The 71,906-nt window shown below is 39.7% G+C and overlaps 5 protein-coding genes across 8 annotated transcripts in view; 2 read left to right on the top strand and 3 right to left on the bottom strand.

The window, feature by feature from the left end:
* LOC307019410 (UDP-glucuronosyltransferase 1A5-like) overlaps positions 1-174 on the top strand; it is a 3,928-nt gene extending 3,754 nt beyond the window's left edge. Inside the window, 1 exon segment of the mRNA XM_079650271.1 lies at positions 1-174. This exon segment is cut by the window's left edge and continues 568 nt beyond it. Within this exon segment, the coding sequence (XP_079506397.1) occupies positions 1-17 (17 nt within the window). The 3' untranslated portion in view covers positions 18-174.
* Positions 175-1,843: 1,669 nt separating this feature from the next.
* Positions 1,844-5,116, top strand: LOC307019412 (UDP-glucuronosyltransferase 2A2-like; the record flags this gene model as incomplete). Its single annotated transcript, XM_079650274.1, has 4 exons — positions 1,844-2,737; positions 2,910-3,202; positions 3,294-4,007; positions 4,655-5,116. The coding sequence occupies exons 1-4, from the start codon at positions 2,734-2,736 to the stop codon at positions 5,114-5,116; spliced, it is 1,473 nt and encodes a 490-aa protein (XP_079506400.1). The 5' UTR covers positions 1,844-2,733.
* Positions 5,117-6,149: 1,033 nt separating this feature from the next.
* On the bottom strand, positions 6,150-8,634 carry LOC307019411 (uncharacterized protein). 2 transcript variants are annotated; one of them, XM_079650273.1, is made up of 5 exons: positions 8,487-8,634; positions 7,729-8,117; positions 7,483-7,624; positions 7,305-7,377; positions 6,150-7,088 (listed from the first exon to the last, which is right to left on the bottom strand). In XM_079650273.1, the coding sequence occupies exons 2-5, from the start codon at positions 8,105-8,107 to the stop codon at positions 6,189-6,191; spliced, it is 1,494 nt and encodes a 497-aa protein (XP_079506399.1). In that variant the 5' UTR covers positions 8,108-8,117; positions 8,487-8,634; the 3' UTR covers positions 6,150-6,188. The 2 variants fall into 2 exon arrangements, with proteins under 2 accessions (XP_079506399.1, XP_079506398.1); XM_079650272.1 differs by having other exon boundaries at positions 7,729-8,634.
* Positions 8,635-16,008: 7,374 nt separating this feature from the next.
* postna (periostin, osteoblast specific factor a) lies at positions 16,009-33,875 on the bottom strand. 2 transcript variants are annotated; one of them, XM_079649732.1, is made up of 23 exons: positions 33,631-33,875; positions 32,910-33,008; positions 28,594-28,658; positions 28,319-28,476; positions 28,070-28,234; positions 27,806-27,952; positions 27,511-27,652; positions 25,964-26,176; positions 25,718-25,852; positions 25,371-25,519; positions 24,807-24,943; positions 24,104-24,234; positions 23,787-23,917; positions 22,711-22,813; positions 22,554-22,621; positions 22,419-22,464; positions 22,303-22,338; positions 19,431-19,994; positions 19,277-19,312; positions 17,330-17,374; positions 17,075-17,159; positions 16,690-16,727; positions 16,009-16,553 (listed from the first exon to the last, which is right to left on the bottom strand). In XM_079649732.1, exons 1-23 carry the CDS (start codon positions 33,747-33,749, stop codon positions 16,489-16,491), a joined length of 2,877 nt encoding a protein of 958 aa, XP_079505858.1. In that variant the 5' UTR covers positions 33,750-33,875; the 3' UTR covers positions 16,009-16,488. The 2 variants fall into 2 exon arrangements, with proteins under 2 accessions (XP_079505858.1, XP_079505859.1); XM_079649733.1 differs by lacking the exon at positions 17,330-17,374 and having other exon boundaries at positions 33,631-33,874.
* A 3,896-nt stretch (positions 33,876-37,771) lies between these two features.
* LOC307018843 (short transient receptor potential channel 4-like) lies at positions 37,772-63,134 on the bottom strand. 2 transcript variants are annotated; one of them, XM_079649298.1, is made up of 16 exons: positions 62,665-63,134; positions 58,981-59,210; positions 56,885-57,103; positions 52,062-52,202; positions 51,300-51,476; positions 50,321-50,521; positions 43,252-43,597; positions 42,565-42,704; positions 42,267-42,467; positions 41,629-41,750; positions 41,261-41,456; positions 40,965-41,159; positions 40,702-40,743; positions 40,087-40,176; positions 39,694-39,763; positions 39,184-39,319 (listed from the first exon to the last, which is right to left on the bottom strand). In XM_079649298.1, exons 2-15 carry the CDS (start codon positions 59,137-59,139, stop codon positions 39,716-39,718), a joined length of 2,277 nt encoding a protein of 758 aa, XP_079505424.1. In that variant the 5' UTR covers positions 59,140-59,210; positions 62,665-63,134; the 3' UTR covers positions 39,184-39,319; positions 39,694-39,715. The 2 variants fall into 2 exon arrangements, with proteins under 2 accessions (XP_079505423.1, XP_079505424.1); XM_079649297.1 differs by lacking the exon at positions 39,694-39,763 and having other exon boundaries at positions 37,772-39,319.
* Between the last annotated feature and the right edge of the window lie 8,772 nt (positions 63,135-71,906).

Here is a 71,906-nt window from a genome sequence, read left to right as displayed (position 1 = left end):
AATCCAAACAACACTGATTACGGTTGAGTCTTTTTAGAAATAGGATACAATGAGTTCTGTAAAGCATTTTTTAGACAAAAAATAAATCTAAAGGCATCTCATTTGTTTCTATTTATTATTTATAAAATAAAATGATAAAATTATCCACCTAAAATAAAGATATTGTTAAAGAAATGTATCACCTTCACTTTTTTTAGAATTGCTTGTCAAAGGTTTGTGGACAGATTAAGATTTTCCTTTTAAAATACCCACAAATCAATTGTGATTGTGTGATTAAGCAGAGTCATTTGGCAAATGTATACCTGCTCTTTAGATTATTCAACATTCCAACAGTCCAAAGACCTTTGTCCATCCTAAGAGCCTTCAACGCAGACACAATATAAATAATTGTTTTCTTTAGTTGCTCTTCAACCTTTGTCTACTTTAGGTCATCAACTACCAGGGAACATGATGATCATCCACTCTTAACTCACTATAACAAGTTTAGTATAGCACCCAGAGTGGAAACAAATACAATTTACATTTTTACCCTTGTGAACCATAATGGTCAGACCTAATGATCAATACACGTCATCTAGGCCCTCATGAAGTGCGCCGGACGTGGAAGCAAATGTTCGTAGTGGCCAAACGGCGGTACTACAACTTCCGTTTCAGTTCGTGACGTAACTGGGCCGAAATAACTTTTTCCCATTGACTTAAATTGGGAAAGAGACTTCTGTAAATCGGCGGATATTTAAAAAAAAATGCTTCATGGGCCATGTACAGTTACATTTGCACTCATCAGGCAACCATGACGGCTAATTTGTGAAGTTTTCTCTCGAGAGCATCAGGCCGTTTTGTTTTCATGTGCCTGTGAGCAACCATCATGTATGATTTTAGTTTTTGTACTTTAAGTATATTTGGCTGCTAATACTTTTTAACTTTTACTTGAGTAACATTTTGTATGCAGGACTTTTACTTGTAGCAGAGTATTCATACACTCTGGAACTTGTACTTTTACTAAAGTAAAAGATCTGAGTACTTCTTCCACCTCTTCATAAAAGTTGTGCCACAGTCAAATAGCTAAACTAATTATTCTCTTGGTGGTCACTCTCAGTTGAATTAATGTGTAAGCTGCAATCATCTATGTTAAACTCACCTACAGAGGTGGAAAGTTAATTTATAAAAGTACTGCATACACTTTAGGTATCTCACTTTACTCTTCTACTCACGGGACATTTTTCTGCATGAGGTAATTAAACTTTTGCCATTATTTTCCAAATAAACCTTACACACGTTTAATTAAAGGTAGGGTAGGTAAGAATGTAGAAACCAGCTCGAGTGCGCTAGAATTTGAAACTACGCAGCCGAAAAAAATCTGCCCCTTCCTTACTTCCTCCTCCAACACACACAAATGCGCACATGACCAATGAGGCCACGAGATAAGTTTGTGCACAGATGGAAGGCTGACAGGCAGGTAGGCCATCCAGTTATTTTAGCCGGGCCGGCTAAAATGATTGGTTGTGCTTTTTACAGCGCTACGGCTTCCACAGATGACATTTTTGTATTTATTGTCAAACAATTGAATGTATTCATTGCTATCGGGATTTTAAGAGCATTCCATGGAATATAACAAAAAGTGTTTCTGAAGTGAATTACATACCTTACGGGGTAGGTACGTTTGAGAAACCGGCTCGAGATACACTTTTTGTTATATTCCATGGAATGCTCTTAACATCCCGATAGCAATGAATATCTTAAGTGCTTTGACAAAAACTCAATACATTTCATCTGTGGAAGCCGTAGCACTGTAAAAAGCACGACCAATCATTTTAGCCGGCCCGGCTAAAATAACTGGATGGCCTACCTGTCTGTCAGCCTTCCATCTGTGCACAAACTTATCTCGTGCCCTCATTGGTCATGTGCGCGTTCGTGTGTGTTGGAGGAGGGGCTCTGTAAGGAAGTTGCAGATTTTTTCCGGTTGTGTATTTTCAAATTCTAGCGCACTCGAGCTGGTTTCTCCAAAATGACCTACCCCACCTTTAAGTAACATTTTCAATGCAGGATTTTGTACTTGTGATGGGATATTCTTTACATTAAGGTATTAAGCTACTTTTATTTAGGAGAAATATATGAAAAATGTCCTCTGTTGCTTTTAGATAACATCGCTCAGGTCAACTGAGTTCAGTCCTGAGACTTGCAACCTATATTCAACATGCAGCTCTTTTGCATACATTGTATTTAACAAACCTTTAGGTCATAAAACTGGTCAAAAGTACTGCAAGAACATTTTCTAAAACATCAAAGGTTACATATTAGTCCAAAAACCCCATTTGCATACTCTCTATAGGTGTTTACATGAACTTATATTCTCAACTTTATATTCCTGAATATCAAGAGAGTTGATTTTGCTCTACCTTCTCCAACACTCATTTGAAAGAGGTCACAGTTTTTCCTCATGAAAGCTTGCATGAAAAGACTTTTCAAATAACTACACTTTACAGGAAACTATAAGCAATTATTTAAAAAAATACTAAAACAAGTAATAAGCTAGGATGACCTCATAAAGAATGTTATCACTTTGTTTGTCAACTGCAAAATATATACAGCGCCAAAAACTTAATGTGACCTGTGACACATTAAGTCATTTATTTGTTTGGAAGTCAGCCAATCAATGATCTGGGACTGGAGTTTGAACTCAAAAATAAGTAATCATTCTGCAAGCATCCGACAATCCAGACGCAACTCTGAAGCATGGGTAAGTAAAAACGATAGGATCGTACCAAAGATATAATCATCTGCATATTCATATTCACTAATACCAATAAAAACTAGATATTTTTCCATGAATTCGCTAAACAAACGTCTATTATTCTATATGAAATGTAAGAAGTTTATCGTGTTATGAAGATTTTTCTCTCACATTTCAGGAACCATGCATTGTGTTTGTAGAATATTTTCCATCCTCAGTGTTTGTCTGATTTACTTCACACCACCTTGTGATGGAGGAAACATCCTTGTGTTTCCTGTGGACGGCAGCCACTGGATCAATATGAAGATTCAGCTGGAAGAACTTCATGCCAGGGGACACAGCATCACTGTGATAAGGGCCTCCAACAGCTGGTACATCCCAGAAAAGTCTCCTCTCTACACATCCATTAACATGGAACTTAGTAAAGGCATGGAGGACATCCTAGATGTTTACCTACAGCAGCATATGCAGGTATGTCATTATGGATAATTTATTTGGACCCACATGGTCTTATTGACTTTCAAGAACTGTATTAAAATTATCTATTTTTGATACATTTCAGGCGCAGAGAGAGGGTGCTTCAGCACTTACTTTCCTAAAACTCACCAAGGATTTTCTCTTTTTGATTGCTCGTCTTCAGTTGATGTGGGCTGATGCCCTCCCTCAAATCTTAGATGATGAAATGGTGGTCAAAAGCTTAAAAGATGCCCAATATGATCTTGTACTAACCGACCCAGGTATAGGACCAGGGGTCATACTGGCCAAGTATTTAAAACTGCCTTTGGTGCTCAATGTTCGCTGGACAGCCAGCGGAGAAGGCCACTTAGTGATAGCTCCGTCACCATTGTCCTATATCCCAGTTCTAAGATCAGGATTAACGGACAAAATGACTTTTTTCCAGAGGGTGAAGAATATTTTTTTCTATGGCATCATAGTGTTCCAGCACAAATTCTTGGTGGGGCCGGTCTATAATGCCATGTGTGAGAAATACATCGAGGGTGGATGTGACATCATTTTGCTTCTCCAGGAAGCAGACATTTGGCTGTTCAGGTCGGATTTTGTGTTTGAATTCCCTCGGCCAACAATGCCAAATGTCATCTACATAGGAGGGTTCCAGTGCAAACCAGCTCAACCACTACCAGCAGACCTGGAGGACTTTGTTCAGAGTGCTGGGGAGCATGGAGTAATCATCATGACTCTGGGGACTTATGTGAATGCTTTGCCCAAAGAGGTCGCGAATGAAATCGCCAGCGTCTTTGCCAAGATGCCTCAGAAGGTAACACATGCTCAGAGATTAAATTGTGTTATTTCATGAAATGTTGAAAACTGCTAGTTTTTAATTGGTAATTATCAATAGTAATGCTGCGTTCACACCGGACACCTCTGATCGCTCGAGTTTCACCGCGGCTGTCAACTGTGTTTATTCACATCATTCAAACAAGACGCGCTGGCCAGGGGGCGGGGCTTATCTCCATGTAAATACTGTGGTAGAAACCAACCAACTACAACTAAATTAACATATTTTACTGTGATGTTATTGTAATACACGTTTCAAAATGATGCCGGAATGACTACATACTGATACTGGTTAGTAAAAACCATGAATTCATGTGCAGTGTCCAGACAAGACGGCAGACGAAAAACCTTTTAAAATGCGTGTTTTCTGAAAGTGAAGATCGGATCGATCAGGCTAAACTAACCTGTATAGGCTCCGTCCAAACTCACAACAACGTCCTAAAGACAGAAATAATGTCCGGTATGAACGCACTATAACATTGAAAATTATAATAATAATAATAATAATACTTGATTCTATAATTTATAGTTTTATGATAAGTAGATGCAGGCTGCAGCAATGGAATCATCATTATATCTTTTGTACAGACACAAAACCAATTCATAATGATTTCATTTTCTGATCAGGTGATATGGAGGCACAATGGTGAGCGTCCTTCTACTTTGGGCAACAACACCCTGATAGTGGACTGGATGCCGCAGAAGGACCTCCTTGGCCACCCGCAGACAAAAGTCTTTGTAGCTCATGGGGGAACCAACGGCGTACAGGAGGCCATTTACCACGGGGTCCCTGTGCTCGGAATACCATTGTTCTTTGACCAGTATGACAATCTTCTACGTCTACAACACAGAGGCGCCGGAAAGATAATTGAGCTAGCTGATGTTAGCGGACACAGTTTTGAGCAAGGCATAAATGAAGTGCTCCATCACGACAGCTACAGACAGAACATGCAAAGACTGTCACGTTTGCACAGAGATCAGCCAATGACCCCGATAGATCAGGCCACCTTCTGGGTAGAATATGTGATGCGTAATAAGGGGGCACCTCACCTGCGTACAGAGGCTTATAAGATGCCCTGGTACTCGTAGGGGAGAGCGGGGTAATGTGAGACATTTTTTACATTTGCTCTCCTGTAGGCGAGCTAAAATGATATATCAGTAAAATTTACACATTTCCCATTAATTCAGGATGTTTCCTAGCACTGGAAATGATCAGAATGTCTTCAGGACAAAGGGCAGTGAAAATATGATTGTTTTTTAAAAAGTGGTCTTGTGTCTCACTTTACCCCAGCTAAGGGGTGAACTGAGACAGACTAGAGAAATCAAGGGGGTAAAGTGAACCACTTACCTTTTCCACTTTTAAACTACCAAAACAACACATGTTGTAACAGTTAGAATCCTGACAGATAGATTGACAACCACACATTCCAAAACTAATGTCGGATGCGCAACATAATCATGGGGATTGGTCAATTTAGCACATTTTTTAAACAAAGTAACTCCAAACAAAGTCAAATACAACATAATATATTTCAAAGTGCTTTAATAAACATTCAATTAACCATTTAACCAGTTAGATTAGAACACGATATGATATGAACATCAGCTGCATATTTAAACAAGGCCTACTCTACATTCCAGCCCTGCAGGTTACAGGGAAAGGTGAAGAGTTGCTCTCTCCGTGTTGTTCCTCCAGGCCTATTAGGTTGAGGCAGCTTCTTCACCACATCACCTTTAGGAACATGTGCCACATCCTTTTCTTTCATAGCAAACGTGGGTCTCTCCCACTCTCTGTTGTTTCCCTGGGTTTTTCTGAGGAATTGGGTTAGTATTTCGTCCCCCTCAACCTTCTCAACCATGCCAACATAACGGATACTTCGGTGTTTTGTGGCAAAGTTGACGAGGACGAAGTCACCCACGGACAGATCTTTGTTTCCGGGGTCACTCCTCTCATCTTCAGAGCTCTCAAAATCATCCTCAAATGGGACAGGGTCATCACTCTCCTCCGAGCTGCTATCTATGATTTTCTTCTTGGGTGCCTTCTTTTTCGGTTTTCCCTTTTCTTTGCTATTTTGCTTTTTCCCTGCCAGTTTCTTTTGTCTCTCTTCATAAGTCTGTTCTATGATTTGCTTCTCTGGAGTATCTGTTAAGATGGCTGTCTTCACACACTTTCGTTTTGTTTGTCCTCTGGGGGGACATTTTGGAAGTGGTATGATTTCCTGAGGAGACACATATCCAGATCGTGAGACAGCTGGCGAGGCACATCCATGTGGACCATGCAAAGTGGATGGAATAGCATCAGCGAGTGGAATAGCATCTGCAGCAGGTGGTTCATCTGCAGGGGGTGGATAATCTGCAGGCCGTGGACCATCCGGATCATCTGAAGTGGATGGACCAGTGGATGCAGGCCGCAGCTCAGGGTTTGGCCGGTCTGACACCATGGATGGTGCAAACGCCTCCTCAGGGAAAATATCTCTGTTATATGGGAAGATCCCAGTGGACTTGAAGCCAGAGGTGATATTGCGTGTGTCACTGCTGACAAGAAGGCCTCGTTCACAAATCCTGCAATCTGATAGATGGAGACTGTTTTGCCAGGGTTAGATCTCATCCACCCATCAAGAGCTCGGCTGTATAGGGTCTTGAACGGGCCATACACCGTCACGTCGAGAGGCTGCAAGCGATGGGATGTGTGGGGTGGGAGGGTGAGCAGAACAATACCATTACTCTTTGCTTTCTCCACTGCCTTGAGTGAGATGTGAGCTCTCAGATTATCCAGGATTAGCAGCATGGGATGGTCAGGAGTGCACTTAGTGTGCTTTATCAAGTGATCGAGGAACTCAGGCCAGGTGTCTTCGTTCATCCATCCTGTTCTGGTGGAGGCACCTTTGGCTCCTGGAGGTGCTCCTATCATGAAGTCGTCCTTAAACCTAACTCTGGGGAAGACAAACATGGGAGGTATGGCATTCCCAGCAGCATTCACTGCACACACCACAGTCACCAGTTCTCCTCTCTCAGCTGATGTGATAGAACCAACTTGCTTTTTCCCTTTCTCTGTCACAACCTGAATCAAGTAGAAAGTTTAGAATCAATGGCATGTGCAATCAGTAGGCTACTATTGGTCTAAAGGTACATTTTATTTTGTTGCAGTCCATTCATTTTTTTCTAGTTCACAGGCTCACAACATTACTAATAGCATTAGTTTCAGCATTCTGCCAATAGCTAGCTGGTCATTATCACAAGCCACTCAGTATCAGTCTGCTGCTCTCTAGTAGCTTACCTGCCGTGGCTTTTGTACTGTAAAGACGCCTGTTTCATCCACATTGTAAATCATGTGTGGAGGAAATGTGTGTCTGTTAAAGAAGAGAGGCAAGGGAAGAACCTTATCAGAATCAAAACCAAATCTTACAGGTAAAGCCTCCATAAAACATTTGCAACTAAAGAATTAATTCTGTCACCTGTCCATCACTACAGCCAGATTTGTAAAGAACTCCCCCACTGTAGTCTTATTGAAGGCTGTAGCCCTTCCCAGGGATGTTGCCTCCGGAGTTCGGACAGAGAGATGGCGACGGGCTAGAAAGCTGCCAAACCACTCTACTCCTAAAGAGTGGACAATTCGTTATCATAAGATAAGCTTTGTGGCAAGATCAGTTGGCCTAAGTTGACCTACAGAATCATGTGATCTCTTGCGCACCCTAGCCTACCTGCACATTGTTTCTCCATCCAATTGGCAGGGACAGGGATATGGTTTTTGTCTGCATATTCAAATGCCAGTTCACGGCACTTAACTGGAGCAAGGCCATGGAACTGGTCAGCCAGTTGTTTTAAATGTTGGGCAAGCTCCTCCTCCATCTCATCTGTCAGTATTCTTTTTGCCTCAGCTACTGCACCCCAGGCTACTGATTTAACTCTCCCTTTCTCTATTTTCTTAATGAATCTTTGGAGGGTTGTCTTGTCGATATTTCGTTCCTTTCCTGCTTGTCTTAAGGACTTCTTTCCTTGCATGACCTCTGCAGCTGCACTCTCCATCTCTGTGAGGGGTGTTTGGCCCCAAGATGTCGTCCTGATGTATCGTCTTGGCATGATGACTTTTCTACAATGTTTATGACATTAAAATTAAAACATATGTATTGTAATATTAGACTAAAATATATATAAGACTAAACTTAACTTGTGCTTCATGTCGGGGTAAAGTGAGTCAGCGTCTCACTTTACCCCACAGCATCTGTCTCACTTTACCCCACAGCCACCATTTTAGAAAAAACAACATCTCTAGGCAATTCAGGCTAATCTTTAACTAGCATCAATCACATGGTTTTATATGTTGGAAGTTCATCAACATGTATGATATAAGTTTTTCAACCTGAATCAATTTGCTTTGATACTACAGTTGATTACGTTCGCAGTAAGAAAATTTACTTTTACATGCAACAAACACATTTTTGTGAAAAAAAATACTTACCACAGAACCAGCACCAACTTCTCCTTCATGACAAGTGGGGGGTGGGAAGGGGTTGAAAACATTATGGTCACATGACCGCAAATTTGTTTCTTTGCCTAGTTACAGCGGGTGTCTCACATTACCCGGTGTCCCACATTACCCCGCTCTCCCCTACTACGGTGTAGATGTACTGCTACTATTGCTGACTATAGCGACTGTACTGCTGTTATTGACATTTGCCATGTTCAGGTTCCTATGCTGCAGAGCTAGAAGGTCGACCAAATCTAAACAACACTGATTATGGTCGAGTCTGTTTATCATTATCATAGCATTATTTAGCCAGAAAATACATCTAAAGGCACCTCATCATTTCTAATAGGCATTCCTAATAATTTCAACTACTATCCCTTGGTAGGTAAAATGGAACAATAAACAAAACAAATTTGGATGAATCGACGACCTATTGTAGCCCACACTGGTATAAATTACACACACATTCTCACAAACATTCTCACACACATACATACATGTTTTGCTACACTTGAGAGCACCACACTTCCATAGCTTGGTGTGAGGACCATTTAATCTGCTGTAGCCAGGAGGAAAAAAATACTTTAAAAACACTTTTGCACTCAGGTGAAAAAAACTTATCCTCAAATATTTGTCCTTGTGTACTTATGATCCTGTCTCATTCGTCATCTGGGGGCTGCCGAGACCCCACACTGATGCATGAGTCAGACATCCCTTTCCACATGGTCATTATCCTGTACAGAGTCCTGCTGAAAAATGAAAACGGCTTGTGCAGACTCTAACAAAAATAACCCTGCTGATACTGTAACGCTACATTAGCTTGTATGTATTCAGATTCAAGCTGTCACACAAGATTTATGACATAGTACACTTTTGAGCAGCTTCTTTTTTCTTGAATGCTACTCCAATTGTTTTCATTAAGCTGTTAACCATTTTTGAAGTTGTAACTTCATGTGATTTATTTGACAGCCTATGATTTACAAAGTCTGTCAAACTTACTGTGTAACAGGTTACGGTCTGGTGTACATGCTGTGTTTGCCTCCCTTCATATAGTTTTGGAGAGAATCTATACCAAAATAAAGGAAACACCTGGAAAAATAGGAAACACAAACTGTACGCTGATGGGAAGCAGTTTCCTGTAATGTCTACTCAATGCCCTAGGGGGCAAGTTAAACAGCATTGTTTTAAAAGTGGTCCTAAGCTATTATTGTATTATAAAAGCACTGAATTTGATGTAAAGATAATCAGCTTACGCAAAAGGTGGAAAATAAATGTCATCATGCATGTGGAAAGTCAGTTATTTTCCATTTTATTCAACATATTTTGCTCTTTTTTTTTGGAGATCTTGAAATACTGCCTTAAAATGTTTTGCTCCATTAACAAATATCTAGATAAAATAATTTCTTATCGAATAAATTCTCACGGGCAGACATTTCTCTCCAGCTGACTTACAAGCACTTCATCGAAATCGAACATGAGCATAGCCTTTTTGTTAAGTAAGCTACATGCTGTAATGGATGTTTTATGTGTTTGATCAAAAGCCTTATGCTATCAGAATGAATCCAATGTTTGTATGTGTTCTGACATATCATTCCTGTTGCTTGTTTTTAAGTGTGCAATTGGTCTTGTGTGATGCAAGGGTAAACTCATATTAGACTTCACACTTTGTACTGCACTTTCGCATCAAGCTTTCATGTCAAGGTTAATGATTTTCAGAAAAAACCCCTCTTTGTCTCCCATCCAATGTAATAAAGTATAGGTATACCATCAATGTGTAAGAAAATGTTTCTTGGGAGACACTCAGCACACCAGACGGCCATATGGACACCCCCTCGACCTCTTGTGGAGATATATCGTTAATATGTGGTCTCCTCCACCAAAATTGTCACCCACTGCTTCAAATGGCAAAAGTAGATTGTGTTGGAGTTTTAATGTGCTTGTTGAAGTGATTGGAAAACCTCAGATAAAAATTAACAAACATTTGTTACAAAAAACAATTCAGTGTTTTATTTTAGATGCCAATCGTATATCACTGTATGAGGAACAGCAAAGTATATTTTAATATCAAGAACACATGTATACATCACTAGCAGGAAGCCACAGGCATTCATTTTTATGGAAAACTTGATTTTGTCTTGCTCGTTATCATCTGTATTTATATAATCCATATAAATGACATAATTTGCTAAACTAAAACTATGCCAGTGAGAAGATAAACCAAAAATGCCCATGGAAAATCCTATAATTTCATAAAATTGACCATATTAAACCAATTCCCCATCCCTAAACATTCCAAACACAGTTGCCTGCCGTGGCAAGGAAAGCTCTCTTTGATAAAGCATACTCTCATATGCTTTTGATTTATAGAACTAGTAAGGTTTTCCTGGTAAATCCAACCACAAGCTAAATAATATTTCACTTATCGTTGTTTGATACATTCACTGAGACTCCTGGGCTTATTTAAGAGACAACGTGTGATGATCTATGAGGCCTGAAACCACATAAAGTATAACATTCAGCAGAAACACAGTTGAAGAAATAAACAGTAAGGAAGAGTTATGTGTGGTGGTTTGCATATTTATGTAATTATAAATTGAAGTAGCCACAAACCTCAAACTGTGGTTTTTAATGATTTACAATGAAAATTGAATTCAGAAATAAAATGAACCAATTGATGCAACTGTTTGTTGAGTGTAATCACATTTTAATGCCATTGTCAAACAAGCCAAACAAAAACCAGTCTGTTTTACTGTTTAAAAAAAACTAATTTGAATAGATCCAAACAGTCAATCAAGTAGACATAAATGGCAGAAAAAAATGTATTTTGTCTCTATGAGGAAATGCAAATACTGAAAGTCTTAATTGTAATGTGGAATACAACTTCAACAATCTATATTTTCTACTTTCTTGTTTATTTCTTGTGTTTAAATTTGTATTGTACAATGCCATGTCTTTTTATGCTGCTGCAACACAAACATTTCCCACATTTCGATCTATAAAGTACTATCATATCTTATCTTATCTTAACTTACAAAGCTCTATTTTGTTGAAATTGAATGTGTTCACTTCAGGCAGTTAAATTGCAATACATTAATTGTCTCAGCATAAATGTACTGAAAGTCAAGGACAAGTCAACATTAACTTCAACCCTTATGTTTACGTCCATGTATGTAACTCCACATAATTATAGGTTGCTGCTCACTTCACAGCTTTGTTTTGCCTTGAGGGAAGGCCGTACTTATCAAGAGAAAAGGACAGACACCCCAACATCAGTAGGAACAGCCTATATACTCACATAAAACAGTTCCATCAGGAGAGACTTCATTTTGACACATGCCATATGATAAATGTTAAGCCTTTGGCGATTAGACCCCAATCCTGAAATCATATATATCTAAAGGGGGAAATGCAGCCGTGATTATATAGGGAACCCCCCCCCCCGGGGTCTAGACACTGGTGATGATTGATGATGCTGAAGATCTGGATATGAAGAGGAGGTGTGATGAGGTCTTTGGATTAGCCCTCCTGGCACTGGATATGATGGAGGTGGATGGGGAGAAGGTGGGCGGCAGCATGAAAACCTGAAATCACAGCTGACTGCAGGAGAGAGGAGAACCATTTTAAAATGTTGCTGCAGCACGGTGATTGGCTGCTGTAGAATGAGTTGAAATGTAATAGGTTAAAGAGAATGCCTGTGATGAGCTGATTATATGCAGCTGCGGAGTGAATGTATATATACCCAGTGTTCCTGAAAGAACTTGCGCTGAGCTTCATGTGTTGGGCATATCTCTGTCTCGTAACTGGTATCAGCAAGTGTGACAGATAGCACACAACCTCCCTCCCTTTGTGTCCATATACTGTATCCCTCCTTTGGTCTATTTTCGACTGTGGCTCTTTTTCCGTCCTTCTCCCTCCCTGATTTTGGACCCCGGGTTTCTTTGGAAAATCCTTCTTGTGATCATGGTTGATATTGGATGATGTCACTGTGCATGTTCTGTGTTAGAGACTAGTCAAGGCCAGGCTGTGAGTTTGGTGTAATCAGATCCCTTCATATGATTAAATGGTGAATTTAGAGTATGGGTTGACATCAACCAGTAATTAGATTCAACGTAATTGAAGAGGACACATTATGCTCATTTTAAGGGTCATATTTGTATTTTATGCTTCTTGACAAGTGCTTTATATTTGAAATACTGCCTTTGTTGCAGAACCCTTTTTCCCCCTCGGTCTGAAATGAGAGCCCAGTCTGCTTTGATTGGTTAATCCAATGATTGATCAACTTCTTGGAGATATGTCAGAAACGTCCTGTCCCTTAACCTATCCCGCACAATGTGTGGGACCGCTAGCCAACAGAAGCGCAACTGTTACAAAGTGATGTATTACAGAAGTAAACAAAGGAGTCCAATCAAGGAGCCTCAGGAAGGAGGGTGCAGTGCTGGTGGGGACATGGTGAACTTTGGGATATTAGCCTTTGCCGACCATTTTCATGCACAAAAACGTATATATAATACACTACAGGAAAGAGGGGGAATCCCAAAAAAGCAGGGCCTCCTTAAGACATCAATTAAGTGCTTGAAAAAGGCCAAATACCAAAATACTCTTGTCTCAAGGCAAACTTTTTTTGTGTTAATGTCATTTTCACAAGCCATATTGCAGCAACATGCATGCACTTGCAGTTTTATGTAACCCTTTCTAGCCACGAGACCACACAAGGTGTGCTTTCAACACCTAAGGAAAATATGTCTGCAAAATGTGACAAGACTGCCTTTGTAATTAATTAGTGTCAAATATTTGACTTTGTACACCACCTGTACTTCACAACCGCTCTCTCTCTCTCTCTCTCTCTTTCTCTTTCTCTCTCTCTCTACCTCCCATGCACACACGCACGCACGCACGCACTCATACACACACACACACACACACACACACACACACACACACACACACACACACACACACACACACACACACACACACACACACACACACACACACCATTTTAGCCTCTTTGGCTTGTGCTCCCATGGGCATCCGCAAGGCGTGACATCACTCTCTCCACAGACACACAGCTCACTATAATTCCTCTCTCTACAGAGGAACTACTGGCCACAGAAGCAACAATGGATTCAGTGATCTGCACAAAAATCCTGCTTTGCTTTGGTTGGGCGTTTGCATGTGTTTCTCTTTGTCAATCCTCAGAAAACATAGTCATACTTCAGCTATGTATAATTCTCCTGGGCAAAGCACCGTCATCTACTCTTAAACCCTGTTGGATAATATGGCTAAATGAACCCAACAGTGTTTGATATTTGTCTGACTCTACATGTGCCTTCATCTTTTTTACCTTCTCACTGTTTTGATTTCTATATTAGCAGTTTGTTTGTGACAGCGAAATATTGGTTTGAAAAACATAACCATTTCATAGAATAGCAAGTGTTTTCTGACAGAATATGTAAGGCATAGATATAACAAAGCTCTTAACTTAACTTAAAACATGTATACTGTATGGACATTAAATGTCTGCAGTTATTTAATATTACGATTTTATTCTCAAGATAGCTTAGGCTAGATGTTTTCAAAGTCTGACATGATCTACTCAGCAGGTATGATGTAGCATCAACTAATTGATTAAAAAGATATACAATTTAAATGTAATTGACAAAATCAGCAAGCACTATATTTTATTCATCCACATCTATCATTGTACCTAATTTTCTATAGCACACAAAATCTAAGCACATTGTCTGAGATCAGCTGAAGTGGCACAGTTTGAGTGGTACAGTGAACCTAAATCATAAAGTGAATCATGGCTGGCACTTTAATCCTGTCTCTGCAGGGACTACCTTCAAACCCCACACATTTCAGATCCATAGCTGTGGTCACCTGGTTTTAATTTAGAATTGGAGGAAACACAAGAGATCTGCCAGGCACTAAGCTTGGAAGGGAAGAGTGAACTAAGACTTTGGGTCGGTTCCTGGGGGGGAGTACGGTGTATTTTTATAGAAGTACACTATGTTCAAAATGTGTGTTCACCAAGAGTAGTAGAGCGGAGAGCTGAGACTTGTCCTTACTCCATGTGTGTGACAAGCTCAAGTGAAGTCACCAAGAAATATTATAATATTTGCATATTCATCAAGCACATTAATGTTTTATGATCAATGAACTGAAGACAAAGGGAGGAAGCAACACAAATCAGTTGTTAAAAACACAGGAATAATTATCACCCTGCTCTAAAGGCATTACAAAATAAATATATATTTTATCGAGTGGTAAGTTGTTTTAAAAAAATGCTTGACTACAAAAACATTACACAAGAAACAACATCTGTAGTACATGAAAAAAGAACACAACTATTGGTTTAATCTTTATAGCTATGGATCAACATTTGCTGAGGAGTTAATATTTTATTTCAAGGACTACAAGGACACTTTGATCACAACTTATTTACTAATCAACATTGAAATGATTTTGTATTGTAAATCTTTGGAGGGCTGTGACTTAATTCTTGGCCTTCTTTGGGTTCTGGAAAAGGATGACATTATCATAATCACATCAAGGTTTCTGGATTGAATGCATCTTTGGGAGTTTTATCCTATAGATGTATTTCTCAGACTGATTTTCAGTGAAACAATATGGCCATTCTGTATACCCTGCAGTTGCTTCATGGGGAACCATTGAGCAGGCTTGGATCACAACTATGGTGATAATGGTAAGCCATGCTGTTTTTGAGGATCTAAAGATCAACCCAAGCATTTTTACGGTAACAAAAACCTATTTAAAGAGAGGAAATGATGGATACATCTAGACTGGGTTTAAACTGAATTCCGTCCGGGAAAAAAATTATAAACATGCCAAAACTAAATCAACAGATTCTAAGTAGTTAATAATCCTTGTGTTGACTTTTTCAATTGAAAGGACTCTTCAGCTTCTTAGATGCATGACCTCTTCTTCTTAGTATTTTATCAGCACCCTGTGACGTTAAATCTGCAATCCTTGTGCACACTTATACTCCCCTCTGCTGCAGTCGACTCCCTCCGCTGCTGCAGCCCTGGATCATGTTAATGATCTTGCAACAGAGCCCCACTCCACAGAGCACATTTTCATAATTTCTAGCTGACTGTCTCATCTTCTTTCGCTTTATAGAAGGAAAATATGATTGGATAAACTGAGTAGAATCTGAGATGCATACTTGTCTAATGTGCTACAGTGAAATAGAGCATAGAGTAACTGTTGTATAATTCCTCAAATGGGTCATATGTTTGTGAACAACGGTGGCTAACATATTCTTATCATGCAGATATCTTTCTGCAGGACATGCAAAAAAATTATCTTAACAAATGTATGGATTTTCAGTTGGGCATGTTTACCACGCAATTTTAATGTTAACGAGGCAGGTGCCGATGTGATACCACTTCTACCTTGAGGTTAAAACAAATAGTTGATTGTGAATCCTGGTTGAACAAGGACATACACGGCAGTAATCTCAATGAAGATGGAAAGAAAGACAACTGTAAACAGTATACAAATGAAATTTATTTTTTAATCAGCATGTGATAATTTACAGAGGTTAAAAAAAACAGGATTTCATTTTGGTGTATTCTTAAAAATGCATAAATTGTACAAAATTCGAGCACTATAAAAAGCAAAAAACAGTCTTCCCAAGCCATCTGTTTTAAATTGACATAAAAAATATCTCTCAGTGGTAAATATATTTCACCTGACACACCATCTATCTCATGGTAAAAGTCCATATTTCCCTTGTACTTAAATGCTATTTTTCCTATTGGAAATGCAATACTATAACATACCATTCCATAACAAGTATGGTTCATGTGGAATAGTAAACAATCCTTTTTACTGGTGTTTTCGACAACAAATGCTAGATTGATTTGATCTCTCTCTATTGGTACACAGTTTGTTTTATCCTCCAGCACTCTACCAGGAGCACTGGAGATGCATTCAGTCCCTGCGGTGAGCCAGAGGTCTTTTCTCTCTATTGGATTGACTGCCTTGGCTTGTGGTGACGCCTAACCATCTTCCTTCTTCTCCTCATTCCAGCTGTAAAAAAGGAGTTAGCATTAAAGGAGAGATTTTTTTAGGTAAAAATATGAGAAATGTGAAGAATAGATAGCTAGTTTTTCTCCAATTCCTACATATTTGTTAATTAATGTGTCAGTTCAATCATCTAACTTACCTGGAGCTTTCCTGGCAGCGGCCAATTTACCTCCGTCTGTGAAAAAAAAGGGGCAATACAGTAAATCATTGCAATTGGTCACACACACACACACACACACACACACACACACACACACACACACACACACACACACACACACACACACACACACACACACACACACACACACACACACACACACACACACACACACACACACACACACACACACACACACACACACACACACACACACACACACACACACACACACACACACACACACACACACACACACACACACACACACACACACACACACACACACACACACACACACACACACACACACACACACACACACCTACCAGATCTGCAGTGATGGATACTCACCTCTAATGCTCTAATGATTTGGGTGATTCTGTCCGATTCCTCATTGATCAGATTTGGGTTGCCGTGAATGGTGGTGATCTTAGAGAAGTCTGGGCCTGACGTTCAAAGAAAAACCAATACATTAAAAATAAAGAGAAGTATGGAATGCATCTCAATACCTTTTTCGCCTTTGAGTCATCTTAATAGAATGAAAACAATTATTATTTCAAGCAGGATGTGAAAAGAAACTTGTTTGGTATAAAGAGTATGTGTAAAGAGACCCTACCCTCAATGACAAGAGGCTCGTTCACCGTGGTTTGACTGGATCCACCTTTAGACGGGCAGCGGAGAAGGGTGTTGAAAGTCATTTAGCGACTAAGCAACTACTGACTGACAGACAGACCGACAGGTACATACACCCCGTAAAACACCTCCTCCGCCACCGCCAACACAAAGGCACAGTTGTGTAGTATTTATGAAAACATCCACACACTCACAGGCACTTTTTCAGCCCACAACTAAAGCTGCACGACACCAGTGAAGCAGTTGTTAGCTTAAAGCTCACCTGCACCCACACATGCTAATGGCCCAATCCGAGTGAAATGGCACACTATTCACAGGACACACACACACACACACACACACACACACACACACACACACACACACACACACACACACACACACACACACACACACACACACACACACACACACACACACACACACACACACACACACACACACACACACACACACACACACACACACACACACACACACACACACACACACACACACACACACACACACACACACACACACACACACTAAAGCTGTATGAGACAGAGAATGAGTAACACGATGGGATTCTTGCATTAGAGACAAGAACACTGACGGAGAGATTAAATCAGATAAGTGGTGAGATGGAACGACATCCAAATCATGGTGCACCATGGGCATGATCAGAAATGTACTTTATATTTTTGTTGATGTGAGCCTATTCAGAAGATAGACTGTCAAAATAAAACAACTTTCTCCGTAGCATCATTACTGAGCCAAAACAAACATCATGAATCAGAATTAGTGGTCCAGTAGCCAATAGCATTAGCAGCGAGTGGTGAAGTCATTAAGGATTTCTTGAAAATAATACAGCCGTTTAAGAAGCTTGGCAAAAAAATCTGCAAGTGTGGAAATAACTCCATAAATATGAAATAGTTTGATCAAACGGATCATTTTTGTCTTTTAAAGGTGACCTATCATGCACAAAATGCACTTTTGTACGTCTTTTATACATGAATGTGTCCCCGGTGTTCCAGGGAACTCACCAAGTGTCAGAAAACACAACCCTCTCTATTTTCCTCCATACCCAAATCTCTTAAAAAGGGGCTGCAATGGATCTGATACAGACTGATCCAGATTTGAACACTTCTATGACGTCACAGAAGTGGCGCTACAGCTATTGGGCCAACTCCACCAATCAGGAGGAGACAGCCACGGACATTGCCGTTCGAAAGCGCTGGAGACGTTGTAGTACATATGTCAGGCCTGTAGGTGGTGCTGTTCTCACAGAATCAGCCCATGCAAAGACAGTGTTAAATTGAGGAATGGCTAAAATGCATGATCTGTTTGGTATTTTGAAAAATAAAAAGTATAAATATGCCTTATATAGGTATGGTCCTACACTATATTATTCAAATATAGCATGATAGGTCCACTTTAAATGTGGTTGGGTGTATAGTAGATGCATACTTTTATGAGCCAATACTGAATGCCGATCAAGAAGTTGAGAAATTGAGAATTGGCACTTTGACAGCCACAACAAAGGAGGGCGTAACACATATTGTTTGTCGGTTTATCCTCGAACCACCTCAGTATTAAAGATAAAGAAATAGATGGAAACCACCATTGGTAGGAAAACATCACAAGTCATTAGGCCTGTGACTTGTAGAGAAAACATGGGTTGCCTGGAATTGACAGTCTAAAATATTGTTTTAGTTCCAAATTTAACTATCGAAAATATATTGAAGGTTAAAACGATGCACACCATGAAATGAAGGTGTCTGAGGACTTATCTGATGATCACAGAGGAAACGTGACATTCACGTTAGATGATAATGGTCAGTTAGCTGTGGTCAAGATCCCAGATGTATTTGTTAAAAGAGTGGTTAGAAAATGCATGAATATTCTGAGATCTAGACTATCATGCTCTTCAACGGAGTGAAAAACTGACCTTCAATTATCTTTCCTTGTGCATCAAGTTCTCCACCTGCATGAATGAAAAAATGTTGTGCCATCAAATCTATTTAAAAACAATTGCAAAGCTGAATTTTGTTCATCTTACTTATCATTTGCCGTTCAAAATATGAATGATCTAAGGAACTTACCTTCGATAACTCTTGTGACCTTGGTCATGATAGGCTGTCCTTCAAAGACCCTGGTTGATGAAGACTCCCCCTTGATGAGCCGGGTCACTTCTGTGTTCCTGGTTTCTCCACTGAAGATCATCGTAGTGATGACAGGTTCTGTCTCGATGACTCTTGTAACCTTGGTAATGGATGGTTGTCCTTCAATGACTCTTGTAACCTTGGTGATGGATGGCTCCCCTTCAATAACTCTTGTAACCTTGGTAAAGGAAGGCTCTCCTTCAATGACTCTTGTAACCTTGGTGATGGATGGCTGCCCTTCTATGACTCTTGTAACCTTGGTAAAGGAAGGCTCTCCTTCAATGACTCTTGTAACCTTGGTGATGGATGGCTCCGCTTCAATGACTCTTGTAACCTTGGTAAAGGAAGGCTCTCCTTCAATGACTCTTGTAACCTTGGTGATGGATGGCTCTCCTTCAATGACTCTTGTAACCTTGGTAATTGTAGGCTCTCCTTCAATGACTCTTGTAACCTTGGTGATGGTAGGCTCTCCTTGAATGACTCTGGTCACCTTTGTTTCAGGAACTGTAAAGAGGGATCGGGAACATGAGTGCAACTTAAAGGAAAGCTTCCCCTGAAATAAACAGTATTTTCGCTGTAGTATGAGCATTTTAAATGGTAAGATTTTTGCAAAAATACATGTTTTTTGGAAAGTATTGAACATACAACTGAATAAAGGAGACTTGGATTAAACATGCATGAGTAAACGTTTGGATACTTGATCTAGTTTTGCTATTATTAAACGCAGCACCTATTTTTTTTCTTTGGTTAATTAAGACTCGTCTTCAATTTTGGATTATTCGTCTATCATGGTTTTCTTCACAAATTCAAGGTAACAAGGGTTGAGTTATTGATATACCTATAATAGTTTTTAAGGTGAAGTAATCTTTCAAGAATAATTACAAAAAGGAAGGATATCTTTTCAGCACTCCCACATTCTTTCTATAATGAGCGAAGAATGAGGCATGAGGATCAGTATGGGAAGTTATCAAAGCAGGCAGAACAAAGGCAGGCTAATGTCTGTAGGATATTACATTGCAGGTTTTTATTAACCGCTGATACGCTCCATGGTCCAATAAGCTGCCCCCTTTGGACAGACTTAATTTTCTTCTCCATTAGATGAGTTTAATGAATCAAATTATAACCTTGTTCAAATTATAATATATATTATAATATAATACACTTGACATGTTACATAATCCTCTTGTGACATTACTAGTTCCCAGAAGAAGCCCCAGAAACAGCTCCCAACCACATACAAGGAAGAAATATTTACTTGGAAAAACAAAACCCACATGTGCCCTTAAAATGAAAATTGCCTCACAGCTAACTATAACAAATAAACGCCTATTTGCTACCAATGAAATGTGCATAAACTCTTGCACAATTACTACCAATAAAATCTGCCCTGATGCAGGGTACAGCTGAAAGAGGTTTTTATTAATTCCAGAGATGGATCATTATGTCCTGAGTGTACAATTCTCTACCTCTCTTAAGCCATAAAGAAAGGCCAGCGTCACAGTCGGATTGGCCAAGAGGGGAAATGCAAAGCTGCTCACAGTTCTTAATCAGGAGCCTATCTCCACATGCTGTGCAACATGGAGATATAAAAAATAACCCTTCAATCAACTCAGGGGAATTTGGATATTCAGCTGTATTGAATTGGGAAACCGGAAAAGGGAAATGACAACACATCAACTCATCTTTTGAATCAGCTTCAACAAGAACTTTTTCTTTCATTTATTTTAAAATGTATACTTCTGAGCGATGATTTTGTTAAGTGACAGAATTCATATGAGTTGAATGCTGACGGATGTTTGTTTGTGTTAGTCTAATCTTTGGCCTGAGTAATTAGAACCAGACTCAGATCTGATAAAAATTAGGAAATGTATGTCATTAAAACTGTGGCTTCTTTCCCTATGAGTAAATCCTAATAGAAATATAAACATGATGTGGACAATAGGTTATTCCTCCTATGATCCAAACTAAAGATAATATATTTATGCAACTTTTAATTCAGTGTGTGTGTGTGTGTGCACGTGTGTGTGTGCACGTGTGTGTGTGTGTGTGTGTGTGCGTGTGTGTGCACGTGTGTGTGCGTGTGTGTGTGTGTGTGTGTGTATAAGTGCACATACAGTAGGTGTGTGTATATAAAGTAGGTATTGTCCAAAGTTTTTAACCACTTAATGTATAGCATATCAAAATGACGAAGAACTTTTCATATTCAGAGATTTCAACTGTTAAACATTTAAGAATTTTGAATTTATGGCCTAAAATATCAACCCCTAGAAATAAACCCTCTCTTGTAAGCTCAGATCTTGGCCTATATAGTCCATATATTGTGCCTAATTAACTTTAAAGAACCAGACTCTATCCCTCCTATGTTCATACATTACATTAAGGCATGCTCCACATCCAGTCCAGCGCACATTTGTCTGTGTGAATTTGCGCTGGACTAAGCCCATCTAAATGAACAACATCCACTTCCTCTATGTTTTCTGACCCTGTTATGCTTTGACAGCCTCATTACCTCATCCCTGAAGGGGCTAATTAAATATAGCAAGGGGTCCAAGTGGACTTAAGCAAGAGTGAGACAGAATAATCAAAATGAAAAAAGAAGAGAACCAGAGAAGACCCCTGAATTACGCAACGACATGTTTGTACACATGTGGCTGCAGCATGTATTTTACTTTGAAAACAGATGCTCATTTTAAGACAAAGGTTTTGAAATCAAAGGAAGTCATGTCTTGAATAATCACATAAAAAAGATAAATATAATTATTGATCATAAAAGCTTCTCTTTTAATCATGTGGTTAGTGAAAATGGTCTTACTTGTTTCATGATAATGTGTAGTTGTGATGGTTCTCTCTGTGAAGTGACATAAGAATCTTGTTACAAATGAAATATTCACACATCACGCAGAGACAGTGGATGATAAAGAAACTTACTGAAGAATGTGACTGGGATCTCCTTGTACGAAAATCCAGAAATATACTGAAAAGGGCATAAAAGGAGATGTATAAGACACACATTTTCTTTGATACACCTGTGCCCAGACATATGTGTATTTTCTCTTTAGCTACCCTTATCTGGATGTACTTAATCAGCTTCTTCAGGAGGACCATGAAGTCCTGGCGGCCCACGGGAAGGTCTGTAAGTAATATACAGCATCAAAAGAATATAACTTATTGCCTCCCAGCACACAGTGTACATTGCATGATTTTATTTGAACGTTCTCACCTGCAGGATAGAGAACATTCTTCACCACATGGATCACACCATTTGTAGCCATCAAATCGCTGTTGGGCACATCCACCGAGTTCACATTAATAGAGTTGTTAACCTTGGTAAAACGAGGGGAAATGAATGATGTATATCTTTTAATTGGGGGTAAACATATTCAAAAGTTGGTGAGTTATGTCAAATACTGCCGAAAAAACATTGTCAAACTGGCCCAAAGTCATTTTGAAAGGGTTGTACAATAGAGGTTTTGAACCGAGGTTTTTAATAAGGATCCCATGCACTGTGCTCTGTTCTTGGATGTGCTGTATGGAATTCCATTCGTGATTGATTTCCTGCAATTTAAGGTGGATATGACTTAAGGTGGACAGGCTGAGTCTGAAAGGGATAGGGTTACCTACTCCTCTAGCTCCTCTTTTCCCTTATCACCCACCAAATTGAGCCACATCAGTAGATAGGAGGCCCAATTGAGGTAATAAGTGAAATGATGATATACAATAGCTGACATTGAGGCTGCTGAGCAACAGCAAGGCAGACAGAGTGGCAGGTGGAGGGGGGGCAGCCATGGGTGAACAAGGACAGTGGGCGTCGATGGACATGAGCCAGGTTTTAAAAGTTCTGGCCGTTCTCCAGAGATATCCAGCTTTGAAGATATAGATTAGCACTGGCTCTTTGATGCTATTGTTTGAATGCGAACGAGTGGAAAGACTGGGTTAAGGACTCACAATGGAGGCTTTGAGAAAAGGGAACAAATGTGTGTCGGTTTTATGACCTTAAAGAAAACATTGTTATCCACTCTGCTTCTTGTTAAATTAAGCCAAGATAAGATATTATTTTATTGATACCAAGAGGGTAAATTCAATTGACAATTCCTAGAGTTTACAAAGGGCCTTTTTTCAATCAAAATTGGGCATGAACTGTTTATAATGTATTGACTTTCATGTTTGTAACAGTAATAGTTTCTCCGACTGACGGTTTATCCCTTTTTGATGGTTACATGACAAATTCAGGAAATGAATTCTGTCTTTTTTCATTCTGAGGACAAACACACTTAAACAAGGGCTGATTGTACATACAGAAACAACTTGGAGGTTACTGCCCTGCAGGGTTTTGAGCAGGTTGGTAACTCCTCCCTCTAATCCTCCATTGATGAAGATGCCATTACTGAAGTGGTACAGGAGAATGGTCCTCAACGCATTCAGATCACCTGTAAGTGACAGCAAAAGGCATCATTTACATTCTGTGAAGGGGAGTAAGCATGCTTCACATTTTTCTCCTCTCATTTCTGGCTTACATAACTTCAGAACAACCTAGCTTGATTGCTATTGCATCATTTTCAAAAGGGAGACGCATGAAAGGAAGTGGATGTCCGTCGTTTGATTGGAGAACTCACTTTTCAGAAGAGCAAAGTCCTCTTTACTGAGACCTTCAAAGGCATCATCAGTTGGTGCAAAAATAGTGTGGGAGCCTTTCTCCTTTAGCAGATCAGTCAGATCTGCTGTCTCCATCAGCGCCAGGAAAATCCTACATTTTTTTTTTAAAGTAAAGGAGAAAGTCATCCATTCAGAAAGTCAAGATAAGGTACAGTACTGTATGAGTAAAATACACACACATCTAAGAGAAGTGTGCAGGTAAAGGAAATGGTTAATGAAACTGATGATGATGAAATAGGAGTAAAATTCACACTATTTGAGCCAGCATTTTTTGTAAATTTCAGTTTTTCATCCAGCCCTAATTACTGTGTGTCAGACTGCATGAACTCTAGCCAGTCAGGACATCAACTTTGTCTCCAACAGGAAAGAACGGCTCTGCATTAATGGCCCATTGAGTCCTATGCTGAGAGGAGACCAGATTCTATCTTACGCTTGATCCAAAAAACAGTAGGGTTTTTCTCCTTGTAGACAGGAGGATTATTGTTTTAGGAATATGATATGATGGAATTTGGGTTGTGTGGTCCCATTGATTCACACATCTGCTTCCTGAGTATTTCATCATTAGCTTGCGCTGGTGACGACATCTGTCATCGAGCAGCGAAATGTGAAAAAAATTATAAATTCATTACTATAACATAAATTAGGATGTTAGTTTGTTCTTACTTGAACCGTCCGTCAGCAATCAGGAGATTGTAGATTGTTTTGTCAGCTGGTTTGATGAGGGAATTCATAAGATGGAGGGCACTATGGCTTCCCTCTTTACTGCCACGCACCATACATGAATTTTCAATGCACACAGCCTAACAAAGGACAATAGTTAGAGAGCAGAATTACTTGTTTTACAGTCACTGTACAAATGTGGTAACTATTAAGCTTAGGGGAGGGAGACTATTTCATTTTCTTGTTTGATTGCAATCAATAAAAAAGAAGAACACATACGTTTCTGCGAGGAAATTAAACCCAGGGGTTGATCATAATCTAACCACCAGGGCAGAACCCCGATTCATCTGCCAAGAGTTGGACTAATAAGCTGTTTTAATTCATTTGCTTAGAGTTGAACGACAGCAAAATCATGTTAACACTTTGTAAGAGGCCCAGTAATGTCTTTCAGATTTCCAATAAGTAAGCCAATGCTCTCCATTGTCTTTCCAAGACTTATGCTTTATCTGATTTTCCTGTTCCTTCCTGACACACACATACCATCACAAACACAAACATTGTACTCACAGTGCGGTAAATGAAGACTCTGAGCATTCTGCCAGCCAGTGTTTCCAGCATCTGTCCATTATAGAGCTCACTCAGCGTAACTTTCAGCTTCAACATGTGGTTTTCCAAAATGAATTTCAACAGGCTCTGGTCCGTTGACATCACCTCAGCTGACAACCACAGAACAAAATAGTAATTTAAAATGACCCAAGTAATAAAATATGCCAGGTCTTACACATCTTTTCCTTTCTCTAAAGAGTGTTGAAAAGTCTAAAAATGAATTAGCACAATTTTGATCTCTGCAACACATCTGATGATCTTTCCTTTATATTCTTTTTTAAACAGTAGTTATTTGTAGATGAACTCACGAGTGAAGGCAGTGTTGACTGGAGCAAGGAGTGTGTACTCTGTTTTCGAACCCAAGGCAGAGGCTAAGCCCAATTCGGACACCATGTTACTGAAAGTGCTCTGAGAGTCCCCCATCAGCTCCAACCCTTCCTTGGCTGGTATCAATCACATAGATAAAAAGATGTTGGTTATCACAGCAAAAACATATAAAAGCAAATGATTTCAACAAGTATCCACTGAGGGAGAAAACCCCAGATGTGTTTTACCTGAGTTAGGGATGAGCACCTGGTCGATTAAGTGGATGACGCCATTGGTCGTGACTATGTCCTTCTTCAGCACCATCTTGATTCCATTGACTGTCAAACTGTCGCCATCACACCCAATTTCGATGGTGCTGCCCTCTTCGGTCTCAAACACAGACCCCGCCATTATTGCTTCAGAACACTGGACAGAGCTCAACAGGTGGTATTTCACCAGGGCTGGGTAGGTTGATTGAAGTGTGAGAAAGATGAAGGGTAAGAAGAAGAAAAGTCACTGTTCACATTCTACACTTTTATAGACTTTGTGGGTTGACTCTAATTCTTGATTAATATTATAGGGCTCTCCAAGGTTTTAAGTCATTAATCAACACACAAGCACATGGATAATATTTCAGTGCTTTTAAAAATATTTAGCCACTTCTTTTAACATTTACATAAAGGATTACGTCTCTGACTGAGTTCAACTGTCAAACATTGCAATGCAAAAGCAATGCGATTACAAACCCTTCCAAACCCACACAAATACAATTGCGATGGTCTTTGCACTTCAGCCAAATTACTCTTTGGCTCAAACCTTTTCCTCGTGAAACAATTCACAAGTCTCCACGATCTTTACTTTGGAGGCTGTTCTTACATGGTTGGTCTGCAGAGCCTTTTTGCCAAGTGTCTGAGAATTTATTTGAGGTAATATTGATTCCCCAGAGAGATCTCACGGAGGACACCGCAAACTGGCCGCATGTTAATATGCGTTCCTGGCGTGCCAGTGACTCAACAAATAAGCAGATAGGCTACCAATGGTGAGACATAGGTCTTCAAATTCATTCTGTGGTTTGTGGGCTTGACTTTTTTTTAGTTTGTGCTATTTCTTTGCTCCGGAGAATTTATTAATTTGCTAAGTTTAAACATACTCTCTCAGGCTCTGTGATGACGAAGCTTAGCGATGAGATGCTTTGAGCTAAATGCTAATGTCAACAGGCTAACCTGTTCAAATTGACAATGCTAACCTGTCATGCTTTAATGACCATTTAGCAGTAAACATGAACTATAGCTGAGGCTTGTGAGAATAGCATTAGTTGCACAAGTATTAAACAAAGGAACATTTTACCCTGATGATGGCAGTATATGAGAAGTCAGGGGATCTCCAAAAAGATAACAATATATCCTGACGGGGATACAGATGTCTGAACCCAATTTCCTGGCAGTCTATCCTATACTTGTTGAGATATTTCACTAAAATACTAACCCAGTTTTACATAACTACTTTTTCTTGCAAAACTCTCTTTTTGATATGAAGATTTATTTCTGGATGATTGAAAAAAATGGAATCTGCTGCTGGCACTACAGGTGTCACTAAAGTCAGTAGGATTTATCCTCATTATGAGTCAAATGTCATGGCAAGCCATCCAACATTTCACTCAGGACCAAAGTAGTGAACTGACGGTGTGACTAGACGATATATAAAAGTGCTCTAAACATCTGCACACTAAAATCAACCATAGCAAGCATATGTTAGTGGTTCATGCCATCGTTACTGTATCACATGTACAATGTACCTGCAATAACATCCTTGTCTCCCATGATACGCTCCAAGTAGCCTGGGTCCAATTTGTCAAAGGCTTGATCAGTGGGAGCAAAGAGAGTGAATTGTCCAGGCTCGCCCAGCTTGTCGAACATGCCAGAGTTCACTACCACATCCTGGATAACAAAAAACAGAATTTGTCCCACGTGTAATATGTCATCATATTGAGATGTACAATGTATTTATTTGTACAGATGTTCCACTTTAAGCATATTAGTCAATGTTGGCTTTGTAAACCATTTCAATTTAGATAAGATTATTTTACTTACTCTGAAGGAGGCGAGATCCTCTGTTACATCTAGGACTTCCTTGATGTTGTTGCCCACGCTGGTGATGACCCGATCAATGACATGCACCACACCATTTGTGGCCACCTGATTACCATGGATGATCCTGGCACAGTTTACTGTCACGATCTGAAGAGGGAGGACATTTTATAATAAGCCAAGACCAACATTATGGTCAGAAATTCTTCAAAGACATACTTAAATCATGTATTCATGTGTGCAATAAAAAAAGGTGCAAAAACGGACCCCGTTTGAGTAGTGGTTGATGTAAATCCCCAGGTCGTTGTACATGGAATTCAAAGTCATGCCGTTCTTCAAGTCTTTGGTCAGAAGTCGGCGGTTAACCATGTGGTAGTGAAGAGCATTGTACAATTCGATGTTCACGTTGTTCACCAGTGCCGCCCGTATAGTCTAAGGATATCACAAAATTAGTTAAAGGGCAGCGAGTTTCAGGTTATATTGTATTTATTTGTAATCCCATAAAAAACGACTTACAGGTTCCACCTGATCCCAGGCCTCGTTGCTAGGTGCAAACATAGTGAAGGAGCCTTCGCCTTCAATTTCCTCCTTCAGTTTGGACACGTCAGAGTATTGCTGTGTGGTCGAAGCCTTTACCAGCCCCAGCGTACCATAGACATGGTCAATAGGTGCCACTAGGGAAAACGCAAGGGGTTGTTTCTGCTCAGAAAAAGTCTAAAGTAGGATTGAATTTAAATTTTGCATTGACTGAAAAAGAAGACCACAAAAGGGGCTGTGGTGAAGCCAATTACCTGCAGTACATCCTTTCGTGCCCTCCAGCTTAATGTACCCAGGACAGCATTCATATAGGACCATGCTTCAAAAAAGGAAAAAAGTACAAGTATAGTTAGACTTATAATGACTTGAGTTGAATTGTGTTGGAAGACATTCAGTCAGAAAGATGTACATTCATATTTATCTGTTTTTACAACTTCAAAAAGAAAACTAATGAAGAAAAAGAAAAGAAGCTTGCCAAATAAAAGCAGAATTGACTGTAAAGAGGAAGAAAAACAACCTCCTGAGCTGTAATGGGAGAGAATGACGAGTGCTTCAATTGAGAACATTTGTGAAAGGAGACCACGGCTGCACAAAGGGGGGATTTTAATCACCAAATAAAAATCCATAATTGGACAGATCACATATAAAGGTCAAAGCATCAAATAATGAAAAAAGCAAGCAAGTGAAGGAATATTTAAAAAAAAAAGACAAGAAAAACAGCATTAACATGAAAGCGGTTCACTGAACTCTTGGCAGCACAACTCTCGGCAGGCCAATCACACAGGAAATCTGGACTGTACCCAGAAAGAATAAGCTTTAGACAAGCTTCAAGAGCCAGAAACATCACATCCAATAGGCTTTATCATGCAACAGAAATAAATCAAGCAAATGTAAAAGAAATAAAAACCCAAAGGAGATTAGTAAGAAAGCCTCAAGCTCAAAAGCACTGAACTATATTCAAGAATATTGTTGAATAAAATACTGTTAAGGAGCCTTTCCACGAGCATAGTCTCATAAGGATACAGAAGCATAGCCTTTTTACAATGAAAACGTTGTATACTTATTATCTTAGATACTTTAACAGTTTTAACATGAAACCCCAGACAGGGGTGTTTGCTGCCCCCTTGCACTTTCTCTTGGCCATACATTTGATTCCAGAAGCGGCTTCCAAGAAAAACAAAAATCTTGATATACAGTACAGTCGACCTCATGTGACTATGAAACAGATTTATGTTTTGGAGGCGAAGGTATAGATATGAAACATTTGCTCAAAGAATGAGAAACATCCTGGCAGCCGAGAGGTTCTGCTAACACTACACACACCAGAGGAATTGTGCAGCAAACCCATGTTCCTTAGTCGTCTGGTCTAACAGTAAATCTAATTTGTTGCAATGTTATGAATGAAAAAACGAGGTGTGACCAACAAGAGAGTATTTATTTTTTAAATGCGGCTTTAATATTGGAATAAATTATGTTTTCAAGGAAAGTTTTTAATGAAAATCAACCATAGGGCGTAAATCAGAAATGTTGACATTTTGTTGGGACTTATCTCAAACCGACGCGAATCTTCCGAGAGGCTAAAACTAGCAGTGACTCAACGTTGGACGCTCCACAATGATCTAGCAGAGAAACAGCCGTAGAGTTTCCAAATGCAGTAATAAGTGTGATGATTTATGGGTTGCAGTTGGAGCATTGGGTGTGTTTGCTGAAGAAGTTTGCATAGAGATGATTGGGTCACAGTTTTCAAGTTTACTCCTCACTGTTTTCCCATGGAAATACAACGCTTCTATATGAACTCTGTGCCTTCTTTCAATGGCTCTCATCCTAAACAAACAACTCTTTGTTTTCCATTCAGAAATGAACAGTGTTGATCTACTATGCAAACACAAATCAATGCCTTCTTAGCTACCCTAAAAACATATACACAAAAAGCTAAATCACTCACTTTCTCCATTCAGTGCCCTCAAGTGACTCACATGATTTGGCAAACGTCTCTAATCCGCTTTGATCAGCATTTGTGGTTAAATGGAAATGAGGACAATGATTATGAACCATTAGTCTTAGAATGTAATTTCTTTGTGCAAACAGCCATGAAGCTTTTATGGAAAACATTATATGCTTTGGCGTTAATTGTTTTAATATAAAACACATAAATATCCATGCACAGCCAGCTGTCAGGAAGCTACAGTATGAAGTCATTGCTCCCAGGCTGTGCTCTGACAGGATAATGGATGCAGTGCAGACCAGAGACCAGCTCATAGCCAGGCCCCTCGCAGTGTCACTGGATCAACCAGCCCAATGTGGCTTCCAGATGAACAGATGTGCACAAGGCATGAATACACACACGCACACACACTGTTCTCACACAGCAACACTGGTTAGGGTTGTCTAAAGAAAACACACTTTTTGTCTTCTTATGTAAATTAAAATCAACAGCGTCTGTTGCATGCTCATCAAGCACATGCTCTCTCTCAGCAGTGCCAGTCCTGAATGCTTTGCCAATTTGTATTTTTTTGTTTTGTATATTTGTACAACTTCGCTGACATAATACAATTAGACCTAGTTCTGTACCTATCCCCCGCTCCCTGTATGCTCTGTCACCATGTACAGCACACCCCTTTGAAGGAAATGGCTTCCACCTGAACCTCCAGCCACACCCTTCAAGAGTTCTTGGAGGAAATGGAGGGATAAGAAATCCCCAAGGGATAATTTAGCTCTACAGTATAGACTTAGACCGAACACACTGCATGTTCGACTCACTCCAACATAATATATTATTTGTCATAGAAGTTACTTCAACCGCTGCACCCTCAGGACCTCAAGCTCGTTGGCACACAAGCTGAATCTAAACTGGAACATGCACATATCCATACTGTGGACTCAAATACCCTTTACTAATCTCTCACCAACACCCAATCCAACTCAGACATAATCACAGCTGTGTGGATTTCCTCCAGTGCTGCAGAACAATGCCCTCTCTGTGACCACAGACACACAGAGGGAAAGGTTTCTCTGGCTTTTAATTTTGAAGCTTCTGTTGTATTTTCCGCATATTGTTCTTTTTGCTCATACAGTATGTATCTATGTTTCACTTTGTTTGCCAAAATTCAAACAATTAAAAAGGTAGAGAGCTTTACATTTATTTCAAAAATAACGAAGCAATTGTTGTTGTTTATTTTGATTTAATTAAATACAATTTCTTTTTTTCAAAGTTTTCCTATGTTATTTCATCCCATCTTTTGACCTACTAGAATCTTTTTAATACCTAACCTTAGTCAGTGTTGTTGTTGAAATGTAGTACCTTCCTTCTATAAGCTGTTACTGGATGGTTAAGGTAATATAATCTCAGTAATAGTAGTGGGGCTATCTCTCATCGCCTTATTTCCAAGTTAAGCTTCTCCTAACACAGCAGCAGGTGTTACAGAGTGTGTGTGTGTGTGTGTGTGTGTGTGTGTGTGTGTGTGTGTGTGTGTGTGTGTGTGTGTGTGTGTGTGTGTGTGTGTGTGTGTGTGTGTGTGTGTGATATGTACAGCTCCAGTCGAGCCTTACATTCCATCAACAACAGCGGCTACATTTCATTTTCTTTACTCTAATAAAATCTACTCTTTCAGCACATGAAGTAACAACAAAATATGATACTGTATGCCTTGCAGAAGTTCAACAACCTAAAGCTTTTGTACACTTTACTATATTGCAGATACCCCAACGTTATAATTTTTACCAAATAAAAAAAAAAAAATCTAAATTATCACTCCCGCAATCGAACAGAAACTTTCAACCTCTATCGCAATTAAACGTATGAGTTCTTTGCAGCTTAAGAACCATCATTTGCCTTGAAATATATAAACTGTACACATGCAAACACATACAGCACAAATCAAGCACTCATTGCCCAACTTGTGAAACCAGAGCTGCAATACATCCTCCGTTTCACCTGACTGCAACACACACTTTCACTAAAAGCATATCGCCAAATTCTTTCCTGAGTATCGAAATGTGAGAGAGGGAAAGTGGTGTGTCAATCACTGATGAGCGTTTACCCCATCAGCAGGCTGACAATATAGCTCACCCAGGGCCCGCAAGCTACCCAGCATGCCCAGACAGGAGAGGAGAGGAGAGGAGAGGAGGGGAGGGGTACAGGAGATGCTGACAAAATAAAATAACCAATACAGTTCTGAAGCTTTTGTCTTCCCTCCCTGCTTAAGAAATCCCTGACATCTTTGAAAGGCCATCTTTTGAATCAATCATCATGTGCCTTTTTTTGTGAGAAGGAAAGGGGGCAGCGAGGTGAATCGAGGAAACGGAAAAAGCCTGAGGGTCCACATAATTAGGATTATACAAAGCATGGCCTCTGCTGCCAATAAAAACCTGGCCAGGTGACAGGTGGAGGTTTACGCCGGGGTGAACACATTTAAAGGCACCTGAAGTACTTGATGATCTCACTTGATTGATAGGGATAATATTGCTAATGTGCAGGATGTGTAGAAGTTGGGAGGGAGTTTGGATGTAAAAAGGATGAAATAAAAACATTTTGCCATCAAATCCATTCAATGTTTTGGTAAAGACTCACGCCTTCTTTCCACAGATGGAGCCTTTGTACCAGTTCCTACATGTGCTGAAGTACTTCTTCTTAGTCCCCTCGACCTGCTGCAGAGCGCACACATTGGGTCTGTAAGAAAAGAAGGAGGGGGACGGGAGAGTTAGGTGATGAGGGAGTGACAGAGAAAGTGAGAAGCAGAGGTAGGAGAGGCAGAAAGAAAGGTAAAGTGAAGAAGGAAAAAAATTGTCATTCACAGATGCCAAGGCCTCTGTACAGTGCTTATCAACAATGAATCACTGAATCTGAGAAACCTGAAGCCTGTGATTTAAAGTCAATTAAAGAAAGCATTGAAAAACATTTTGAGCGAAACTCAGTAATTATTTTACAATGAACACTCCCAACTCAATCAATATTAAACAGCATATTAGGATATTGACATTCTTTACAGCAGAAGACTGAGTGAATGTGGGAGAGGATATTGCATTTTCCAAGCCTTGAGCCAATGGCATTTGATTACACTCATCTGGAAACACAGCACTAATATTAAATCTAACAAACAAAGCACTTTATATGTGTACATATCTTTCAGCCTATTACTTTTCATGTGCAAAGAAATTGGTTGTATAGTTTAATCCCCAGTTATTTGCTTCATAGAAAACTTAAAAAGCTTCCACACAAGTTCATAATTTCTCTCTCCCTCACTTTCTACCCTTCCCTCCATCTCCCCCCCCCCGACCTCCCTTCTCCTTACCCTTCTTTCCTGGCCCGGATGCGACTGTGGGTGACTATCTTGTCATAGGCTGAAGAATCCACTCTCCCTAGGGAGCAGAGTGCCACCAGCACTGAGGTCACGGCTAGCAGCTGATGCATCCTGGGGAGGTATCAGTCCTCTCTATTGCAGGGGCTCAAAACACACACACACACTTCTTGTATCCAAACACACACACACCCAACACAAAATACACAGGCGATATGGGAGTGCAGTGAGGGAGGGAGAGGAGGCTTTTATACCAGCTCTCTAACACACACCCATAACCATCCACCCTCTTTTGGGCTCTCTCACTTTCTTTTCCATACCATTATGTCCCTCTCTCACCCATTTCCTTAGCCAAAATCCTCCAGCCTGCTTTGCTCAAGCTTATTGTCTCCCCCTCCCTCACATTGTTTCGCATGGATTTCTCATGCTTTCTTAACCACCATCACAGCCAGGAGCACCGAGGACACCCTGCGATTAAATTTGCTTTACACTCTTTGATGACAGTTTTATAATCCAACTATGGATTGCCTTTAAAAATATATTTCACTTTTATGTATTGCTGGGGTTTTGACCCATGAGTTTAAGAGTGATAGAGACTTTGGAGAGGGACACACACTTACAGTAGAGATGGGAGCCAGAGCCTTTTCTTATCAAGCTCCACTTTTATGGAATCAGCTTCCAGTTTGTGTTCGGGCGGCAGACAGCCTATCCGTTTTTAAGAGTGCGCTTAACACCTTCCTTTTTGATAAAGCTTATAGTTAGGGCTGATTAGATTCAGCCCCTAGTTTTGCTGATATAGGCTTAGTTTGTCGGGGGACATCTTACTTCTTCGTTCTCTCTGTCTATACCTGTGTACTCTCATGTTCCGATTAACCCAGCTTCCCCCAAATCTCTTTCTTTTTGGTGTCTATATACGCCGGGATCCGGAGTCATGGATGATCCTGTTGCTGCGGTCCTGTGTCCTGGATCGCGAGTCCTGGATCTTGAGTCGTGGCTGTGCCTGTTGCTGTGGTCTAGGATCATAAGTCATGGATGGATATCCTCATGGATTCATCTTCCTATTATACACACACATGCATTTCCAAACATTTGGACTACCTATGTTGTAAATGTATTATCTTTTCAATTTACACACGGCATCTATTGCACGTCTGTCCGTCCTGGGAGAGGGATCCCTCCTCTGTTGCTCTCCCTGAGGTTTCTCCCATGTTCCCCTTTAAACTGTGGGTTTTCTCTGGAAGTTTTTCCTTGTACGATGTGAATGTAACATTTGAGATATTGGGCTGTATAAATAAACATTGATTGATTGATTGATTGATTGATTGATTGATTGATTGATAGAGATCCCATTACAGTTAATAGATGCAAAAAAAGGAACATTAAGATTCAGTAATTCACTAAAAGTAAATATTGCAAGCTCATGAACACAGGCAGTGAGTTCATCTTTAATACGTGTCTTTGGGACATTCAGAAACAAATTAAGTGAATTAAATTGGCTACAGTGTTTTTAATAAGCTAGAAAATAAGACTATAAATCATATTCAAAGAGCACGGGTGATATATCTTTTAGATGATAGGTTAACACGTTGCTTGGCAGGAGTTTAACTGTATTTTTGTCATCCTTCCAGTGGGATACTACTCTCATCCTCATTATTTTCACCAGTTGATCCATCCTTTCCTCCTCTAAACTCCCCTCTGGGCTTCTGCTTCTACTTCATCCTCCCTGCTGTCAAATTTGTCGTTTATCAACCTCTTCCCAGGCTCTAACTTCACCCTGCAGCTGTCTCTGTCTCCGGTGTTGTAGCCAGATCTGATACAGCTTCAAAGGGGAAATCCATCATGACAAAAATGAACCTTGGACGTTGTCATGTATGGTCTTGATTTGTGAACAGGTATGCTTCTACATTTGAACAATGCAGGTAAGGTCTCCCTTGATGATGTTGACTCATTGAATCAAGAGCTTAATATGATTATTTACTCCACACATGTGACCACAAACACCCAGGTAAATGTTATGCAGTAAAACAGGGACATTTTTCCTCAGGTGAGTTGTATTTATTTTCCCGATCCATTGGAAAATGAAGAAGATAGATTCTTTTTTTTTTTTTTAAACAACTGAAATCCCATTTCTTACCAACAACACATCACATTATGTACTCACCCTTGAACTCGCATGACCCCTCTGATGAGGGGGAGGACAACAGAATGCAGCCTCCTCCATTTTTCGGACAGCTGTGTCTATGATGCTATCTTAACATTTATGACACACTTCAAATCCTGGGAAAACACATATTAAGCCCAGAATGCCATTTACAGTAATTTAAACCTTATTTCCGTTGTGTTCCCTCTCCTACTTCAGGCTTCTCTGAGATCCCCACACACATAAACTAGTAACCAGACACAAATACACCTACACTTGCCTACATGGATTTTCAATTAGATTGTAAGTATTGAATGCCTGATTTCATTTGTCTCTGTTGTGTCAGCTTTCCATCCACTAACCCTAACCTTTAAGATGTATTGAAGTCATGTTGAGCCCCATGTGTCGCCCTGTTGTTTCCCACAGGACATCACCACTCTGCTCTCCAGGTTGCAGGTGGTTTCTTTGGTTTCGAGATCCGGCAGAGAGATATTGGTAGAGAACAAGCAGAGAACAGAAGCTCCATTCTTTAATGACATCTCCCCCTAGTGGAAAGGACTTGTCAGTGCAGCCATATGCAAGGCCTCTGCAACTAGGATAACACACAGTGATCAAAATGTCAAGTAACTACAAGAAATCAAGAACGTGTATCAGTGTTTTCTGTCTCACATTATAAGAATGGAAGGTCTGGATTTATATACCTGTATGTTTCAGAGACATAAAAGTGTGTGTCTGTTAGTTCACAGTTTACTTCAAGTCTCCATGTTTTTCTCTTTATTACATCTACTTAGCATAATGTGAGCCTTCTGTCAGCGTGTGGATTCTCTCTTTCCTTGGGACACCTTCAGAGAAATCACATGAATATTCATTAAGTCACACATCAAGTTTTGACTAATATGTAGCGTTACACACAACATATATTTCTAAATAAGGTTTCAGAATAATTTTAGCGCTTTCTGCATTTCGGAGCAGTTGGAAGATCCAACGAAAACCCAGGAGCATTTTACTGCAGCCTTTTGATCACACACATCATCTGTTGAATATTTAACTTGCTCACTTGTTCGCCGATTGAACTTATTGAAGTACAAATAGGAAAGTGAAAAAAAAAGCAATCAAAAGATAACTTCAGTGAAAAGAAAAATGTCCAGTCTGAAGGAGAACACAGGGAACATGTGGCTTTCATGCAACAGGGTTTGATCAGTGTCATTGGGTTCTGTTTTAACAGTAGAAACGTGTTGTGAAGTTGTTGGAAAATAAGTTTTCTGCCAGGCATTACTTATTCTTCTTTGTAGGGTTCATAAGAGAAGAAAATGACCTATTTGTCTTTCATTACACCTTTCTCCACTTACAGAAAGTCATTACTAATGGTTTGGATTTCTGGATCGAACAGCACGTTCACACGCACAAACACTCATCTCTGAAGGACTAAACAAAAGCCAGAGCTAATACCCCAGTTTCACAGGGAGAAAGAAAACACTTAGCAAATGTTTGGAATCCGCTGATTAGCTTCTAGCACGAAATGTAACATTAATTACACATTTGAGACATTCATTAACAGAAAACAGAAAGAAAATCACATGTTCATCATATCGCTGGTTCATCATCACCCTGCTCCTAATTTATTGAGCAGGACTCCCAAATGTCTGCAATCTAATTATGAGATTCAATTAACAAACTCATAGGACCAAAAGAGAGGAAATTATCAGTTTTAGGAAATAATTACTTTCCAATCTTCATGGATGAGACAAGATGAAATGAATTTACTCCTAAAATCGAAATCCTTGCAATGTTAACCCAGAGCTTTGATTACCCTTGCTCTGATAACCACATTTAAAACACTTACTATATTTAGAAAACATTATCATTGTTGAACTTAAATCTTAACTATGTTATCTAAGATACAATATTGTCAGCACAAAAAGTTAATTTATTGATATATATTCATGGTTCTATCCGTCGGCAATCTGTAGAACAAGACAAAAAATACAAAAAAAGAAGTATACATGTTTCTTGTTTTAATCTCTATCATCTAACATCATTCATTCAAACATGACATCGAAAAGGTACAAGTTAAAAACAGAAAATCTCTTCAAAATAACATTTTCTTTTCTGTAGGAGTGAGAAAACATGAATAATATGTTTCTTTTAATGGTTTATAGGCTGTGTTCATATTGTATTTATCTTATTGTTCCACGTTTTCTACTGTACATACGAGAATACTGGTCATGAACTGTCACCATTAAAAGTACGTATGAGTATCACAATCCCAGGTTTCTGCATAGAAAAACATTGACAGAATTGTTGTTGCACGATCAGAGCTCGACACATCTTTGAGATAATGTATGCCAGTGTAAAGTGTGCAAAGTGCAGAAACGGACAAAGTAAGGCAGAGAGTTGGGTCTAAAACAGAACACATCTATTGCTCAAGTGAGATAAAGGAAACAGGGCGTGAAGCGGTGTAGAGATAAACGGAAGGAAAAAGAGGTAGAGAGAGAATGATGAAGGACAGAAGAAAGTGAGTATACTTCAAAGGAAGTCAGGTAAGGGAGAGGGGGTCAAATATAGAGGAAATGATCAGTTTCAGAAAATAATTACTTTCCAATCATCAGGGATGAGATAAGATGAAAAATCCTAAAATCTAAATCCACGTGTGCCTTTGCTGCATCTCCACTGCTAATATATTTAAAACACAAACCAAAGGCCTCCCTGAGTCTCCAAAGATCAAGTCTGATCATTCGCTTTATAATAACTCAATTCATATCGTCCTCAGTTGAAGCTGATTGTCTGTCTTCATTCCAACATTAGTTAGCCGCTGGTTATTTATTCAGGTAGTTTCACATCTTATGCTTCTTCTTCGGATGACCCTGACAAACATCCAATAGCTACCGAGTCACTGCAGGTTGAACTCTCTTTATCCTTTTCATCAGCTCATATTTTCCCCCCTTCATCGGAGCTGCTGTTGGTGTTGATGACCTCACTGTTTTCCTCCTTGGCCTCGTTCACTGCACTTTCCTCCTCCCTCTCTGTCAGCAGGAGTCCTCTCTCACCTATCTCCTTTTGCTCTCTGTCTCGCTGCTCTGCGTCAGAGACCTCCGGCCCCCCCGCTTCTTCTGACAAAGAGTACATCTCTCTGGGAATCTCTCCTGCCCCCGATGTGGCTTCGCTGCTGCCCAAGTGGCGTGTCTCTAACAAGCCAAAGTCAATGTCATCTTTGGGGGGATTTCTCTTGTGGCTTGACTTTTTACTTGAGCTCTCCTCGGAGACCACCAGTCCGTTAGGCAGCCCGTTGAAGACCTCGGGCGGTCTCGGTGAAGCTGAAGAACAGCTCTGCTTCAGGATGGATGCGATGATCTTGAATCTGTTGGGTTTGCTTTTCCCCTGGCTGCTCTGGGGGGCGGGAGCAACCTTGAGCGACGAGTTGGGGTAAGCAAGGCTGGACTCCGCTGAGCTGCCACTGGCCTTTGCCCCCTGAAGAGCAGGCTTCCCTGTCTTCATCATGCCCATCACCTCATATCGAAAACTGGAGATGTCTTGTTTCAGCTCCTGGGAGAGCAAAGCAAAGAGTGAGCTCCCCTGGTAAATCAAGTCATGCTTATCATTCAACTACTAGCCCCAGTTGTTTTGTATTTGCTTTGAGTATCGCTTCAATTTCATCTCAGTCAATACTAAGTGGGCAGAGCGTACTGCTTCCTAATAATGACACAGCAGCAGCTCTTTTCTCTCAAAGGCATAAAAGAACATTTAAATGGTCTTAGGATTTTCATCTAAATCACAGGGGACAAACTATTGACAATATGTCTTAACAAGCCAGAATGGTACGATGCTAAACAATGGCCGATTGAACTCTCTTTTTTTTTGTGAACTCATTTGTTAAGCCATCTGAGGGAAGCAGAGCTATAAACAAAACACTGGCTCACCTTCAGGTTGATGAGGCACCCATTAGTAACAGAGACACATCAGCATGCATTTGGAGTTGTTTATGTCCACCTGATAAATGTCCAACATTCACTCTCCTTTCTGGCTCCACAAACTCCTTAGAGGAGTGTCTGCTTTTAAGCAGCCAAATGCTCCAATATGTTTGGTACTAAGCAGGTTCCTTCGAGTGTTTAGTGTTAAAAAAGGCTTGTTGTGGCTGAAAATAACACTGATCGAAGCAGCCAGAAGTTCTTTGTGCCAGAAAAACAAAACAATGACTGAAAAGAAGCCATAAAGCATTATGCCGAGTGCAGAACAGTCTCTGTACATGGACAAGTTATTTTTTTTTGTCACTTGAGGTATATTTTGATATATTGACCAAAAACTGTGCCTACCTTGAAGTTCTCTTCAGTCAGGCCTTCTTCTGTCTTGGCGTCTCTAATCATGGCGGCCACATAACGTTTCACCAAGTTCCTCACTACTTCCTACATCGGTTAAAAAGGGAATATGAACACAGTAACATCCTTTAATATTGAATGAAAGAGCCGCTTCAATTCAAAACTCACAGTCAAATGTTCCATTTATACATGCGCAAAAGGAAATACTTGATAAGCTTCATCGGAAAAGTTTACAATAACCACCTGCAGATAATGACAAGTAGGAAGAAGAGACTGGAGACGAACATCCCACTGGGTGTAATTGTAAAGCGTTTGTATGAGATTGTATTGACAGATAGAAATGGCGTGGAAAGGCAGTCGAAGAGCAGAACGTTTGCGCTGTGTGTCACACACACACACACACACACACACACACACACACACACACACACACACACACACACACACACACACACACACACACACACACACACACACACACACACACACACACACACACACACACACACACACACACACACACACACACACACACACACACACACACACACACACACACACACACACTAGCAGATGGCAGTAATCATTCGCTGCTTCTTTGACTTTGTTTACCTGGTACTGAGTGTTTATCCTCAGGTTCTCTGCTGCTCGTCTCTGCAGAGACATCAGGTAGCAAAGAGGATGAGTAAGTAAAAGAGTGGGAGATGAGAAAGGACATCATTTTTCTCCACAGTGTTGCACATTTGTATTACTCCATATGGCTTCTTAGTGTTGAAGCACAAAACAAGAAATACTTCTAATTAAAGACAAACAAACCCTTTTTTCCATCCCTGTGAAACTAATCATATTAAAGTGTGATTTTGTGTTTGACTTACTCCGAGACTTCCAAAGATTTCACTGCGCTTGGATCCTGTTATCTTGCACACATGCCTTTTGATCCAGCATAAAAAGTACAAGAATAATTTGGGGCTGGGGATGATGTTGAAAGGGGCCGGCAGTGTGGCCCCTTCTTCAAAGTAACTCATCCACAGCTTTGTCCGAGCAAACTTCCACTCAATGTCCGCATGGTCCTGAAACAGAGATTAGGGCTAGATCAAAAGCACTGCGAACATGATCTATTCAAAAACACTCATGCAGCTTTTTGTTCTTAGTATGTTTGATCTGTGCTCACTGCAATGTGCTGGTAGGAGTTGTTCATCATGGCTATCAGCATGTTGAGGAGCACCACCAGTGAGATGATGTTGTAAGTGCCGAACATTGTGGCCCCGACAAACTCTGTGAACTGATGGTCTGCATCCACGTTGGTCACATACAGGTTGATCAGACCGAAGATGGACCAGAAGAGAGACTGCAGGGTCTCAAATAACCTGTGAAGGAAAGACAGGTGTCACTCAAAAACAGCTTTAAAATCTGTTCTTCTAAGCAACATGAACACTTTTCACATACTTTTAAAAGTATATACACACAACTGTTTCTTACTTTGCCACCTAATTTCACAAAATCACACATGCTAGCAAGTTTAGATTCATGTGAACTCACGTGGAGAAAGCGTTATTCTGCTCCACACAGCGGATGCCTTTGCATTTCCCCCTCTCATCTGAAGCCTTTGTCTCATAGTAAAAGTACAGCTGGTTCAGCCCGTTAGCAAAAGCGAGTAGGACCTGAAGAAGAAGAGGGTGTGGGTGGAGTGGATGCATTATTTAGGTCAGGGGTGTCCAAACTATGGCCATTTTGAATTGGGCCTCAGACAATTCTTAAAGTAAAATATGGCCCACACCAGAAACTGGTGCTTTTCTTATGTTGTACTTCTTAAATATATATGTATAGTAAACAGATAATACACATTAGTATTCCCACTTTTCAAATAAATTCAGGCATTTACATTTGAAAAAACGTATAACCTTATTTGCATAACAAGTTTGAAATATACCCTTCATATTTCCGCTTATTATAAGCAGTCTGAGACTTCTGTTTTAAGGAATGAGCTGCAACACCTTTTGTAACAACATCAATTAAACCCTATGGAAAGCCATGCTGTGGCCCGGCCCTTCAAATATATTTCTGTATGTGGCCCTCAGTGAAAAAAGTTTTGACACCCCTGATTTAGGTCAATCCATATGTTTCTGTTTGCATGTTTATATTCCCGCCTGGGTACACAAATGATAACAGTGTTTTACCAGACAGTAGATGAAGAGGAACTTCAGGATGTCCAGCAGCATTCTCCCCAGAGAGATCTGCAGCGGCCCCAGGTGAGAGTTGGCAGTGAAGAGCGAGATGAGGCGCAGGGAACTGAAAATGTTGGCTATGGCAAACACTGCCTCAGCCACTAGTGTTGGGTGCCACATCTCCCACTGGTTCCTGGGTTTACTCCCACTGTACTGAACAGGACAAGGGATGGCAAACATATAAAGTGAGAACACAAGAAGGCTAACCTAAACCTGTCCCTTTTATCACTGTTTTGAAATATTAGCTTACCTTAGTGTAGGCTACAATCTTAAGAGAAATGGTTGCCAGGTATAGAGAGTTCATGACAAAGTCCATCAGGTTCCACCAGTCATGGACGTAGTCTTGGAAACCGCCATCCCACATTTGTTTGATCTCTGCCCAGATGAATCCTAGAAGGACAGAGATTAACTGATTATTTAATAAATATATATATATATATATATATATTATTAAACCATAGATTAACAACATATAAAGTAACTGGTAGGCAGATATTTCTAAAAGTCTTTTTGGGATTCGAAGTGTGCAAAAGAGTAACATAAGAATAATTTCTCAGCTGGGCGGAGCAGGTAAAGGTATTACAATAATGCTTAGCAGGTTTAAATGTTGCCATGTTCTTCATCTCATGTTTGTACGCTAACATTAGATTAGCAATAAATGCAAGGTCAGGCTTAGATGTCTTTACCTTTTCTAAGCTATTAGGTGATGAAACAATCTTTAACCAAATTAAAGTGCTTGCTTGTTAATGGATCTGGATGAACAGATTAGGGATTCCCAACGGTATACATATCAATTCATTGCAGTGCAATTTCACGGCAATCCCTTCAATGGTTGTAGAGAGAATTCACTGAGCCACATTGTCATTCCTATGGTAGAGTTAGAGGAAACGTCTGGGTATCACCAAAGTCATTAGGATACATCACCCTTTTTACTCACCCAGCACCCAGGGCAGGATCATCCACTCCACGGTGGTCGGAGCCGGACCCTGCCTGTCCTGCCGGTCCTGCTCGGTGGTGACGATGTGCTGGGAGGCGAGGAGCAGCAGGAACAGGAAGGTCAGGTAGGAGGCCGTGTGGCAGATGAACTTGATGAAGGGCTTGCGGATGAAGAGGCCGTGGCGACTCTTGGGAGCGATGAGGTAGCAGACAGCAAACACAGGGTAGAGGAGGCCGATGAACACACAGGTGATGCACTTCCCTGCCCACTGGCGCCGCCTCCAGCCGGGGAACTCGTCGTACCACCGGGACGCCAAGAGCTGCTGGCAGTTTGGCTGCGCTACAAACTAAATGAAACAAGCGAATAGTTCAACTTTTCTGTTGGAAATACAGATTTAAAAATAACTCCTCATACACTCGTCTTAGGCATGATTCCAGCATTAAGACTGCTGGGAGAGAGTATCCTCAGCCTGAGTCTATTTAGTAGTTTTTCACAGACCATAATGCCCCAGTGGCCATATGCCAGAATTGGAAACTGCAGCAAGCTCCAGCTCAGAGGATATATACGTAGGAGTGGGATATGTTGGTGGTGTACAACAACACATATACAGTAAGAAGGGAATCTGGTCATGGCTGCGTTGACACAAAAACACATAAAGGGACCGAAGTCAGTAAAGAATCATGTTTACAATAAATGTTTTTTATGAGTGCATGGCATTTTTAAGATAATACCAGAGCACTCCTTCCAGAGATGTCTGAATATGATCAGAACTTCATCTTGCATGACAAGATTAATTGAAAGCGGTTGGAACGCAAATCAACATGTGGGAAATATTCTTATTCATCTTTCCCGTTGTTTGGCTTTGTTGATGTTTTGTGTTCCTGTGGGACCAATACCTTATGACACTGCAACAATGAAAGGAATAACATGGGAAATGTTTTTGTTATACTCCTCTTGGTAACTGAGTACAGATTTCACATGATGCCAAACTGTGTGTGTGCTGTGGGACCGCAAAATGGACTGCATCATGGGCAGCATCTGGTGACATTAGGAATCTGAATTCCTAGAAACAAACAAACAAACTCTGTGTTGTATCAATGCCTCTAACAGCATGGGAAAATGCAAACACACTTACGCAGGCACACACAGTGTTGTCATCATCATTATCACGTTGAGCTTCTATATCAGAGTCAAAGTGTCGACGGCTCCGTCGGGTGCCAATTCACCAACTCTGCAGCCTCGTTACCATGGGAACCAGAGATCCCTATCTGTGTCAGGGTCTGGAGTAAAATGGCTCATATTTCCATACTTTGACTACAATGATGCCACAAAACTTGAGAGGTAATGCAGAGGGGGAAGTTAGGAGGGGATGCATTTCATGGATGAGTGGAGAGGAAGACGATACTCTTATTTCTCTACCCTCTTTATGTGGGGGGGGGGAGGGGGGAGAGAATAGCTAACTATATGTTGCAAGAAATGTTGGCTGTCGCTGTGCACTAAGAGTTGCTATACAAGCATTATACCAAATGTTAACTTTTGGGATTCAAAAAGTGGAAAAGCTACCTGCTGATTTTCCCTTTTTATATGACTCCTTTTGGCGTGAACCTGATAAATCTGCAAATCAAATGTTTGCAACCAAAGTCTGAAGCTGCCCCAGGGGTGCAGGCTAAATCTTCTGATAAAGTACATGAGCTCCGTGAATAATATGATACAAAAAATGGAGCCATTGTTTTAAATTCTGCAGCAGCTGGAAATAGAATTGTTTCCATCAATTTGAAGACAGCTGTGATTACTTTATAACACCCGTTTTTCACAGGCATTTGGACTTTTATGGGGTACAAGTAAGTTGTCCATAACCAATACGTTGAGCCTTCATCTTTCACTGCTTGTCAAAACACTGTTCCTAATTAATTATAGTGAATAAGAGGCACTTGAGCTGCCTGATATCTTGGCTTAATCAGCATGATGTATTAAACCCCGACAGTGAAGCTAATGAGGTCAGAAATTAAGCTAATTAGCATTATAATTAGGAAATGTATCCATGCTGATATGCATTTGTTTTAGCAAAAGATTTGCAATAATAACGTCTCCAAAACCTTATGGGATTATCGACTTAACAAAGGAAACCTGTGTCTTAATGTGTTTTTATTTGTTTTTCCCAGTATTTTACTATGCAGGAAGACAAAGTGAACTTTCCTGTTTTATATACAGTACGGTAGTTAAGAATAGGTAAAATACAAGCTAAGCAATTATAGCAGCGTCTCATACATTGGCTTCAATTAAAAATATAAAGAGCTTACTAATGTAATTTGTTTTGTTCATTTCCCTTATGCTGCTGTAGTATTTTGAATATTTTGAACCAGAATCCTGTTGACTGTACCTTCCATTCCTTATACACATCTACCTTTCTATTTTCCATTAGGGGGAAAGACCGACCCTGTCACACACCTCTGCTATTCAACTGTCCCTTTCTCTGTCATCACCACCACTTCCAAAGCTGAGCAGTAGTGAAGTGTGATATGTTTCGCCGTTGGCTTCTTCACACAACTCAAAATCATTCCCTCCTGGTCTAAAGTCGTGATGGAAAGTATATATATATATATTTTTTAAATATTTTTTTTCCTGCTTCTCCACACTGTCAGCTTTCCAAAGGTGCCAGAAGAGTCCTTACATTAGAAGTGTGAGACGACAATTGAGGGTGCTTCCTACTGTGTGAAGTTTCCCTGCGGCCTCACAAAGGTGATATATCTGCTGGAACTCCTCTGCTGCGCTTTCACACTGCCACACACTGACTTACAACTGGTTATGTTTTAGCTTATTTCGAATGTCAAAATAAATACATATTTTTAAATAGAAAAGATGGATGATAGATTACATTAAGCACAACATCTCCCTAAGAAAACTACATGAGATATGTCTGGTCATTTAGTTCACAATTGGAAGAAATCTGTCCTTATAATATGATATTCTTATACTTTGTTTTAATACATATCACCTTGCAATAATTGCATTGGGAAATGAACTGGAGTTATCTACATTTGTCATGTTCGGAAAACTATCATTTAAAGGCTGTTCATACTGGACTACTGAACTTTGAACACTGATATGTGTTGTCGAGAAATTGCATAAACAATTGATTGTTAATTATGATCCTTTACTCCACAGCATATTTTATTGAGCAATTCCATTTTAATGGAGGCAAAATAAACATTTTGAAATGCCAAATTGCAGTTTTTATGAGATTTCACAATGGGGCAACGTCAAACTGTAGCATGTAGGAGACAGGTTTCCCTGGGTGCCTCTGAGAGTCACAACAATAAAGTGAAGGTCTGTTTGTCCTCACACTGTGAATCTTCTATGTATTCACCTACATTTGTGTAAGTACATCAATAGAAATGTTCCTCTGTTGAAACCCTCCGGTAGGTAAAGGGGATTATCTGCACTTTATTGTGTAGTTATCAAATGTATCTGATTTGGCATCCCGCCGCATCAAAGTGTAGACTGCTCTGTCCGCTCAGACCATTACAGATTTATTTTCTAAACCCTCGGAACAGCATCAAAGTTAAAAAACACACACACATGCAAGGATGAATATAGAAATGCGTGCCAACACACACTATGCATAGGAGGCTTAAGAGGACGAATGCCCTTGAGTTTTTAAGTTGAAGGTCACTCCTCGTCACTCACTGCGACAATCATCAACAGCCACTGCTATGGAAGAAATAATTCCGACCGTGTGTCGTGAGTGCCAATTATTATTAAGAGCTGGAGTGTTTGTCTGCAAAAGCGGTAAAAGAGATGAATGGTGGTACCAACACAGACAAAACGCCCTGAACATAATAACTGCTCTCTGCAAAAACCTTCTTTCAAGCCATTCCAGTTCATCCAAGCGTTTATTTAACCCTCGATGCCTCGCAGAGGGCAGAACTGTCACAGGCACAAAGCAATAACTTTAAACACTTCTGTGTGTGTGTGTGTGTGTGTGTGTGTGTGTGTGTGTGTGTGTGTGTGTGTGTGTGTGTGTGTGTGTGTGTGTGTGTGTGTGTGTGTGTGTGTGTGTGTGTGTGTGTGTGTGTGTGTGTGTGTGTGTGTGTGTGTGTGTGTATGTATGTATGTGTGTGTGTGTGTGTGTGTGTGTGTGTGTGTGTGTGTGTTTGTGTGTGTGTATACATTTTCACCTTACACATGCCATTAACCGTCTCTTCAGAAGAAAAGCGCTGTTACATTGACAGACAAGCTAAACGGTTTCCTCTGTTGTCATTTTGTTAGGAATTTTATGGAGCACATCTTTAATGCTGTACAATACTTCACTCATTTAATGTTTCCTCTTTCCGGATCAATGAACTGTTTACTAAAGATTGTCTGAAGGATATACTGTAATGCTGCATCTTATGGAACAGCGCTGCCAAGATAACTATTAATGGGATTTTTGCTTGTGTGGCAGAATTTACATAAAATCCAATTTCACACAGCCTCCTTCAGAGTAATTCGGTCCACATACTACAAACATTACAATCAGAATTACATTACCAAATGCAGAATCAGAGTTGTTTTTTTACAGAAATCAACATATTTCCTGGATTTATTTTGAGAATGAAAGTCATGTTTTTTTTGCGAATGCTTCATTATACGCAAATATGTACGGTAATATGATTTTAGGAAATAGGTTAAGATTTTGCTGCAATGGCTGATGTTCACCTGTTGCATTAAGAAACTAGAAACTAGAGATAATTTAAATAATCCAATACACTACAGGACTGTTATCATTTCTTATAACATTCACGTACACACAGTTACTTTTATTTGAAATGACTGCCCACCAGTCTAGTTGGTAGTTGCCAGATTTGTCATTTTAAAGGGCAGTTAGGTGGATTTTTACCCACATCATGAGACACTGCCCTCTATCAATGTCCCGGTGCGATCGAAGGGCGTTATGGATTGGATGCAGGAGAAGGGCATATTGGGACATGTCCTGAATAATTAGGGAGGGTAACTGTTGTGGCAGCGACCACAGGAGAGGATGAGTTATTACTGTGGGTGCAATGAGATATTTACTGCCAACAACAGAGAGGTTGATGAGGGGCTGGATTACAGGAGACTGTCAATCATCATGACCACCTGTGCGATACTCCCAATTGTCCTTTTCGGGACTCGACATGCTCCTCTGCCAACAAAGGAAATACGCACAACAACTGTATGGAGGAGGGAGGAAACAGCAGCGTCATTAATCGAGACGCTTCCAAAAGTGCATCTGCTCCGGCAGCCAGGCAGGGCTCCCGGCAATAGACAGCTAGATTAATTATAAGTTGCTCCCGGGAGTAATGTGTCTGCTTCCTCATCATTTTGCTTCACCTTTATATACTACAGCGGAACACTTCTGCAGCATCATATCTATCTCACCCCTTTCTTATTGCCTGAGGAAGCCATAAGACATCCCATAACAGCGACGCTATAAACGGTCCGCATCCTCCATTCAAGCCAGAAAAATATCATGCATCACTTTTAGGATTTTTCCATTTTGACCCACAGCACTAACATTTAAAAGTAGGCTGTAAATAATTGTACATTGATTACAGCAATCACTAACTAATCAATGTACGGAAGACTCTGAATGCAAGTGTACAGTACACATCTTTTGTAATCAGTAACAATTATAAGACGTTTAAGCTATTATCAGTTCACCATTTACATTTGAAATCAAATGCAATGCATTAAAGAGGCATCCTTTTAGCCATTGAGGCAATAGCACAAATTAAATATAATTGATTGAAATAAAATGTACATTTTAAATTGTTCAATTAGCCTTTTTCCCCATACTAATTGTCAATGACCACCCACTGACAAATGTTTATCAAACAACAGAGAAACACATCAAATCAGTTGACTGTGAAGTGTTCCTCTGGAGTTATTAGGCTAAACCATATCCCATAATAATGAATATACTTTTTCAATGCATGTCACGTCCCATAGAGTTGCTGAATAAAAGGGTCCAATTTATTCTCTAATCAAACTACATAGTGAAAGTACTCAATATTCATTTATTGTCTGCTTTCCACTGCTTTAAAACCAAATGTTCTTCATATTCTGCATTCAATATTACACAATGTATGTTTAACTGGATGCACTGTATGAAGAAATCCCGACATGTTATTGTCTTTTTAGCGACAACATGACTGAATTGACTTAGGTAGATTTCTACACAAAATGCTGTTGTTATTTTAAAAAAGTAGATATCTTACACACACAGCAACAGTTACAATCCTAACATTGAAACACTATTATTACCTTGCCGCTGCAATTCTTTGTTAATTGAATTGCAGCTCTGTCATTTGTGTGAGCTGTAAAAACATAGAATCTTATTCAAACCAGCTTCTGGCGCCGTCAAAAAAGTACCTGACAGTGATTTAATATCATTACACCACAATACCATTTTTCAGGCAGTGACAGCAGTGAGAATGTATTGGCTCACTGCAGCAAAACCTGCAGGTTTGGCACTCTTGGCCAGAAAACAATGGGTAAATGGTGCATGGGGTATATTTGCATTTAAATCTAACAACAAGCTCTGCAGCAGATAATGTCACAAATAATACTGGACAGGAGGGTACAACAAATATTTGTGGAGAGGCAAAGAGAAGCCTGGAAAAAAACCCTAATATGATTTCTTGTATTTTGCACAATTCAATAGGCTGAATCTGGGATATTAAAAATATATCTGACTGTCACAGCTCAAAGCAAGAGGGGGGGCAGGTGCACTCGACTGTGTGTTTTATCAGTTTTTGATAGGCAGGAGGATGTCATTCCCTGCTGCCTTCCAATTACACCTAAATATAGAACAAAGAATACACTTTTTCTGCCTGACATGTTCTGTCCTTCAAAGACTATTGCTTTCTTGTGTTTCAAATCTCATATAATAATAATATAAAATGTGATATAATGGCAGGATGAGTGTATCACATGACCTACAGATGTAACTCACTCACTGCATTCTATTCACAGCCTTCTCATCCATCCAGAAAGCTTTAAATTAGGCTCTAAGCAAAAACAGGATAGCTTTATATTCCTTGCTTACCTCTTTTTGGTGGTATTTGATAGCGAGTTTGAGTCTTGCCAGGTCGTTGTTGCCCTCATCCTCCAATAAGTTGATGTCGTCTCTGTAGTTGAGGATCATCTCCAGCTCTCTGGAGCTTCTTGTCTGGTCCAGGAGATCTTTGGCAAACTGTTTACACTGCTGTGACAGCTCCTCATACTCTGATTTGAACTCGTTCTCCACCTTAGGAATACAGGATACAGCTTAGCGTCAATATTCCTTCAAAAACCTTGGAGCTGTATTTGTCACGATCTGTCTGTGTTGTGTTTTGTTTTGTCTTTTTCTGTCTTTGGTTTCCTGTTTTATTTTGAAAAGTGTTCACCCCCTGTCTTGCCTGTTGCTTTCCGTCTGTTTTCCCTCCTACCTGATTACCCGATTGTGTTCACCTGGTGCCCCTGTGTTTTCTCCTCCCTCCTCACCTGTCTCTTGTTTGTTTGATTAGTCCTGTGTGCATTTAGGTTCTGTGTTTTCTGTTAGTCTTTGTGAGTTCCTTGTTGTTGTTTGACTGTGTTCACGGGAAAGAGAGTTCAGCTCTGTATCGGTAGCCTTGAAATAAAGGTATTTTCTGTTTATCTGCATTTGGGTCCTGCTTGCCTCACTCAACCCTGACAGTAGTCAACTCAATATATTATGGGAAATCTCAAGTTTTATGTCGAGAAAGGATCTGACATTTGTATTTGCTATATGTCTTCTAAAATATACAGAAGATAGTTTTGTTTTTTTCCCGTGTGGAATTAATATACCATCAAGGCAAGGACCAATCATTTGTTATAATTCCTCTGGATTTTCACAGCTCAACTTTTATTATATTTGTATCACCAAGAGCAATTTAACTAAAAAGCGGGGCTAATAAATTGAAAATTCGTGGAAGGTTACATCACGGTATCATGGAAGGGCAGTGAGAGGTTAGTGAATGCAAGAGACAGCTAATCAAATCCTGTAAAAGGACGTTTCTCTTCACCTTGCTGAGCTCCTCTAGCTCCCAGCTGAGCCTGAACGCGGTGAGGAAGGGGTCCTCGCTCGAGAGCGCAATTAGCGAGGGGCTTGACAGCGCTTTGTAGATGTTGAGGCGGGAGCGTGAGTGCCGCAGGCTGTCCACGTCTGAACTAGACACACACTCCACACAATTACAGCGCACCTGCAACATCAAACAGAGCATAACACATTCTAATGAGGCTTCATGGTGTTTAGTAACGTGCTCATTTCTGTGCATGATTTGGTCCCGCAGTAAAGGCTCTGTATCTATTATTATATTATGCAAGTAATCACTGTCATGTCTGGGTGGGTTATTTAGACGTTGACAAGTTTTTGATCTAGTAAATGATGTGCAATCACGGAAAAATAAATAATAATTTAGTTTAATTTGTAATAGATCACAATCTTAAAAAACACAGATGCTTGAAAAGCATCAGAAAACATTCATCACAGACATTCAGTCACGGTCTGTTATTTGATTACATCTTAAATAGGATCTTTATTCAATAATTCATGGTATAAACTAAACAGATACTAACTAAGTACCTAATTCAAAATTGTAAAAGCTCCATAGAGTATCTTCTGTATAAACTAAATGGATAATAATAATGAACATATAACACTTTTATAACCCCACATAATATAGTGTAAAAACTGCACTGATTTGTTTGTTCCCTGAACAGTTCTTGACATTTTGGGGGTGTGTGATTTCACTGATCAAAACAACAAATACAAATGCTTTACCCACCTCATGTGGCTGCGGCATTGACACGCCTTTCTGCACCAAAAGCTTAATAATTTCATAGTTGTTGGTGTGTGCAGCGAGGATGATGGGAGTGATGTCAGGGGTGAAGTCAGAAAACTGCTTGTCCAATAAGATAGGAGGCACCTTTCAGAGGAGAGAGTCAACGCTTCAATCACACATGGAACAAATATTTGAAGAAACACATTTGGCCTTGACCTTTTGTTGCCTTTTAGAATTGTATAAACATCAGAGTCTCTTTGCCTTCTGTCAGGTTTAACGGACATGTTCAATGCAGTGGAAGCTGTTTATTTGCTTAAAACAGTTCCTCTCTGAGAACAGATCAAAGGTCTTTACAGTGGAGTTCAATGGAATAAGCAAGGCCAAAAGAACAGGCGCTTTGAGCTGCGAAAAGAATTCAAATACCATCAAGAAAAATATGCCCATTTGTCAAAGTTGCAGACAAAATGTCATCCACATCATGACCGCTGTAAAGGGTATAGTCCGCAGCGTCTTAGTATTTCACACATTTCACAGGGAATCATTATGGTCAGATAGAAACTCATTCTGCCGATTCCTCTTATCTTCCACTCCAGCTGAACCCCTTTTGCTATTCCCATGTCATTCAGAGGGAAAACCCGGCTGCAGGCTGCAGAGGAGTCAGCTGGCTGTTTTCGTTTATTTTAATTGAAGGCCTTATTATCCAATTTGTTGTGAGGGAAACATAGAGGAGAGAGACGGGATAGTCAGAGAAGTGTTGGAGGATAGCCATGCTATTAGGACCTTTACATAGTGGCTTCGCTGCGGAGACATGTTGGACCTCTGTCGCCTGTCAGCACAACTTCAATGATGCCGTTTAAATAACACATTAAGGGCGGTGCCGGCCGTGAGCGAACCGAGCCGTCACCGCCCTGCTGCAGCACCCCCAGCACCCCTACTTCCCACGGCTATGGTCACAATTAATACCTGGCATAAACTGTAAATCAAGTTCTTCATTCACCTCATGAGGGCACTGTTATACATTGAAAACAAAAAAACTAAAAGTGCACATTTGGTGCGTCTGTGAGGCTGTAGCATTAATGAGTAAAACCAGCATGCTAACATGCTCAAAACTAAAATGCAAACTCATTTTTCATATTTCTCAAGCTCTCTATCTTAGTTCAGTTTGATAGCATGCAATATTTTTGCTATACATGTTATTGGAAATCCATCCTACAGTAATTGAGACATTTAATACAAATGGACACGTTTTAACCTTAAGGTGCAGGGGGAAGAATAAGGGGATATCAATAATCATTATGAGAAACAGATAGATATCATTTATTTATCCCAAAATTGGGATTATTCATCTCATATACACATAGATAGATATCTGTGACGTATTTCCTACTTATACATTTTTTGGTTGTGACATCATTCTGACTGAACCAAAGAGTTACTGAGAGTCTTGCTTGGCTGATGTCTGGAATCATTTTTGCAATGTTTATGTCTCAATATACTATATATATTTATTCTGTTTTCACAAGCCAAAAGACATAGATCTGAATGTGCAAGTCACATGTAATACAAGATCTGATCGAGAGCTGCTCAATTAATCGTATTTTAATCGCGATTACGATTATGGCTTGCAACGATTACGAAAACAACGTAATCGAAATAAAACGATTATTTTATTATTACTTTTTTTTTTTTTATAGTTTTTTTTTTTTTTCAGTTGAATTATACTTAAAGTTCAGGGTAATCAACTGTTAAAAACATACTGTTCAAATTGTTTTTCTCCAATAAATGGATGTTTTCAAAGTTAAAGAATAATCACATTTAATAATCGCATTTACAATTATTGACCCAAATAATGGAGATTATGATTTTTGCCATTATCGAGCAGCCCTAATCTGAACTGTTCTTTACTGTAGGTTTCTTAAGAAATCTTTCACATAAGAGTATTATGAAACGAAATAGTACCAGTGGAGCTCAGTGTCACTCAAAAACCATAAAGAATAGTTATCAAGGGATTGGCTAATTCTCTCAAAAACGTTTCATTATCCATACTGCGACAAAAAAAATATTTTGTCACTCTCTCCGAGTATAGTCTCAGGGCAGCAGCGACTCCAAAGAGTGGCACAGAGCCACGTCTGACTGTGAGTCGTCATTCTTCGCAGAGGAGGGTGATCTAATAAGCTATTTACTTTGTTCTCTATGTGGTGGGAGGAGGACGGACATCAAAAAAGCGACATCAAACTGCCTTGGACCGAGCCCAAGCACGGAGCAGGAGGAGTGCAGGCTGCTAGATGTGAAGTAATGACATTAGCGGAGAAGAGAAGCACAATAATAGCCCACTTGTAGTTCTTGTAATGCATATGAGAAGCACAATAATAGCCCACTTGTAGTTCTTGTAATGCATATTTGTTACTCATATTAGAATGAGGCATCCACCGACACCACAATGATTAAGATTAGCATCTGCTGCACCACACAGTGTGTCTTTTCTGAGAGTCCCCACTGATTCCTGTCATCCTACAACATCACAAACGTTTAGAAAAAGCTAGTATAAAATGGGACGCAGAGCATTTCAATTTTTTCATGACACTGCGGAAAATAAGCTCAAATCTGTGTGGATTCGAGCTAGATGACATGCTTTCTGTGTTATATGGGGGATAAGCGGGATTTCCTACAGTGCTATCTTAATGTCTACATGCAGGTTCTATATGTGGACTACAAAAAGAAGAACAATGGAAAAAAAAAAACCCTGAAGCTCCTTATAATTGAGGCGTTATGAGCTCTGGTGTTTGTGCCTTTGAGAGATCGTATCTTTACTCTGAAGAATGACATGATGCTGTTCATACCGCTGGCATCCTATGCAACAACCAAGCCATAACACTTCTTAGAAAATAACAGACACATCATTCTGACAGCCTGCAAAATAGAAAGGAAACTAGACACCAAGAGAGCATGAAATTAATCTTCTTATTAATGAATCTCCAGAAAAGACACTGATAGGAATACACGTTTCCCAGTCTGCCATTTAATATAACCGATTAGCTTGGTAGCACAAGAGTGATCTATTTTCACAACCTACTCGTGTAATGGAAGAAGCACTATCGCACAAAGACATTAAGGGAAAAGGGGGAAATGTGGCTGCTTATTGATGTCACAGCTGAGGGGGTCGGACGGGATATTTTTGGCCTCTATATCTCATTCGCCCCACATCCATTTAGCAAACACGACAGAGCTATCTCTTGTGTTTGAGTTCTCTTTTGTTCCCTTATATATTGTTCATGTTCCTTTCATTTGTCCCTTTTTCCACCGTTTCAGTTTATTCTATCAAAGACAAATGCACATCTTCTAAAAAGGCACAGCAATAACATCCACCCTTCAGTTGATCAATGAAGCCACAACACATCTGTTCCTTTGTGGTTCATGGTGCATTACTTCTAAGGAGAGAGGAATAGAGCATGTGAATTCATGTGTGTGTGTTTTCTAGTCAGTACAGTTCTCGTGTGTCAGGAACCAGTAAACAACAACAAAGAAAAAACTCCTTGAGTGGAGAGCAAACGGTGCAAAGGGGCATCAATCTGAAATTAATTAGTCTGTTTTTAGTTTTTTATAACAGCAATTAAAGCTCTTAAAAGGCACTTCTCAAAGAGTAGGTGCATGGGTTGAACTGCAGCGTTCTCCAGCTAATCTCAGTCCTCACTAAATAAAAAAGTAATATACTGTTCATTTGGAAAAATATACATCACATTTTCTCTTATTAGTTGATGCTCTAATTAAATCTCACTCTGTAAGACCTGTTCCATTTCCAGAAGATAGATCAAGTCTTGTGAAGACAGCCATTTCAAGTTTCAGTTTTTGTTGTTGTTGAAAAAAAAATGGGTCGATTATTTCAGATTATATAAAAAGCTTCAGGCCACTGCGTGCAGTTTGAAACCTACACAATGAGAAAAATGTAAAACTACTGTAATGTAATATCTGCTCAAAACATCACCATTTTTATATTCTTAATATAATACAAATTGACTACATTTAAAAATGAAAGATTTTGTTGGCATTTATTACATTATTGGCCACTAAACTGTGGACTTTCCAGGGTTCAAACACAGTGGGGTTTGGAGGTTTTATTATTCATTTAGATTTAAAACTGACTGCTCCCACCCTTTATGATAAACAATACGCGTGGTGTTGGCTGCACATTGCATTTGTCCAAAATATCATATTATTTTGGATAAAATTTGGTCATTATACCATTTACACGCAAGGCTGGTGTATTTGATCAACATTAAAGGTGGGCTAATGTAATTTATTTCAGAAACACTTTTTGTTATATTCCATGGAATGCTCTTTACATCCCGATAGCAATAAATATATGAAATGCTTTGACAAAAAATGCATTAAAAAATATCATCTGTGGAAGCCGTGGCACTGTAAAAAGCACGACCAATCATCTGAGCCGGCCCGGCTAAAATAACTGGATGGCCTACCTGCCAGTCAGCCTTCCATCTGTGCACAAACTTATCTCGTGCCCTCATTGGTCATGTGCGCGTTCGTGTGTGTTGGAGGAGGGGCTCTGTAAGGAAGTGGGAGATTTTTTCCGGTTGTGTATTTTCAAATTCTAGTGCACTCGAGCTGGTTTCTCCAAAATGACCTACCCCACCTTTAACTGTATGTTTAAATATCAGAACATGATTTGGTTGCAGGAAAAACTTGAAGAAACATGTTTTTGGAAACCAAAGTTAACATCAACAACGATCCTTTTCTAGTATCCTCAAAGCTTTGTCTTCAGATCACTCTCTTACACATACAACACTCTAACTCCATCCTCCCCTCCTTACTTGCATGCCTCCGCCGGGCTTCTTGTGATTAAGCAGCAGCTCCACAGCTCCCACCACTTCCTTGCGGATTGCGTGAAGCAAAGCATCTCCGACGTAGACGCTGAAGCTCAGCAAGAGTTCAATGATTTCCAGGTTCTCGTTCTCAATGGCAATCAGTAGAGCCGTTCGGCCGAGAGGATCGATGCAATTGATGTTGATCTTGAAGTAGATCTCTGCCTCCTGGAAGAAAGTCAGGGTTTGGTTGTATCAATATCATTGATTAAAAGAGAAAGTAGTCTTTGACATGGAAAACACGTTGTTTTTAACGGAAATGTTCAATCCTGACATCTTTCTGAACAACTTAAGTCTACAGAGTTTGGCTCTAACAGCTGCATGAAAATGGATAAATGTCCACAAGGGATGTTGTGTAGGGCTTAAATATTAGCTTACATTTAAAAATGAAAGAAAATCTGGACTTGTGGAGTCAGAAAGAAAAGAGATTACCATACCTCTGTAGGCTGCTCTTATCTCTGCTTGAGGCTAAAGGCTCAAGGCTATATGTTGTCGCTACTAGCATAACATATGTGAATGTCTGATTGAACTGTCGCTAGTGGAGTTGTATTGTGGGTAATGTATGCACCAGGATTTGAGGGAGAAAAACACTGTGTAATAAAAGAGAAAATGTATTTGATCCTTTTTTGAAAAACGATCTAATGTGAGTCCTGCAATGTCAAAGGAGTGCAATGCTAAATCAAGGTATACTCTTTTGAATAGTACTTGTGGCCGACCAACCTGGCATTAATTGGTCATGACAGCAACATATTAAGATAAAAGCCTAAAATGTTGAAGCTTTGAGTGCAATAGTTCCGTCCTTAGATTAAGATTTGCTTTCTTGTAAAATAACTGAATAGCTTCTCTGTCGTTTGTTCTTCCTTCTTACCTAACTGCATCTGTTGTTATCTGTATTGCTACGTGCCAAGCCCCCTGTTAGTTGTTGCATCATTTGGTGTACTCCAAGTACTGTGGGACAACTGAACAGATGGTCTCTAGCAATATTCCCTGTCTACTTAAGTTGTGACACTTGTCAAGGTAAATAAAGCCCCGGATATTATTGAAAGTGAGAAGAGGACAATCATGGCTCCACAAGCTACTTAGAAATGTTCAAATAGATTAATCAAGACTTTAACCTGCACTCACATCTGCACAATTATGTAAATATATTTAACATGTTCATACACATGCTCAACTTTTTACTGTGATAATGATATCCTATTTCAATACTTTATGACTTTATTTTTGTTGTATTATTACTGTTTTATGTTTTATTTTAATTTGTATTGTATTTAATTTTTAAATCTGAATTTCCCCAAGGGGATAAATAAAGTTCTTATCTGATTAGATTCAAGCCATCCATCACTAACGGCCCGTCTACACTACAGGCATGAAAACATCTTGGAGCTGGGCGTGTCTGAAGCTTGGCGATTTTTTGCGAGCAACCAATCACATGAATCTCCCGCCCCCGACATACAAAGCAATAGCAATGTTAAAACGAAGTAAACTGGATATAAACTCTCCAAACAGGCGAAAAAACTATCAGTTTCACCCACTGTCTCTGCCACCTCCCTCCATGCCTGGTTCCTCCGGTTTGTATCCCGGTAAATAGTTCCGGTCGTAAAGAACCGGGTGATTTGCTACCGTAATATCTCGTTTGGAATATGAGGAAATGAACTGCGGTCTGGCTCTCCCAGCTTGCACGCGGTTTGATTGGCTGCGCTTGCACTGGCGGGATTTGCATAAACGGGATTTCATTGGCTGATGCCAAGCATCGAGCCTCAAAAGTTGAACATTGTTCAACTTTTGATGCCGATAGATGCTCGTGATGCTTGCAAAGCCATGCCATGCTCCCCACAATGCAGTTCGGCGAAGATTCAAAATCTTCTACGTCACCCCATTCAAGTGAATGGGCGAAGCGTTGAAAGCATTTTTTGATGCCTGTAGTGTAGACGTACCGTAAGGGTTTCAGCTGCTTTATTCATTCATGTCTTACTAACCAAATGTTCCAGTATTCAATGCATGTATAAATACAAATACATACACCAAAATGCATACACACACACCTCCAGAGCCTGTTTGACACTAGCGTAGTCCCCCTTCTCCACAGCTCCGAGGTAGGCTTTCTCCAGAGGCGACAACTCCGACTCGGCCCGCACTATTCTCAGCGGGATGCGGTCCCGGTAAGAGGAGCTGTCAGTCCGCCGGTAGTACAGCTGTGACATCTCCCTGGGCTTCAGCCAACCAGCACTCGGCAAACTCTGCTACAGCTGCTGCCAAGCTGGGGGAGTTCACACTAGAGAGGGCACAGACAAGCATGTGAGAGAAAGAAGACCCTGGTTGTTGGCTTTGACTGAGAAAGAAAAGATGAAAATGAGAGGAAGAGGAATTTGGGGACAGAGGTCAGAGTAATAAAGACAGAGAGAGAGGAAGCACGTCATTCCGGGCCAATCTAACCATTAAAGTGTCACTTAATGAATTTTCCTATAATTTCAAAGAATGACTGCAACTGTAATGAAGTCTGGAGGATTTCAAGTATTTTCAAAATCTGCAAATTGAATATAAATCTCCTTAAATGTATGTTTTACTGAAGCAACACATTCTCTTTAGTCATTATGCATTATTTTTGCAGTAGGAGGTTTAACTTAGTGCACTTTGCTTTCCAAGTGCCTCACATTCCTCAGGATCTTTACATATTTTTGGGGACACACAAATCAAGTACCAAAAGTAAATAAATAAAATGTCATGCCAGGTACCTGCACCTGTTTTTTTTCTATCAGATACATCTAGATTAAACATGGAAAATGGAGAAAGTGTTGGCAGTGTTACTGTTTCACTGAGACACATCATGATACACACAATCAGGCTTGAAGTGTCGCAGCTGAAGACCTTTAATTCTTGAGTTACTAATGGCTTTAGTTAATTTAATTAGGAATGCTTGCTAAGTGATCAACATCAGCTGGTTGCCTAGTGACAGCAAAATATAGCTTCTGGCGCTGTGCAGCTTCACAGAAATAATCCTTCACAGTGACACGGTGGACTGTCTACCAACGAGGAAAGGTCAATATCTTTGGCACTGGCTGTCTCGAGATCTTCAAATACATTGTCAATTCTGAACATATACAGAAAATGAGGAAATAGCCTTACAACAACAGATACCTCAAAGTTCACTTACAGTACAACCATCATAATGGGCTATTTCTAATGTAAGTATAAGTATAAGTATACACACTGAACAGAAGCACAACAAGTGAATACAAACACAAGGGATTGGCTGTTCTTTAAAGGACTTAAAACAACAGGGGACTGCGAGGAAAATAAAACCGGGGGTGCAGGAGATGGACAGAAGGAAAATAAGAGAGCTTAAAAGGATGAAGTAGGAAAAGTTAATTCTACCAAATATAACTAAATAAAGCTTGTGCGTAAAGCCTCCTCTTTTTCGCTATCTAAGGACAACTTATTCCTGCTCTGTCTTTCTCCAATAAATATTGTGAGGATTAACAGACTCACAGCAGGCCAATTAATTATATGAACAAGAGCAGCCATTTGTTTTATAAATATCTGTAGATGTGTGTCGTGCCCAAAGCTCTGTGTACTTAAATAACACTTACATTTATAAAGGAATAGCTTAACATTTTGTTTTACAATCTTTTTGGCCAGATTAGCCTTTATTGGAGATGACAGAGGGGATGACATGCGTATATGGTTCCAGACCGTTTGAATTTGGGTTCTCTGCATAGGAACTGGGTCCTAGCTTAAACGTTTTGAAATTACACTTATTAATTTACTTTCTGAGGGTTTGATGAAATTATGAATGCCACTCGGAAGTCTGTACAGGTAGAAATGTGCTAGAACTAGCTTGGCTTAGTTTAGGACAATAGTATACAACAGGGAAAATCAGCTACTCTACAGCTCATTAATGAACATTTCATCTTGCATTTTTGTGTGAAACCATAATGTGGTTGGCAAAGGTTACTTGCATCATAATTTTATCGCTGGTGTAGTACCTGCCAGAAGTTAGTTGCTTAGAAACCTCACTGTGATGACAAGACCTCAGGAAGTTACTCCATGCCAAGAAATAGTTTGGTACAAAACCCCCTGTAAAACAACAACGTCTTGTTTTCACACCTTGTCTTTGTACAGATTGGTATAGTAACACCCTAAAGGCCAAACTACAGTATTCCTTACATTTGGGGGAAATGATAGTTTTCCAGTTCAAACTATTTAATTTTGAATTTTTGATCAGTCCTTTTCTGAGGCAGGTGGCAAGCAATAATGTCACTTTGCAGGTTATGAACTATCAACCCTAATGTTCCCACAGCCTGACAATGGCTTGAATTAAATTTTATAAAACTAAATAGGTGTAAATCAAAAGAGGCAATTGACTTCAACTTTTTAGCATTTTGTCACTCTTACACTCTAGGTGCCATTTTACTGCAGCAAAAATGCTCTACAGTGTCGTCCCTCAATTAATGAAATCACCTTAAAAAAGTGCTCCACTGAGAACTTGTTTTCTATAGGGGAGCCCTTTTGGTAGCAGATTTTCAGACCTCATTGAGATCGTAGGCCTTAGTTTGATATTGATAGTGAACTTGGTTGAGAAATGTTCCTTTGTACCAGAAATACCTCTGCACTGGCCGCAGAGGGACCCTGCAGTCACTAAATAACTGGAATCTTGAGATGGTAGAGTAAAAATCATGCGGGCAGACAGAGCATGCATGGACAGCAGGAAGGAAGACTCTGCAAGAGTAGAACTTTAAATGTATATTTTCCACTGCTGGTCTTAACAGTTTATTTGACTTTTATATGTGTCTTAGTCTGGGTTATGTGATTCACTGTTTCATTGATGGAGGTAAAGGTGAAGAAATAAGTATCCTTTTGAATGTTTTGGTGCTTTTTCTTTAAATGTTCAAGATAAATGTTGACATAGTATTTCACCTCAGCCAGGTATCTGTTTGTCTCTAAACTCAAACTACAGCAGCGATAAAGTCAGGCTTCCCACCAAGCACAAACACCAGAACAACAAGGGGATCTGTAGATGGTCTGCTGATATTTGTGTGTGCTATTATTCACACACACACACACACACACACACACACACACACACACACACACACACACACACACACACACACACACACACACACACACACACACACACACACACACACACACACACACACACACACGAGGTCTTTTTCCTCAGTAATCACACTTTACTGTAATCAATACATGATTTAGAAATAGAAAATCTGTTTTGTTACACAAGCACTGCAGCACCCACTTAAGTGTGTCAGGTTGGAGGAAAATATTTTTGCTTCTTTCTTCTAAAAGTTGATTTTTTTTTAGACAGCGCATTAGCTTTGCAGTGGACCACAAAGCCCATTTATAGAAGGCTGTCCTGCGTTTATAATGGCAGTGGAATACAAACTAAATTGTCAGCATACTAATTAACGACAACAGGTCTGTCTAAATTGGCAGTCTGTGTAGGCTACCATGTGTATTAAATGGCGTCTGCACACACTCACTGGTGAGATTGTGACATTTTTATTTCTGTTTGTGGGCAAGAAAGGTTCTAGGAAATAGCATGGATGAAAAACAAAAAGAGGACTCTTGTCTGTTCCTATATTTGGTCCTTTCAACAGTTAAAGACTGAAAGACCGTAAAGAAAACAGTTCAACATTTACTCTCTTTACACGCGTAAAGCCTTTGTAGCAAAGACGAGCATTTTCAAGTAGCACATAACTAACCTTTGAGATGTTGGGCATTTGGACTGCGCTCATGGAGATCAATGCTGTTCCTTTGGAAATTATCCCGACATCAAATGAGGACCAATAAAGCATTCGCTTTTTAAAAATAATCATTCGCCTCAACTTCTTGACTGTGGTTTCCCCTGCAGTATGGATCTGCAGACAGACCCTGCTTGTTAAAGTGTCAGTGCCAAATGATTCCAGTCCGGCTTTATTTTTGTTTTAAGTGTAGTCTGCAGTCTTCCACATCATTTTTGGAGATTTGAGAGTATCCCCTATGTACATCCAGATTTTTATCAGTTTACATCACGACTTCCATTCGGTCTTGTGTGGAAAAAAACGCAGACCGCGCACACCGCAGTCAGCTCACCGCGCAATACATCCTGGAAACGAAAAATAAGCGACAATGAAGTTCGCTCGGTGAATTACACCAGGTTCAGAACCGCGTCCGGTTTCCGCAGGGTGTATTTCTGCCGATGTTCCTTCCCTGTCGACTTATCCACCTGTTGGGGGGGTGGGGGGGTGGGGGGGGGGGGTGATGGAGCGAAAAGCAGCGCCTCCAGGAATAAACGCAGAGCAGCCAGATGCCTGGGAAAGGTCTGCGGAGCGCTGCTGCAGACTGGTCGTGCGCACTACTGTAGGAAACGCATTGAACACTGTGGCACTGCAACAGGGGGCTAAAGTATAAACAAGACACTTAGCCACACATTTAGCTTCTCCTTCAAACAAATGAAAATAACACTTTTCCAGTTTGTTATTGTCTAAATTACAAGTAAGAAACAAAAGAGAGTTTAGTGAAGATCATTCCAAGATCATCATAAACGCCTTCTTGATTTGCATAAAAAACAAGTCAAGTGGCCCCAAGTGTATCATATTTGTTAGTAATTTTGCATCATATAAGTTTGAAACATATAGTCAAACACAATCCTTCATTCAACATACATAAGAGCACAACATTTCATTTTTATTTGATGCTCATCCAGTGAAAACAGACACCATATAAAGGCAGCTATATGAGTAATATCTATACAGTTTCTAATGTCTGTTATTTGAAAATGTCCAAATATTGAACATATTCAATTCTCAGGTGCAGGCTTATATCAACTCCAATGTGTCACAAGTGACACTTTGGGTGGGATACCTTATGAAAGACACATGACTTCTAAGCTCACCCATTATTATTTGAACACAAGAGCTGTATCTCTCTCTCTCTGTCTCTGACTTATAGGTCTGTTGATGATACGTTATTAATAATAGTGTGTATTGCTGTTGAACGTCCCCTGACATGTTTATAGAGTCTTCGGGCCAGACTCATTCCTTGTGTGTGTGTGTGTGTGTGTGTGTGTGTGTGTGTGTGTGTGTGTGTGTGTGTGTGTGTGTGTGTGTGTGTGTGTGTGTGTGTGTGTGTGTGTGTGTGTGTGTGTGTGTGTGTGTGTGAGAGTTTATGTTGGCAGGATTTCCATTTAAACCGGAGGTTGTACTGAAATGCCACAGTGTTCTTTTTGGTACTGGGACAGTTGTTTGTATGGTTGGTCAGAAAATGGTCATGTGGTATTTTAAGTATCCATCATTGTTCTGTGTTGCCGTTGTAAGTAAAGGAAGTAAAGCCTCTGGTAAGCATTATGATGTACAACAAATACCATCTTAGTCGATGTTGAAAAAAAACTTTGCAAAGTCAGCTGCCTCCTAAGGCTTTTCTAATTCAATATAATTTAAGGCTTCATGTCCCTCTGTCTTTCTCTGATAAACTCTTTATTAAATGGGCCTGGCTGTTTCGGTGGGATAACAGCATTCCCTGAAACTCAGCCTCAGTCCCACATGGAGACTTCTCCTGGGTGCAGCCCTCTTTGTGTCTCCCCTGTCTTTTTTTTATTCTGTTCATTCCTAATTATTACCGTATATCATTATAACAAAATACTCTTCCCTTTGAGGGTCAATAACTGCATTAGTGAATCCAATACAACTGATTTAGGAACACACATACTCATAAGAAGGTAGAAAAGTGAATCAGATTGAATTAAATGTGAAATAGTAGTCATGCCTCTAACCATTTTGTGGTAGTAAATCATACATGTTAATCAATAGCCGATTAAGGTAAGTTATAATTGATTACTGGTTCTTGTCTCTGTGCTTACAACCATATTTTTTAAACAAAAGGTAAAGAGATGCAGGAGAATGTGGAGCACATTTAAATAATCTCCTTTACACTGCAGAACAGAGTCTGTGTGGCTGACGGGTCAGAAATCAGACAGTATTATGGATTCTAAAAATAGTCCTGAAGCTAATTCTTCTCCCATGTAAGGCAAATTATTGTGGCAGACATTTAAACAACATCTGATGAGATATGGAAAGGTAAACAGTATAAGTTCCCTCACTTAAAACGATGCATTCCGTTTTTTTTAAGCTGGCTCCTGACTGCATAGACCCTTTTTTATCATGACGGTAGTGTTTTTGCACTAGATGAAAGCATTTTGTACTGAAAGGAAGCACAGCAAGACTGTTGCACCAGGGGGATTTTGACATAAGGTGCTGGGTAATTCTCTCATAAGTAGAGCAGTGCAGTTTCACGTTACAGCCTATTGCATAGTGGGTAGAAACACCAGTGTTAATGCTGTGCTTGTTGACAAGAGTTCATTTAGCTACTGATTTGGCTGCTGCAGAACATTTTGAGCGTTTGAGATTGTTGCTTCAGATATATCTCAGTGCTGAATTAGAAGGCAATAACTTTTATACAAAGTATTTGCTGATGGTCATTTATGTACAACTGGTGAGTGCTCTTGTTGTTAAAAGAAGCATGAGCTTAAACTGATGCTTTTCTTATAAAGGTAAAGAAGAGACTAAAGAGAATGTCTGTGCAGTTACAAAGCATCATCTCTGCCTGTGCTATTCCAAAATGAACATCCAGCTGGCAGTGATCTCCCCTCTGTTCTCATCCTGTCTTCTCCCCTCTGTTCTCATCCTGTCTTCTCCCCTTTTCATCCTTCCCTCTCTGCCTCACACACTCTCACACAGTTGTTGAAAGCTTAACAAAGTGTTGGACTACTCTCCGTTGCAGAGGAGTGTGAGTGATTGTTACCTGAAATCTAAACTTGGACGCTAACCCAGAGTTTGTCTTTCGTCTCCACAGTGCCATCCACATCCTGTCCTCTGCTTCCGAGAATAATCAGTCGTCAATTTCAGGAAGTTGCACCTCTCCATGTTTATAATCCATTTTTTTAAAAGGCAGCTACCCTGTCAACATGATTATTCTAGTCACATATTTTATAATCCCGCTTTTTTTGTGTGGGAGTCTTGCTTTATTTTGTGTCCATGGTTCTCTGTGCTCTCTGAGGTAAGGGTGGCCTTTTAAGGTCTTGGAAAACCTCATTAGTCTCATTTTCTCTGAAAAGCTATTCAAATGGATCTGTTTTTGTCCTACAGTACCTGGAGATAAGACTGAGGCTGCCACTCTGAATACCCTGGTTCATATATTGGATTCAGTAAGCAAACATTTTCTAAAAAGTGGAATAAAATGTGTTTGATTTTAAATGAACGTCCCTGTTGTAAAAGACAGGCGTAACCAAAGACAAAACAACTTGTCATTGTTTTGTGTTCACCTAAAACTGCCTCATCTATTTTGTAGGAAGTGTACTCACTGCTCGGATTGTTATTTTAATCCAATATGTGTATTAAAGCGCATAGCTTTGATCAAGAAAACAGGGTTTATGTCCCAGAAAGCACTGAGGTACTGTATGTCAAAGATGTGGCTTCATTACAAAGTGTTGTGCTTGGAGTAAACATTAACTTTTTAAATATTCACTCAAACAATGATCCTTCTCCCCTTCACTTTGTTGACATTTACAAAGCAAAACATATTTTTTAATAATATGAACAAAATCTTGTTTTAATCCTCTCGGCATTGAGTCGAAACTTCCCCTCGTTTTATCAGAATAAATGACTTCACTTTTTCAGTCATGTAAAATATCTCATATTGCATATTTAGACTAAGAATTGAACAGCACGACATCAATAATATCTTCAGGATGGGTATATTTTAGGGAAATTAAGTTTAACTAGAGGATAGTGTGCTTTATTTCTGTAAGATAAGGTTTCATATCATGTGAGTTATCCGAAAAAATAAATAAAGAACAGTGAGTATACATTTCTCTGGCATTTGAAAGCCAGTTCCTGTATACTGCTGATACACTTTCCACTTTCCCAGGAGCTCAATGTGAGGGATGCCAAGGATGAGTAAATAGCTCTTTATAAGAAACCGCAGGTTGCAGCGGCAGAAATGTCTCACTCTGCACGGCGATCACTCTCCAGACCCCAGAGAGTATAAACAGATTTGAGCCGAGAACACACATTTCCTCTGTAAGTACGTCCTGAAGCTCTGGGCTATTGTCCACATAAGCTGGCCCTTAAGACAGAGACGCAGAGACCAGTCAAGGACGTTGAAATTATCTTTGGCTTGTGTAACAATACAGGTAACAATACAATGCTACACGTTTCCCCCTTTTATGGAGACCCACAATGTTTCCAGAGCACTGATTCCTTGTTATATGTTTTTTTAAAGACCACCACAGGAGAGTTTTATTTGGATGATTAAACTATGAAAGACCAAGGCTATTAAGTCTTGTTTGTTATTGTCGCCCATTAAAATAAATGTTTTACGTCTGTATCCTTTAAAGGCAATGAAATTGTGTCTTTTTAAACTTACTTGGCTGCTCGTTCGGTTTTGGATTAACCATGCATTTATCATCTGGACTCAAATGGATGTGGTTGCCCTTGAAATCTCAACAGTTTTGAAAACAATATATTTTAACTATTCATGCCCATTTTCTTCTCATCTCTCACCTTCAGCTGCAACTTTGCGGAAAAGCATTGCTAAATTTAAAGTCTACGGTCTGCTTTTGAAGCCTTGTTGCAAAAAGTATTTAAATATTAGTCAGTAAAGGGGTTCAGTTTTTAAGACTTACCCAGTTGACAGTAAAATAACGTAAGGATGGTGAATAATAAAAGATCAGCCTTTACTCTGAATAAATGTAGTGGTATACCTTTACACACTTAAGTGCAACTAAGTGCTTCCCTTTACATCCAAAACAGGACAGATTTTTTAAATCATATATAATAGGATTTCACAGCGGAGAGTCGTAATATATTCAGAAGGTTAATTAATGTAATTCTTAGCTGTAATTTTCAAAGGATTCCAGCACTCTATGACAAACACATCTCGTTGTTAATGGCAGTGTATAAAGGTGGGAGCTATCAGCTTTAAAAATGTGTATTCATCTCGAACTATACAAGAAGGAATGTCTCTCGGTCTTCACCTATGTTGAGAACCATTTATCATATCTACTTCAAACCTAGTGGGTGTAATGTTAGAGACCCAAGGATGTATTTGTACAACACATGCAATATTAATGATCTATAAATAAACAGCAAACGGCGCTCTGTGCAGCAGAGGGACGGAGATTCATTGCTCTGTAATCCAACGTTTGCTACTAGACGCTGGGCACACAAACATGAAAGTTGGATACTACTGTACAATACAAATACCTCCACTCTACTTTATAAAGTAGTTTCAAAGTAAAGCGACTAATTTTCCTATATTTTGAGGGGGCAGATTAAATGATTTCCGTTGATGTGTGTGTGTGTGTGTGTGTGTGTGTGTGTGTGTGTGTGTGTGTGTGTGTGTGTGTGTGTGTGTGTGTGTGTGTGTGTGTGTGTGTGTGTGTGTGTGTGTGTGTGTGTGTGTGTGTGTGTGTGTGTGTACGACCCCGATTGACGTTGGTGCATTGCTAAGGACCCAAGGAAGTGCGTGGTTGAGTCTGAAGTTGTTTGGATGAGCTGTTCTTAAGAAAGGTGACAGCAGCAATGCCACAGGCCAAGCAATCGACCAAGTGGGCACTTAATAAGTATCCTAAATCCAATGATGTTCCCTATATTTTTATAAGTTGAAGTAAATGTTTGCTTCCAAGACAAAAAAGGGCCTCAGTCTTAGCGAGTGCACCAAAGATGCATATGTTTACGTTGAAGTGAAAAAGCTCAAATGTTGACATTGTTACAGAACAACAAAGTCTCCGTGATGGAGATGACAAAGCACATGGATTTTGTAATTTCATTTTGAGGACTGTTACTGCAAACACTGCCTTGAACACACTATTTATTTGAACTATGCTGCAGTTAAATATAATAACACTACACTTAGAAAAATTGGTTTGCAAAACAGCCGACTCCATCTCTGGCTCTGTCTGTCTAAATGATTGACTAAGCAAATAACTCAAGAAAATCTTACAAAAGTACTTACAATGTCATTCTATATTCTTTAGTTCCCACTCCAGCGCATCAATGATCAGTGATCAGCTTCTGAGTATACAAATATTGAAAGTAAGGGTTACTCCAGCAATTTACTGCTCTTCCCTTCATCTTTGGAGACTTACTTCAAGAGTGACAGATTTTTAAATGGTCAAAATTGATGCCGCAGGGAGCGACACACCCTGACTTTTAGAAGTCAGTAATACTCCTTTTCACACATCCATATCCAACTTCAAGTACCGTGTCAGATTTAATGTTATGTATAGTATGTAGTTTATATTTAGAAACTGTCAGCATTTTGTTGGAACAATCCACCACTGGAAAAGCTTTCAGGAAAAGCTTTCAGGCAGAGCCAATGCTCTGAAAAACAGGAATTGGCACCAAATGTATTTCTCTGGTGGCCCAAATCCTTGCTTATGAGCTGAGGTTTTTCTGCGTGGCTTGTTTTCACATCAGTCCTGCAGCATGAGTATTTTGCCTATTCAGCATTGCAGGCTGCAAAACCTCAGGGTCCATTTAATCATCCAAACTATAAGCATTAGTAAAACTTTCCAATTTCCAAACTTTTTCCAGAATGTTTTGTTGCAAATTTAGAGTTAAAAGACAAAGTTCCGATAGTAACACTATATCTGTAACAACACCGCTATGCAGTAGTTTGCATTAAAAAAAGTAGTATTTGCTTAATCAGATCCAAGAATAGAAAACATTGTTAATTGAACGTTACGGCATACAGAATGTTCAGAATACTACCCATGAAAAGATACTGTGCCAAACCAAAATAAAGCAGCTTCATAAATGTATGGCAGTCACTTTTAAATTAATCATCTAATCATCTCAATTAAAGAGGAAGTGAAAAAGAGGATTGGAAAGCTCCAAAAGCCGTTTTACAATTCACTTCAAAAATGCATGTAAACATGCTACAATAGTACTTTGTCAAAAGTGGGTACATACATGTCCTTGTATCATTAGTGTATGTTATGATTTAAATTATCATGTTTATGTACATAATACATTTATAAAATATAAAAAATGATATTGAGAAAATCCTCTTGTTTTGCTTGTAGAGCCTACTTAAACATTGGAGCTATTTCTTGCCTCACCTTTAATTTAAAGTTGTTTCTCTTATCTGTAACTTTAATCAATACTAATTTATACTAAATGAGATGCCATGCAGGGTTTTGCCTTAGGTTGACTACTGGCACACACATTAGCCTCAAACCCCCATTAGACCTAATTTACTGGGCGTCCTTACTCCTTCTTTCTGTCATCAATTTCTAGCAGTGAGTATGTCATGCACGGCCGAGAGGACGACCACAGAGTAACCACTACACAATGTACCAGAGGGAAATCCCTGAGGGGCTCCTAGTGAAGCTCCATGTGCCAAACCAGTATGTGTTGCTGCATCAAACACATCTGTTCAACGCTCTCGGAGTAGTTTTGTAAGGACAGTATTGGGATACTTTTGAAGCTTGCCATTTATTTTATGCTCGGATTTGTTCACTCCATTTAATAGACATGCAGTGAATAAAAGAATAAAAAGAAGATGGCTCAGTGGTTTGAATCCCCTTCCTCACTTCCTTTTTTCTATTCCTTGATACATAAAAAAAAAAACTGCACCCAATGCATTTGTGGTGCTTTTTTTCCACAATACATGTTGATGCTCCTCTGATTATCCCCCACCACTTCAGGTGTGATTTCTTCTGCTGAGGGTCTCCTCCCAAATCTCAAACACATGCAAATCACTAGACTGGAGGCTTTAAGCACCCATCTGTAATTAATCTCAAACACATGCAGGTCAGTGAGACTGGAGGATTTTAAGCACTGATTGGTAATTAGCTAATTAAATTGACAAGTAAGCTGCTAAAAAGCAGCTGTTAACCTTAAAAAAAAAAGAAAAATTCCTACATGCAGCAAAGATTCAAGGACACAATGCAAGATAGAAGTAGACTGCGAGTAAAAAGCAAGGAATCACTAAGAGATCTGAATTGCACAGAAAACGGCAATCAATCGGAACAACATTGCATTCAAAAGCACCTCAGAAGAACTAATAAGGTCAAGATCTACATTTGCAAGAGGGCAATTATGAATCCATATCAAATCAATATCAAGTTAGAATTAAAAATGAAAGCTGTACAAGCTGAGCGTCGAAATCACCGGCGGAGCAAAAATCTGTCCTGTAGGAATTAGAATGAGAAAATAAGTACATTATGTTTAAAAGCCTTTCAACCAGTTCTCTTAATTATTTGAGTATAATTATTAAGCATGTGTATAGGGCTGATGGTAAAAAGGGGGGAGAAATGATTGTCATATATTGCTCAGGCTGCTGTTATCCCTCTATGCAGTAGTGTGCTGGAGAGTGTGTTTAGCCGTGGAGGTGTGCAATGCATGCTAGGCATCGGTGTTATATTCCATTATATTTGGCGACAGATGAGTGAATTAATGTGTGAGCCTCTTTGCCCCCAGGGAGCTGGTGCAGAGCCAGGTGCTGCCCTCTATCTGACCCATCTATTAAGGGGGACAACCAGATGAGAGAGACCACAAGGCAATGTATTTGTATAGCACAATTCATACAGTGATGCAATTCAAAGTTCTTTACAGGATCAAACAGACACACATAGTGAGAAGAACTAAAAAAACACACAAAAAAATTAAAAGAAAGATAACATGTTTAACAGTTCAAAAATTAGAAAATGTAAAAAATAAATGTTTTTAGACCTGATTTAAATTATTTTAAAGTGCTAGCCATTCTCAGATGTTCTGGGAGTTGCATTAGGAGCATAAATTCAGAAAGCTGCTTCCCAACGCTTTGATCTCAAAAATGGAACAGTGAGCCGGCCTGCGCCGGAAGACCTAAGGGGTCTGCTGGGTTCGTACCGCTGAACGAGGTCCTTGATATATTTGGGTCCCAGCCCGTTTAGTGCTTTATATGTTTGCAATACAATCTT

This window comes from Notothenia rossii, assembly GCF_949606895.1.
Source record: "Notothenia rossii genome assembly, chromosome: 9".
NCBI lineage: Eukaryota > Metazoa > Chordata > Actinopteri > Perciformes > Nototheniidae > Notothenia > Notothenia rossii.
The sequence above is the reverse complement of the archived record's forward strand: the minus strand, read 5'-3'. Positions and strand labels throughout refer to the sequence as shown.

Coding starts and splice junctions, on each gene's coding strand:
- LOC307019411 (XM_079650272.1), bottom strand. CDS start 8,107: ATGCCAAGACGATACATCAGGACGACATCTTGGGGCCAAACACCCCTC. Junction 7,625..7,728: donor GATGGAGAAACAATGTGCAG/GTAGGCTAGGGT, acceptor TCCACTCTTTAG/GAGTAGAGTGGTTTGGCAGC. Junction 7,378..7,482: donor CTGGCTGTAGTGATGGACAG/GTGACAGAATTA, acceptor CTTCTTTAACAG/ACACACATTTCCTCCACACA.
- postna (XM_079649732.1), bottom strand. CDS start 33,749: ATGCATCAGCTGCTAGCCGTGACCTCAGTGCTGGTGGCACTCTGCTCC. Junction 22,339..22,418: donor GATCCCAGTCACATTCTTCA/GTAAGTTTCTTT, acceptor GTCACTTCACAG/AGAGAACCATCACAACTACA. Junction 16,728..17,074: donor AGAATCACCCAAATCATTAG/AGCATTAGAGGT, acceptor CTTTTTTTTCAC/AGACGGAGGTAAATTGGCCG.
- LOC307018843 (XM_079649297.1), bottom strand. CDS start 59,139: ATGTCACAGCTGTACTACCGGCGGACTGACAGCTCCTCTTACCGGGAC. Junction 50,522..51,299: donor AGCTAGAGGAGCTCAGCAAG/GTGAAGAGAAAC, acceptor TGTATTCCTAAG/GTGGAGAACGAGTTCAAATC. Junction 42,705..43,251: donor GATCCTGCCCTGGGTGCTGG/GTGAGTAAAAAG, acceptor CTGTCCTTCTAG/GATTCATCTGGGCAGAGATC.